Genomic DNA, 72,089 nt, shown 5'->3' on the forward strand with positions numbered 1-72,089 from the left:
ACAAATTGGCAGCATAGGGAGAAGGACTGAGACTTATTAATATTAATAGGTATCCAGAAGTCTCTTAGAAGGAACATTTTTCCCTAAACTTCAGTCAAAATTCCAAACTCCTCTCATTGCCACTGGAATCTCAAAAGCAGGACAACAGCCACAATACCCAAAACTGCCTTGGTAATTGCAACTCTTATATTCATCTACATATACGTCTTTCCATTACCAAATAGAGGAAGAGCAGTTCATTGCCTCTTGCAGATAGAGTGATTGTGAGGTTTACAACAGTCACTGGATTTGTCATATTTCAAGCACATGGTCCCATTGGTGGACCTCATAAAGATCCAATCTTCTTCATGAACTGCAAAGGATTTTATTCCTTTGTTGTGCAACTATTGAAGGATCACTAGCAGAGCCTCATGTGGGTAAATACTTATTAGCCTATATCAGTCATATTCTCTTATTCTTGGCACTTTCCTTTGTTTCTTGCATTTGGTTTACCATGCGAGTCAAACCTGGATATCATATCCTTTTTTGTTCTACATTAGAAATCTATACACCTACAGCAAGCTCACAATGATGCCATGTGAAGTTTGATCAAGCACGCCACTGGTGCACTCAAGCAATCCTTCCAGTGCCTGAAAGTGTATTTATATGAGCTGTGCAATATTTTGCTAAATAGTTGGTAAAATTTGTAACAAAGCGTGAAGGTATAATTCATGTCACCAACTATCATGTGAGCTACAGAAAAATGTGAGCACAAGAATGAGGAGACATTTGGAGGATAAGGAAGTGCAATCGAATGTGAAGAGGGGGGCAATGAAGAGTTATAGAGTCACTGAGTTATAGAGCATGGAAACAGGCCCTAATGCCCAACTTGCCCAAATGAAGAGTTATAGAGTCATTGAGTTATATAGCATGGAAACAGGCCTTAATGCCCAACTTGCCCAAATGAAGAGTTATAGAGCCATTGAGTTATATAGTATGGAAACAGGCCCTAATGCCCAACTTGCCCATACCGACCAAAATGTCCCACCGCACTAGTCCTATTCACCCTTGTTTGTCCCATAACCTGTTCTATAAATTCTCATCATATAATGCAAATTAAAGTGATTTAATCATCAGCGTGTATTTTATTTTAGGGCCATTCATCTTTGTGCCTTTGAATATTCCAATGTTTTTGAAGGCTGCAAAATGGATGGTGAAAAGCCAATGAACTTGAAAGGCATTCTTGAGCAGTTCTGGGCCTGGAGATCCTGGATATACACTGCACCATCTCAAAATCAAATTACTGAAGTTAAAATTACAGGTAAAAAAATATGGAAGATTAAAATTGGCACAACTCACTGTTAGTTCACTAATCATACAACTTGCAATCTCAAGCAACCCAAAAATTCACTTACCTGGGATCTACCAATCCCCATAGGTGCCAAAAACCAGGGGTTTTATTGTAATTTAGATAAATCGTTGCTGGGGTATATATTTTTCCAGACATTAAATAGGAGGATGGAATATTGAAATGTTTGTGAACTGATAACCCAAAAGATGCATTTGAAGAGGGTGTGTGTTGATGTCATAGTTATTATATTAATAATTATAAAATAGTACTTAATACTGTAGAGTAAAAGACTATTAATGCAGGGTGTGTGTGTGTGTGTGTGTGTGTGTGTGTGTGTGTGTGTGTGTGTGTGTGTGTGTGTGTGTGTGTGTGTGTGTGTGTGTGCATGCGCGTATGTCCATGTGTGCGTGCATATGTGCATGTGTATTTGTGCATTTGTGAGTGTTTGTGTTGATATATTACTTAAAATTATTCAATGATGCAATCATTTATTTTATACACATAATAATTAAATTAAACTAAGGTATCTTATTGACAGGAACAAAAACATCAGTCTTTTGACTTGATACATTAATGAAGAAGATGGTCTGCATGTGGACTAATTAATGAAGAATACACTGCTGGAGTATGTGCATTGTGGTATATGAACAAATTTAATGTGCAAGACTGCATACTTGTGTCTAAAGCTGAGTTAGGAGAAGAGACAGAATTCGTTTCAGTTTGCTGATATTTCAGTTCAGGGAATGAAGTTATAAGATACAAATTTCAATGATAAATTGAGAGGGCATGAGATGATGAGATAGCTGTATGTACTGAGGATGTCAGAAGTGATTGAAAATTTACTTCTAGTTTTATTGTGGAAGTCATACAATAGAATGTGTGGGCATCCTACTGCATAGTTATAATGAGTAAAACAAATTTTGTGCTCACATGTATATTTATAATTTACATTTTTGCAATGGTCTGTTAAATCAGTAGACAGAGAAAGGTGCATTCTGATATGTTAAAAGTTGATACTGTAGCGGCGGTTACACACAATCAGATGGGTTGAGCTCAGTGAGCAGACTTGTTTATTGCAGGGTGCTGGGCTGCACTTATACTCCCAGCCCGGACCTGGCCGAGAATCAAGCTGGAGGGCACTGACGTCACCCGGGTATCATGTGGTCCCCCAGCGTGGGATTTTGAGCCCTGTGCTGGAAGGAAGGGAAACCCCCGACGGCGCCATTTTGGCTGGCTGCCCTGCCACATGGCTTACAAGCAGGGCCAGTTTGCCTGCCTAGTGATGATCGCCACACAGCACCTCCCCCCCCCCCCAACACATGCCAATGTCCTTTTTCACTGGGTGGCCTTGCTTCTTTGGCTGGGCTACGACCACGTGCTCGGTGGGATCGAGGTGCGCTGACTTCAGCCTGTCCATGGTAAACAGCTCCCTCCTGCCACCAATGTCCAGCGTGAACATAGAGCTGGAATACTATACAAACCTGTATGGACCCTCGTATGGTCACTGCAGAGGTTCCGCAGTCGGGCCACTCCGAAGAAAAACGTACTCCATGGAAAGCAGTTTGCTGGGTATGTGAGACGGGGCGGAGGGGTGGGGTGCCATGCCTGGGTAGCAGAGGGGGTTTGAACGAGTCCAAGCGTGCCCTGAGGTGAGGAAGTAGTTCATGCGCAGACCACTGGGAATTGTGAGGTGTGTTGATGAACTCATCAGGTAGTACCAGCAGTGCACCGTAGACCAGTTCAGCTTATGACACCTGCAGATCTTCCTTGGGAGTGGAACGGATGCCCAGGAACACCCAAAGCAGTTCGTCCACCCAGTCAGGACCAGTGAGGTGGGCCATGAGTGCTGACTTAAGGTGGTGGTGCAGACGTTTGACCAGTCTATTGGCCTGTGGGTGGTAGGCCGTGGTGGGGTGTAGCTGGATCCCCAACCTGTTGGCGAGCTGTGCTCAGAGTGCAGATGTGAACTGGGCACCCCAATTGCTGATGGGGTGACCCGGGATGCCAAAACAGGTGACCCAACCATGCAACAGTGTTCGGGAGCCGGAGGCATCTGGCATCGGGATCGCCTTGGGCCAGCGAGTGATGCGGTCCACCATTGTAAACAGGTAACAGTTGCCCCGGGAAATGGGTAAGGGCTCGACGATGTCCATGTGAATGTGGCTGAATCGTTCCTGGACGTGCTCGAACTCCTGTATGGGCACCCTGGTGTGCCTGTGGACCTTGGATGTCTGGCAATGGGTGCATGTTCTGGCCCAGCTCGTGATCTGCTTCCGTGGCCCATGCCATATGAACCATTCTGCCACCATCCGGACCGTGGACCTGATGGACAGATGCAAAAGGTCATGGATGTGACGGAAGACCTGCCTGTGCCACTGCTGGGGAACCACTGGCTGTGGCGTGCTCATGATGATATCACACAGGATGGTGCCTTCGCCGCTCGGAGTCGGGAGGTTTTGGAACTGCAGGCCCATGATGGCGGTCTTGAAGGCATTCGTCTCCTCATCAGACTTCTGGTCCTGGGTGAGCTGGTCAAAGTCGAGGCCGGGTGTCAATGTTCAGCAGCAAATGGCTGGTCACGAGAGTGCATCAGTAACCACATTGTCCTTCCCCGCCTTGTGCCGAATGTCGGTGGTAAATTCTGACATGAAGGAGAGGTGACGCTGTTGGTGAGCCAACCAGGAATCCTTTGCCATCACGAGCACCTGGGTGAGGGGTTTGTGGTCAGTGAAGATGGTAAGAGTCCTCCCCTCCAAAAAATAGCAGAAATGCCGCATCGCCAGATACACGCCCAGTAACTCATGGTCAAAGGCACTATACTTGCATTCCGGCGGGCAGAATAGGCAGCTGAAGAATACCATGTGCTTCCAATGTCCATTCACTTGCTGCTCCAAGATGGCACCAATGGCTGTGGCAGGGGCAATGATATGGCAAGCATGGTGGCCTTCGCGAGGGCATCCTTGGTGGCTTCGAATGCGGTGCAGGCTTCTGGGTTCCAAGCATTTTATGCTTGCTTACAATGAGGGCGAATAGCGGCTGCATGATGCGCGCTGCTCCCGGGATGAAGTGGTTGTAAAAGTTGACCATACCCGCGAACTCCTGCAGCCCCTTGAGGCTGTCCATGAATGGGAACTCTCTGATAGCGGAGACCTTTGCAAATTTAATGAAAGGGATATGATATAACCTATCAGACATACTAATCCTCCACTTAATACTTTACCCCAATTTGTTGATTGATTTGCATGGAAAGCATGATTTTGCTTAAATGGGTACCTTTTCGAGTGTCTCCAACTTACCCAGTGTCTCGATTCCAAATTTATGAAATGGATGAACCTCAACATCAATGTCTGATATTTACGCAACTGGTTTGGCATCGAAAAAAAACTTTCTTCTCTGAGGAGGGTGATATGTGGCTGCATGTTGGCTAAGGTCTGGTTTAGTCTTGGACATGGAGACACACAGGTGCGAGCACCTGTCATTCAAGAGAAAACAAACTGCTGTCATTCATAATCTCAGAATGTCCAAAACAGAAGGATTGATGGAGCTAATATGCTGTAATGAAACAACCTGCATTTATAAAAGGTTCTTTCATAAACTTAAGTCATCCCCAAAAATAGCACAGCTGACAAATTCTTTATGAAGTATCATTTACTGGAGGAAAACTGAACCAATATGTAAACTGCAAGTGGCAATACACAATGCAATAGTTATCAGATAGATATATTTTAAAATAATAATATCTGAGAGAGAAATGCTGGTTTTGACAGAAAAATACTTTGACGCTCCACTCAAACACCATATGACGTGTTACATCTGTGTGTAAAGGTAGATTGGTTCCTAATTTCACATGTTCTCATAGTAGCAGCAGTTTGTACCATCTACAGGATGCACTGCACCACTCACTAAGACTCTTCAGACAGCACCTTCAAACTCATGACCATTACCAGCTAGAAGAAAAATGGTGGCAAAAAGCATAAGAACACCATCATCTGGAAGTTGGCCTCCAGATTTTGCACCATATATGTCCACGGGGGATGCCATTTCCCTGGCCCAACACTCAAACCATGTCAGCAAGGACATTGCTGTCAGACTTCTATTCATTAACTATAGCTCTTCAACACCATAATTCCAAATAAATTCATGTTCATACTCCAAGACTGTGACAGAAGGATGGGAATGCTTGAATCACAAAATAATGGTTTGCAGGTGTAACAGATGAGTCAGAAAGCTCATGGGATGCTGTCCTTCATTGCTAGAGGAATTGGATTTAAGAGCAGGAAGGTTCTGTGGCAAAAGTTCAGGGCACTGGAGAGGCCACACCTGGATTATTGTGTGCATTTCTGGTCTTCTGACCAGAGAAAATAGCTATTGGCTTTGGAGGCAGTGCAGAGGAGATGCACCAGGTTGATTCCAGAGATGAGGGGATTAGTCTCTGAGGAGAGAATGATTCACCTGGGACTGTATTTGCTGGAATTCAGAGAATGAAATGGGATCTTATTGAATCACATAACATTATGAAAGGGATAGATAAGATAAAGACTGGGAAGTAGTTTCCACTGATAGGTGAAACTAGAACAATAGGACATCGCCTTTAGATTCAAGAGCATAAGTTCAGGATAGAGATAAGGAGGAATTGCTTTTCCCAGAGACTGGTGAGTCTATGAAATTCTCTACCCAGGGGAGCAGTGAAGGCTACCTCATTGAATAAATTAAAAATGTAGTTCAATGGATAAACTTTTGAAAAGTTGGGAAATGAAGGGTTATGGAGAAGAAGATGAGTCCATGGCCAGATTGGCCACGGTAGAGTAGGCTCTACAGTTAGATTGACTTACTCCTGCTCTTATTTGTTTTGTTCTATAGAATGGAGAGTAATCTAACAGCCCCTAATAAGGAGGTGAAAGTGTTACTTAGCCAGTCGAACCTGCCTTTTACAAACAATTGATTAAATGAAACATTAGTAAAGCAACTGTAAAAAGGTTGCAGACAATAAGTTAGAAATTTTAAACCATGGGGGATAGAACTCAAATAAAGGGAATGTTGGCCTCAGTGTCAATCTAGTGTATTAGGTCATTTCCTCAGAACCCAATGAAAAGTTCCATGCAGGGAGGTCGCAGGAGAGCGGACCAAGCTACATCAACTGCTGAACAAGCCGAAAGAGAATAAGCCACGGAAATCCCTCTTCGACGTTAATGTCAGCGAGCCAGCAGGAGAAACTGAATCAATGGTGGTTCAGAAGGTTAGGTTATCACCAAGTGGCACCACTAGAATTAGCTGAGATTTTCCAAATTGCCTCTGACAGGAGACAGAATTTAAATCTTTCTCAAGCCGCTTATTGAGGCGAAATAAATAAATAAATGCACTGGGTCCCCTGGTACAGTAGCTTTGTACCTGGCAAGAGTTTAACCCTGCCTTCCAAGTTTTACCGTTCAGGCAGCGCCTACAATGAACAGCAACATGCACACAAGTTAGTGGTGTCAGCATTGCTCAGTGCTGGCACGCTGATCACGAATTCACAAGGCTTGTTGGTTTAAGGTTTAAACCCATGGGGTGGGTAACGCTCACAGCATAGCACCAAAGCAATTTTACACTTCGACAATATTTCATGAACCATGTGATGGTTTAGGATATCCAGATGTTGAGCAAAGTGATAGGAAAATTCAAGTTCTTTCCCTCTCTCACCTTGCCTTGCTTTGCCCTATATTCATAAAGGCTGACATAATATTCAGGGTGAATGAAAAAAGTAGATGTGGCAGATTGAAAATTCCATGGATGATTTGTTTTGTTTGGTTGACTGGCTCTCTGACATGTGCATAAACACATGAGCACATTTATGAGATCTTAACTTAAGTGCTGAGAGACCTGAAATACATTTATAAAATTCTGAAAGTATCCTACAGATCAGGCAACAGACACTATCAATGGGGTAAAAAAAACAGGGCTGAAGTTTCAGGTCATTGACTTTTCATCAGAAGTATATCAAGTTAGAAAGCAAAATGAACCTGCAGAGAAGGGGGAGGGGCAGATGGAATGAAAGGAATGCCCATGGCGGGGTGAAAGAGAAGATGACTGACACAAATCTCAGTGGGGCCAGCTGAGAGAAGGAATTGGTGACTGACCTGTTTCTCTTTCCACAGATGTTGCTGAACCTGCTGTGTCTTTCCAGAACTTCTTGTTTTTTATTAGGTTTAAAAAAAAGGAGATAACAAAAAGACAACTTTTGAGATAGACTGAGGCAAAGTTGGATCTGTATAATTATACAGAGGTGATAGTGTGAGACCTTAATGATGGAGAGGGTGGAGAGTTAAAAGCTCATTTCAAGAATAATTAATAGAGCCAGCTTTCAGGCTGTTCAGCTGACAGTGGCCATGTTGAATCAGAGACCATGGAACTCTAGAGCACTTTTGCCCATCTTGTCTGTGTCAAACTAATGAACACAATTTGTTGCATGTATTAATAATATTTTTCCCAATATTGATGTGGCGAAAATTTCACATGTTGGATAATGGATAATGGAGAAGCAATCTGGATCATTGGAAGGATGAGATAGAAGAGAGGAGAGAGGTGATCATAAATGCAGGATACTAGAGAGCAGTGAAGATTTTTTTCACTTATTTGGCATATTGGAATGGTAGGTAACACAGAGACGTTCCGATCAGAATGAAATTACACCGTCAAAAACGTGGGAGGATTGATCTGAGAGATAACTTATCCCAACTTAGTTAATTGCAAGGGAAGTGAGCTAAAATGTACCTCATCAGCCATAGAGAAGAGAAATCTTTCTCATGATATAATTGTTAAACATTGACACTCACAAAATACCTGAAACCAGTTTATGCATTTTACAGTCAGTGAGTGCAAAGAACCCGTTGGTGCATAACAAAATGGTCAGATCTTTCCTCCATGATCCTTCCCTCCATATCAGCTGATAGTCATCTCCTCAAATACATCTCATCCTTATTTTTTCTAGGAAAGCCTTCAAGTTTGACCAATGCACTTCCACATTCCTTAAGTATGAGGGAACTGATAATGCTCCCTTTCATTTGCAATACAAATCTTTTCTCTATATCCATTAGATGTTCCACACCCCCTCAGTTTAGAAACTGCTTGGCACTGTATCAACTACTCATTCGCAGAGACTGATGCATTGTTTTCAAGGATGTACTACATCGACAACTTCTGGTAAAGTTAATACCGCCATTGTTGAGTTCTGAGTCAGTACAAACCCTTTTCTCTTTTTCCTATTGGAAGCGTGACCTTTGCCTAAGTTGCCTCAGAGCTGGGTGTTCAGACGTCTGCTCTTTGGTTTTAAATGTCATGGGAATAAGATTAGCACAAATTAGCTTTTTGTAAAGCAAATTATTTTATTGGGTGTCTGTTTCGGGACACCATGAGTTTAGTTCAACAAAAATCCGAGATTTGTGATTAATTTCATGTTCAATTTCAAAACTGTCTTCTTTGTATCATCACAGCATCTCCGGCTGATTGTTGAACACACTGTGAAAGATTCTCACCTTCATGTCCTTGGGCTGTGGCTTCAAATCCTATTGCGGAAACAGAACGTTAAATCAAGGCTTACATGTCAATACTTCACTGAAGAAGTGTTATGTTCCTCATTGACAGTTTTCAGATCAAGCACTAAACTGAAACCCTATCTACTCTCTCAGGCAACAATAAAAAAAAATTACGATCCATATTTCCCCCACCACACCACAAATCACCTATTTTTTGGCTTATGTTTAACCTGCAAATTGCAATGCCAAAAGTTAAATATCTGATGATTATCATTTAAATCTGCTCAAAACATAGCTGTGTGACAAGTGAAGTACACAGACATGCTGGAGCCTACAGTGTTCAAAGCAGGCAAAGATAGATAACCATCATTTTGGGCCTGTGCCTTTGACAAAGTGCTCAGACCCAAAATTTGGGTTATCGATCTTTGCCTGCTATGGATGGTGTGCGACATGCTGAGTTTCTTCAGGATTTTTGTATATTAACAACATTCACAGCGTCTGCATTCTTTCTTGTTTCACTCCATGGGAAGTAAAAGGCTGCCTGAAACATTGACTGCCTTTTATGTCCTGTGGATACCATGTGGCCTACTGAGCTTCTCCAGCACTTTGGTGCACTGTGCTTGTGTCATGTGAATAAATGCTCTCATGACTGGAGGGAGAACCAACGCTTTTATTAGCTTATAACTATGGGTAGTGTTTCACGGTAGTCTTTAAAAGGGTTCTGGGTTTAGGCAGGAAACCAGCATTATATGTGAGCAGATGGGGGCAGAGCTGGGAGGCAGGGCCAGCCATTAGCATAGCACCCTACCAATGAATCCCAGTTCACTGGATTCATTCCTTCCTGTAGAATTTAAAGTCTGTGAATGAAGGCAGAGAACATGGGTTCAGAAACAATGGTTGAAAAATATACAGTTATTTAGAAATTTACAGATTTAAGCGGTCCGGGGGTCTGGAGCTCCTGGTGGAGCGCCTTAGCACTTGTGGACCTTTGAATTCTTGGGTTTCCTGGTCCCCTTGTGAGGGAGGAGAAGTGGGCTGGGTCTCCGGCTCAAAGATGGAGGGGGTTGCAGTTTCCTCCTGAACCGGATCCCCTGAAGTCCTGACTGTGGGTGCTGAGAATGAGCTCCATGTCTCACTGGACATTTGAGGCAATGAAGCCTCTGTTCTGGTGGGTCCCAAGTCCCTGATGGAGACAGTGTCAACCTTGCCATCTGAGTACTCCATAAAGGCATACATGGGATTGGCGTGGAGCAGTTTCACCTTTTCCACTAGGTGGTCAGTCTTGCTTCTCTTCACGTGCTTCCTGAGAAGGACTGGACCAGGAGTGGTGATCCAAGTTGGGAATGTAGTTCCCAATGCCGACCTTCTTTTGAAAATGAATAGGAGCTCGTGAGGAGTAGCGTTAGTCATGGTACATAGTAGTAACCAGATGGAATGGAGCACCATAAGGAGGACTTCTGCCATCATGAGTCTGGAAGGCCTTTTGAATTCAGGCCAGTTTGACTGCCTTCCATACCATGGCCTTCTCCTTTTCAACCTGCCCATTCCCCCAGGGGTTGTAGCTAGTAGTCCTGTTGGACGTAATGCCCCTCACCAGCAGGTACTGATGAAGTTTGTCCCTTATAAAGATGAGCTCCGGTCACTATGAATAAAGGTGGGATACCCAAATAGGGTGAAAATGGAGTTTAGGGTCCTTATGACTGATGAAGTGGACATGCCTGGACATGGAATGGTAAACAGGAAGCGGGAGTACTCATCAATGATAAAGAGGAAGAAGGTGTCCCCGTTTGTGGAGGGGAGAGGTCCCTTAAAATCGACACTGAGGCATTCAAAGGGCCTGGATGACTTGATCAGGTGCACCTTTGTGGGGCAATAGAAGTGCAGGGTGGACTCCTCGCAGACCTGGCAAGATCTGGTCATTTTCCTGTCATTTTCCATGGAGTAGGGCAGATTGCACACCTTGACAAAATGAGCCATGTGGGTGACCTCTGGATGGCAGAGCTCATTATGCATAGACCACAGTTGGCTGATGTGTGCAGAAACACAGCTTCCTCTGGATAAGGCATCTGGAGGGTCATTAAGGGCTCCTGGCCGATAAGTAATGTAATAATTGTAGGTGAAGAGCTCGATCCTTCACCTAGCAATCTTGTCATTTTTGATTTTTCCCCTCTTGACATTATTAAAGTTGAATGCGACCAAGCACTGGTCAGTGAGGAACATAAATCTTCTACCAGCCGGGTAGTGTCTCCAGTGCGTCACGGCTTCTACAATGGCTTGAGCCTCCTTTTCCACCAATAGGTTTCAAAGCTCGTGGCCTTGTAATGTCTGATAAAAAAATCAAACGGCCTGCCCGCCTAATTGAGGTTAGCAGCCAGGGCTACGTCCAAAGCGTTGCTTTTCACTTGGAATGGTTCATTCTCGTCCACCGCACATGGTTCCAGAGGTAGTTAAAAGCCATTTAGGCTTCAGCTGAGAGGGGGAAATTAGTGGCTTTTAAGAGAAGGTGAACCTTATCAGCGTATTGAGGGATCCACTGGGTGCAATATGAGAAAAATCCCCGGGCATCTCCTCAAAGCCTTTGTGGTCCTAAGAATGGGGAGCTCTAATGGGGTGGGGGAGGGGGAACATCCTTTCGGGGTCGGGGCTATATGATGCCATTCTTCACCACATAGCCAAGGATAGCCAGGTGTTTAGTCCTGAACACGCACTTTTCAGAGTTATAAGTGATGTTCAGGGCTTTTGCTGTGTGGAGAAAATTCTGGAGGTTGGTGTCATGGTCTTCCAGGGTGTGGTGACATTACTGAGATTACCCTTCAACCCATATTCATCCACCATTCTGTCCATCTACCTCTGGAAGATAGAAATCCCGTTAGTAATACCGAAGGGCACTCTCCGGATTTGACAAAGACAACCATTAGCCTCAAATGCCATATATGGATGGTCTTCAAAATGGATTGGCAGCTGGTGATATACAGCTTTCAGGTCGATGGTCAAATAGACCCAATACTGTGCAATATCATTCATCATGCCCAAAATTTAAGGGAGGGGTATGCATCCAGCAGTGTGTACTAATTAATAGTTTGGCTATAGTCAATTAATAACCTGGACTTGTTTACCCCTTTTTAGCACTACCACTTGCACTCTCCACAGGTTGGTGTTAGGTTTCATGATACCTTTGTCAAGCAGATGTGTGTCTCAGACTTTATAAAATCTCATTCTGCTCTACTGTACCTCTTGCTCTTGGTAGCAATAGGTTTCAGGTTTGAGGACAGATTCGGCAAGAGAGAAGGAGGGTCGATATTCAGTGTGGAGAGCTGCATGAGGGTTCTGATTTTGGGGGCCCTCCATTCCAAACCATTACAGGGGGAAGAGACTAGAATACTCCAAGGACAAGCTTTTAAGGTGACACAGGAAGTCCAGACCCAACAACACCGGAGCATACAATTTATCAAGTATATACAAGCAAAATTTACATAAGTCCCACCCTTCAAACAACAGATGTACTATACAATATTGTTGAACATGTGTAGAGTGCAAATGAGATGCAAGAAATATGTGGTAATTGGAAGGATACATTTTGAGGTTGTATTTTGCACTGTCAATGAGTCTATGAGTCTATGAAGCTCCCGTGTCCATTAGGCATTTATCTCCACAGTCACTATGGAGTTGCTGAGCTGATGAGATCTGTCCTGATCTAGGACCACTGAGGTCAGGTCCCCAGAAACTCCATGCTCCTCACTCAAGTGGCCTCCACCGTCCTGGGTTGCCTTGCGTGGATAAGATGGTGTTGACCTCGTGGTTTGGAAAGTGGCTGCCATCCTTCCTCCTGCGATGATAATGGCGCTGAATTTGAATTTGGGTCATGGCAAGATGGCCGCCGAGCCTTTTTGTGCCATTTCCTCATTGCCACCCTCTGTCAGTGTGTAGCGCAGCAAATGGGTTTGGGTGAATTCGGGGCAGCTAGCATGGGTCTGGAATTGTATCCAGGAGTGGTGCAGGCTGTGGACTTACCCAGGCTTCCCCTTGCGCAGCAAACCCTCGCACAATGCCCTCTCTTGTCACAGCTGGAACACATTGAGTTTTTTGCTATGCAATGTGATCGAGGATGCTGGCTTTTGCTGCAGAAAAAGCACACCCTAGCATGGGAAGCGGCAGCCATTAGGCCTGGGGTAGCAGGAGCAGCCGGTCCTTGGAAGGGGTCACCTGGGTGAGCGAGCTTGCTGGTGGCTTTGAGGTCGTCATTCTCAAGCTTGTCCTGTTCCAGCGATTTGGCCAGTTCAACGTGTCTAACAAGGTCCCTCTTTCCCGACTTAAGCAGTCACTACCTCATGTACCTCAAGTGGACCCCCACAACTAGAGTGTCCCAGATCTGTTCTTCCTCATGAATGCAGCCCATAGACCGCTTCATGCCTGCACTTCTTGGCAAGCATCTACAGATCCAGCAGGTAGTCATCGATGGTGTCTCTTGGCCACTGGTGACATAGAGTGAGTTGGTGCCTCGCTAGGACCTCATTTTGCGACTTGAGATACCTAACCTTCAACACCTCAAGCAGTGTCATATGTACAGCAGTCCCTGATGACTGCATACCTTTTCGTTCCTACCCTCGAAACGAGTGCGGACCTCCTGAGTTCATTGGAGAGGAAGATGTCTCTGGTTGTGTTCAGGTAGGTCTGGAAGCAGTCTACCCAGTATGTGAACTCTTCAGCCCATTGGGGGACAGAGGGTCTATCAATAGCATATCTGGCTTGAGTAGCACTTCCATCATTCAGGGAATAAGCTGATAAAATTGTAGCGTGAATAAAAGCTCTCACAACTGGAGAGAGAACAAAGACTCTTATTAGCTTATAGCTATGGGTAGGGTTTCCCAGTAGTCTTCAGAAGGGTTCTGGGTTTAGATGGGAAACCAGGGTTATATGTGAGCAAATGGGGGCGGAGCCAGGAGGCAGGGCCAGCCATCAGCACAACACCCTACCAGTGAATCCCAGTTCACTGCAGCTTGATCCAAGCATCTGCAGATTTTCTTGTTTTCCTCTCTGTGACTAATGGCTGCCTTGTTTTCTAGACTATGTAGTACTAACGGCAATTTTAGGAGAACTGAGGGGCTGAGGAAAGCTTGATGTAAATGGAAATCTTTCTACACATTACAGGATCCATGCTATTCTGAAGTCTAAGATTTATGAGCCAACTGTCAGAAGTGCTCAACCAATAATTGGCAGCTTGGTCTCTATGGGATGCGAGAATTCTGAAGAAGGTCTGTAATTTAAAGGAAACCATGGGACTTAGAGACTTCCTTGTATTTTCCACACTCCACCTGTCCTCTCGACTCAATGCTGTGTTAAGATGGGGATTCAATGCTCTCCTCTCCTTCTGATGATGGAAATCGGAACCATAGTGGCAGGTCAGAGGTGTACTCCTCTTCGTGGGACCATGCCAAACACCTGCACATATATCAAGCAGAATATAGAAAGTACAGCAAAAGAAGAGGCCCTTTGGCCCACAAACTTTGTGCTGAACAGTGTTTTCCTGCCTGTACATGGTCAATACCCCTCCATTCCCTGCATTTTCAGGTGGTGAATCTGGGCAATTCTTTTCCGAATTGCCTGTGGAGGTCAAGTTATTGGGTATATTTCAAGTTGAAGTTAATAGGTTCTTGAGTAGGTCGGGTGTCAAAGGTTATGGGGTTGAGAGAAAAATATCTCAGCTGTGATTTGAATGATGGTGTAGACTCAATGAGTACCTTCCAGTTTTATATTCATGTGTCTTTTGAATTGTCTCTTTAATACTTTGTATTTTTTTTCCACCATAACCCCTGACAACTTTTTCCAGGAACCCACCACTATCTATGTAAAACCTCACCCATATCTCCTTTAAACTTTCACCCTCTCACATTCAATGCATGCCCTGAAGTTGTGTCATTTTTATTCTGGGTAAAAAAGATTCTGACTATCTGGTTTATCTGTGTTTCTCATAATTTAAAATGTTTCCCCTCAGACCTTGATTCTCCAGAGAAAACTGCCTGTTTGTCCAATTTCTTCTTGCAGCTCATGCTCTCTAAACTGGCATAATCCTGGTAAATCTCTTCTGTACCCTTTCCAAAGCCTCCACATGCTTCCTGTACTGGGACAACCAGAGTTATCCACAATGTGAACATCCCCAACACATTCTTGCTTCAGATCTCCTTTTGCACTTGTATCTTCACGAACAGAGCAATACCCATTATGCTGAGCCCATAGTATGGCTGAAAAAAATATACATTTCCACTCTTGCTAGTACATCATTCAGTAATAGTCAAAGAGAATGTTAAATCTTTGTACAGTCCTAAGGATCTTTCTCACAATCCTTTGGAAATGTTGAAGTTAATCTAACAATGTTTTGATAAACAAAGTCTCAAGGGTAATGGCAGGTGTATGTTTGGTATGCTGGAAAAAGTGCACTTTGCATGTTTGTTCCTACCCATTGCTCAATGATTCCATTATGATCCGAGAATACTGCCATAACACTCAAAACATTTATTTCTGTTGGCAAAGGTATGTGTCCTTGGGAAGACAACAACATTCCAATGGAGTATAGGAAGACAGGACAGTAACTTGTTATCAACTTAAGTTTCTGACTAGTAAGCGCAAACTCCATCAGTCTCCACTCCCATTTAATACACTTTCCATGAAATAAAACCTTCATGATCATTTAATTATGGTGAATGAAGGAATGATTATGTATTTAGATTGCTTCTTTCAAACCCTCAGGGAGACTGAAATGTTTTACAGCCAATTCACCCGCCAATTATCGATGAATCCCCAATGCATATCATTCCAGCTTTCCAGGGGCTCAGTGGCAGAAAAGATGGCTTTGCTTTTTGGTGAATTTGAACACCTCAAGCATCAATATGATGGTAGTTAAGTCATTCTTCCTAGAGTAAACCCCCTGGTATATGGCACCCATGGGGAATGGTAAACGCTGGATAATTATATTGTCTGGTTGCTTGAGACTTACTCTTTCTCCATCTAATACTTCTGTATGAAGAATAAACAGTTTCAAAGACAAAAAATTCTACACTGCACTTCCACTGAACAAACTTCACTTGCATGATATATAAACCTGTATATTGTATTTTATTTTATTTTCAGTCACATTCTTTGAAAACATTTAACCATCACTGCACCTTCAGGTTCCTCCCCCTCCATGAGGAGCCCGAAAGATGAACAATAACATTGTAGGTAATTAACCCCTACCTCCCCAAGTTTACAGATCAAGCCTCTGACCGGGTTGATTCTTACAAACCAGGATAAAGAGATACGTTAAGAGAGTCACCCCAACAGTGAACAGTGTCGACCAGCTCTTCAACCTGGGTGATGCCATTGTTGTTTAACACAACTTTATTCAAACAGCTGCTAGGAGCAAAGCACGGACAAGGCTCTCCACCAGCTGAATATTTGCTCCTATCTTCACCAAGGGTTTATAAGTTACTTCAGAGATAACATAACATAAACATAACATAACAATTTACAGCACGGAAACAGGCCATTAGGCCCTTCTAGTCTGCACCGAACCAAACACCCCTCTCTAGTCCCACCTCCCTGCACAATGCCCATAACCCTCCATCTTCTTCTCATCCATATACCTGTCCAACCTTTTCTTAAATAATACAATTGACTCCGCCGCCACTATTTCTCCCGGAAGCTCATTCCACACGGCTACCACTCTCTGAGTAAAGAAGTTTCCCCTCATGTTACCTCTAAACCTCTGCCTCTTAATTCTTAACTCATGTCCTCTCGTTTTAATCTTTCCTCCTCTTAACGGAAATAGTCTATCCACATCCACTCTGTCTATCCCTTTCATAATCTTAAATACTTCTATCAAATCCCCTCTCAACCTTCTACGCTCCAAAGAATAAAGACCTAATCTGTCCAATCTCTCCCTATACTCTAGATGCTTAAACCCAGGTAACATTCTGGTAAACCTCTGCACTCTCTCCACTCTGTTTATATCCTTCCTATAATTAGGCGACCAGAACTGTACACAGAACTCCAAATTAGGCCGCACCAACGTCTTATACAGTCTCAACATCACCTCCCAACTCATTTACTTTTTTTTTTGCTGGTTGCTTGAATTCCAGATACCACAGGTTTTACTGCATATTGATGTTTGTCAGGTTAATATTGGCCAGAATACCAGAGTGCATTCACTCACTTTTGCAATAAAGCTATGGAATATTTTAAGTTCTTCTGTGAGCAGATAATGTTTTGGTTTAATAACTCATCTCTGAAGAAGACCCAGTTACACCTTGTGTTAAAATGTTTGCAATGAGTCTTGATCCTCCAAGACTTGCTGTTGTCAAATATCTAAGAATTAATTTCATTGGTTGGAAAATCTCACATTTCCCTGAGATATGAAATAACTTGATGAGCTATTTAGCACATTTTTTAAAATAGAAAATAGAAAACTACAGCATTGTTCAGGCCCTTTGGCCCTCAGTGTTGTGCTGGCTGAATAACTTACTCTAACAAATGCCTAGAATATCTCTACTGCAAAATCTTTCATTTTTATCAATTCCATGTACCTATCCAATAGTCCATTAAAAGACCCACTCCCATTGCCAGTAGTACATTTCATGCAACTATCACTCTCTGTATTAAAAATTACAGTGCCATTTACATCCTTTCCAAACTTATTCCCAAGCACCTTAAAACCATACCACCTCATGTTAGCCATTTCAGCCCTGGGGAAAAAAAGCCAGTAACATAAAAGAAGAGTAACACAGAACTTATTTGAAATATATTAGATTCTGATCTTGCAATCCACATGATCAATGCATCTCATTACCTTTTGCAACACTAACAGGTCACATCTTACCCTATGTTGCTCCAAGGGGAAAGTCCAAGTTCGCTCAATCTATCCTCAGAAGACATGCTCTCCAATCCAGACAACATCCTCGTAAATCTCTTCTGTGTCCTCCCTGTAGCATTCATATCTTTCTTGTAATTAAGTGACCAGAAATGAACAGAATATTTTGTGGGGTCCATCTAACATCGTATATAGCTGTAGCATTACCTCACAGCTCTTGAACTCAATCCCATGGTTCACTGATTCCAACACAACATATGCCCTCTTAACAACAGTATCAACCTGTGCAACAGTTTTGAGTGTCCTATGGACACAGACTCCGAGATTTCTCAGTTCCTCCACACTGCTCAGAGTCCTCCAATTAAAATTGTTCATCTAAAATCACTATTTATTATTGTAGAAAATGACAAATGGGTCATAACTGACAAAATACAAGTCCACAGAAACAGTTAAGAAGAACAACAACAGCTATATCTGGGATTAGTGAAACACATATGGGGTACTTGATATAGTATTGATCTCCTTGCTTAAGGAGGAATGTTAAAGTATGGGAATGAATTCAGAAAAGATTTACTAGGCAAATACCTAAATGGAGCAACTTATCTTTGGTGGAAAATCTGAACAAGTTTGGCTTATATCTGCCGAGTTTAGAAGAGTAACACAGAACCAATATGAAATATATAAGATTCTGAGTTGTCCTGACTGAATGAATGGGGAGAGGATACGTTCTCTGTGGGAGCATTACTAAGCACAATGAGAAAGGTTCTTCTACGAAAAGATCAAGGGATTATCACATTAGCATTCATGTAGCCAGTTACAGAGTACAATTAACAGCGTCTAGTTTACAATGAGAAATAAGATCTATCAGCAATTAGCAAGGACAGCATGATAACACTGTTATGGGGTTCATTCAAGAGCTTGATGACTGCAAGGAAGAGACTGTCTTTAAGTCTATTGATAGGTGCTTCCATACTCTAAAGCAGGGGTGTCAAACTCAAATTCACGGAGGGCCAAAATTTAAAACTTGGACTAAGTCGAGGGCCGAACTAAATATTTATTGAAAATTTTCAACAACATTTGCATGTTTTCTCTTCTTTCAACATATTTAATGTTAAACTTTTTCTTATTAAAATAAATGTTTAATAATAGTTTTGGATAAACTCTTTCATTGTCATTGTCATTGGCCCATTTCCTTTAGCGTCTGAAACCGTGCACATGACGAGTCAATGAGGGATGATTAAAGCAGTGGTCTTCAAACTTTTTCTTTCCACCCACAGACCACCTTAAGCAATCCCTTACTAATCACAGAGCACCAATGGCACAGGGACGCGAGTGGAAAGAAAAAGGTTGAGAACTGTTATATTGTGGTAACTCCACATCTGATTAGGTTAAATGTTAGGCAAGTGGTCAGAGAAGGACCCCCCCCCACCCCAGGAAAGGCTTAAATCACAGGAACAAAATAAGCTTCCGTCTTACTGCTACCAATCTTACACACAGTCCTGATGTGGAATGTGGGGTCGCAGCTCCATGTTCACCTGAGTTCAGGTGCTGTCTGTGAGGAGTTTGTACGCTCTCCCCTTGTCTTGGACCAACAGGTCGGTCGCCTGACGAAGGCACCCGAACCCCCCATTGAAACGCTGGCATCCGGGGCGGTGGAGGAATTGGCTGAGAAGAGCGCGTTGCTCCCACCCCCCTCCCATGGTTGGAGAGGGATTAAACTGCGATCTCACGGCGCCGGGCTCATCTCCAACAAAAGGAGCAGGAGGCAGGGTCTGCCGCGCACGGAGCGAGGGGGAAGGCATCGCCAACGAGACGTTCGGTCCGGCGTCGCCGCTGAAGCGCAGACCCAGCGAGGATGGTCCCCAACTCCAGCCGCGTCTGTGTGTCTGGGAGCCGGGCGGGCTGAGTGCGGCGCTCCGATCCCCGGGATTCGGGACTCTGAGATCCCTCCACACCTCTGGCATCTTCATTTTCACCTTCAGTGTGCATACGCTATACTGGCGCGGCGGCCAGCGGACCAATTCTAATATATATTTAATATGATCTTGCGGGTCAAATATAATTATATCGCGGGCCAAATTTGGCCCGCGGGCCAGAGTTGGACATGTGTGCTCTAAAGCCTTCTTCCCAAAAGAGAGTCAGAAAACAGAATGTGTTTCATTAGATTGGCTGCCAGGAAATGTAGATTGAGTTCAAGGAGGAGAGGGAAATTTTCGTTATCATCTAAGATGAATTCACTAACTTCTGTAGTTTCTTCTGATCTTGAGCAGAGCAGCAACCACATCACACTGTGATGCATCCAGCCAGTATGTTTTTGATGGTGCACCTGTAGAGTAACTGAGGGATGTGGTGGGGGTGGGGGGGAGCATGTCGAACATCCTTAATCTTCTTGCAAATGAGAGGTATTAATGCATATTCTTGAGGATAGCATTGATGTTCTTGTCTCAGGTCATTGCAGTTGTTTATTCCTAAGAATTTTAGGGCTATTAAGTCATGGACTCTGCCCTGTCTCCAAGAGTCAATGTTCATTCCTTTCTTCTTATTGACTTTTAGAGGGAATATTTGGATTTGAAGAAGTCAAAATGCTATTCAGCTGAAACTTGAGTTAAAATAAATAATTCACCATGTGAAATAGAGATTAGATGTTTTACCACTCAAACAATCCCTGGTCTTTGAAACTCTTTCATGAAAGGAAACAAAAACAAGATCTTCTTATAGATCTATAGAACATTTTGGCACAGAAACAGACTCTTCCACCTATCTAGTGCCTGCAAACGATTATTTTTCCAAGTCCCATCATCCTGTATCCAGGCCATAGACCTCCATACCCCTCCCATCAATGTGTTTATTCAATCATCCATTAAATATTGACATCAAATCTTCATCCACCACTTCTGATGGCATCTTGATCAAAACTTACCACCTTCTGAGTTGAGAGGTTCACCCCAATGCTTCCCTTAAATATTTTCACCTTTCAGCTTTAACTCTCGTCCTCTAGTTCTTATCTCACCCAACTTCATTGCAAAAAGCCTCCTTGCATTAACCCCATCTATACTCCTCATAATTTTGTACACCGTTATCAAATCTCCCCTCATTTTCTGATGCTGCAGGGAATAAATTCTTGACCTTGTCAACCTTTCCTTATTACTCAGCTCCTCAAGTTTCGACAACATCCTTATAATTTTTCACTTCACTCTTTCAATCTTATTGATAGCTTTCCTGTAGGTAGGTGACCAGAATTGCCCACAATACTCCAAATTTGGTCTCATCAATGTCTTATACAGCTTTATCGTATATTCAATATTATTATTTATGAAGGCAAATATGCCAACAGCTCTCTTTATTACCTTGAGCAATCCCCTAAAGTTTACTGTTTAAGTCCTATCCTGGTTTTTCCTCCTAAACTGAAAAACCTCATACTTATCTGCATTAAATTACACCTGCCATTTTTCCAGCTGGTCTTGATCCCGCTGCAAGCTTGTGAGTCTTCCTTGTTGTCCACTACACCCTCAATCTTTGTGTCATCAGTGAGTTTGCTGATCCATTTTAACACATTATCATCCAGATTGTTGATATAGATGACAAACAACAATAGGAGCAGAACTAATCCCTGAGACACACCACTGGTGACCGGCCTCCAGACACAGACGGAATCATCTATTATCATTCTCTGGCTTCTCTCACAAAGCCAATGTCTAATCCAATATCTACCTTATCCTGGATGCCAAGTGATTGAGCCTCCCATGTGGGACTTTGTCAAAGGCACACTGTCCACAACTTTTCCTTCACCAACTTTTCCGGTAACCACCTCAAAAAATTCTATAAGTTTGGTTAAATGTGACCTACCACGCACAAAGTCATGCTGGCTATCCCTAATTAGTCCCTGTCTATCCAAGTATTTATGTATCCGATCTCTAAAGATACCTTCCAGTAAATTACTCACTACTCATGTCAGACTCACCAGCCTATAATCATCTGGATTATTCTTAGATCCTTTCTTAAAGAACAGAATATTAGCTATCCTCCAATCCTCTGGCACCTCACCTGTGGTGAAGGACATTTTGAATTTCTCTTCTCGGATCCCTGCAATTTTGGTCCAAAGGAATATCTTGTCAGGCCCTGGGGATATATCCCTCATTATTTGCCTCAGGACAGAAAGCTGTACAGGGTCCATGACCTGTTGTTCGACCTCACTACTGTAGGCTCTCTGCCTTTTTCTGATGGAGAGGTAAAAAGCTAGGAAGCCAAAGGTTACTGCAGATTTGTGGGGTTGAGTAGCCTGAGGGGGAAAGTAGCCTGCTCCTACTTCAACTCCTAAGTCACATGATTCAAGGTAATGGAAAAAAGACATAGGCAGCATGTAAAATGATCACTGATTGGATTATCTCAGATTCCTCCAGAAGGGGTTGGATTAAAATTGGCTTCATGGTTTTAATTCCAAGAATCAATTTCCCAGCATATGTCTCAGTTGGCGATTCAGTCATAGGAACAGCAGGTTGGAGAATCTTTGCTACAATATTGTGTTTCAAATTATGAGCTGTGAACTTACCCTTTAATTTTTCATGCTGAATAAATGCATCCAAATTTCTTGGATATTGGCACGAGAGATGGCATTTCAAATTCTCCATTCTTCCTACCATCTGTTTCAGATCCTCCATGAAGGTCACCAGAGGCTCCGTTCAAACATGGCACTCTCATATTTAAGATCTGATTCTGCAGGCTTTTTACTGACATCTGTCACCTTACTCACTGATTCCACTAATGTTCCAGTGTGGCACATCTCATCCAATGAGAAACTCTTTCCAGAAACATCCACATCCTATTGTGTGGATCTTTCTAATTTTATGCCTCATAAGAAAGTGTTGTCATGCCACTGGGGTGCACTCAAATGCTTGAGAATGTTGTTGGAGAGGGCAGGCATGCAAGTCCACTTCCACAGCTTTGTCTGCAATTTTTCATCAATATTTTCCTTTTAGTTCTTCAGACATCATTGTGCTGAGAAGATCAGCAGGCATCAATATCACTTCAATAATATTTAACTACCTATGAAGTACATTTAACATCCTAAAGGTATCTTTAAAATGGGACAGTTAGTGTAGCTGTTAGCGCAATGGTGTTACAGTGCCAGTAATCAGGAATAAGGAGTTTATACATTCTCCATGTCTGCGTGGGTTTCCTCCGTGGGCTCTGTTTTTCTCACAATGTTCAAAAACGTACTAGGGGTGTCAAATTGGTTTTAATTGGGTGGCACAGGCTTGTGGGCCAAAAGGGCCTGTTACTGTGCTCTGTATAAACCTTCCCATATTAATGTATGTATTTTAATTTAATTTTCAACAATGTCTAATTTTCCTGCTTAGTTATATGTTTGTGTGCTATATTTTTGCTCTGTGCAAACTGCAGGTAGTCCAATCAAGCCTGTAAGTATGTTCACTCTCAAGAGTTCCATTTTCTTCTAAGAATGTTTGAGGCCCACTGGCTTGGTCAATCAAAAGTGACATAACTTGGTGGAGTTATCCACTGACATCTTGGCATGGAGATTATCCTTACATTAGTTTCAGCGTGACTCCCTCGCCTTCCTGAATGGTGCATCAGGTATGAAAAGTGTGATTGATGCTACCATTCACCACTTATAATGCCTCTTCAATTACTTTGAAGGGAACAGAAGTAAACAAGATCCTTGTGATCCACTCTTAAATGCCTGCTCTCTGATAGATTTCATTTTATTCTTGCACTTTACATTTTTCCCATGTATACTGGCAAAGACTAGTCCTATGCCCAAAGGCCCATTTCTTTAACGTGCATTCCAGGCAATTCTCTGAAAAAGATATTTGTGACATGATGATTGAATGTGCTATCTTTCCATTGTCCTTTAAGTCAAATGTGTTTTGAAAACATGTCAATCTTCTTATAGAATCAAATGTTTCCTAGCCATAAATCATTTTGTTCCATCTATTCTGCTCACAACCTATTGCCATGGGTTTATGGAATATTTTACACACAGACTTGTGCTCTGTCATTTCCTAAATGACAAGCAGCTGCTGCATTAAATATTTCTTGGCCTACCCCCCAGATCCAACAGGTGCCTTGTCAAACCAGAGGAAGGCAGCTATGTAATTAAGCAGAAATGAAGTGTGGAGGTTCATTTTTTGCTAAAATAGAAACATTGTGGTATTTTCATTTATTTTTCCACATATTTATGTGGGAATGACTTAGCTTCATGGGAACAAGTGAGAAGAGTTGTAATAAGAATCACACAGCAACCTGTGTGTTTGTTTTCCCAATCTTCCTGGCCAAGTTTCTTGAGGGAAACAAAATTTGCTTTCAAATCAAGCTTTTAAAGAGAGAGAATTTTATCTGAACAGCTTTTAAAGATAAATTTTGACCAACAGTATTTCATTTATAGAATGAAAGTATCAATCAGGATTCTTTATTAATGAATGAAAGTTAAATGACGATAGAGCAGAATTTGGCCATTCAGCCCATCAAATCTGTTCTACCATTCAAATCATGGCTGATACATTTTTTCCTCTCAACCCCATTCTCCTCCCTTCTCCAAATAATTTTTGATGCATTTATTAATCAAGAAGCTATCAACCTCCTCTTTAAATATTCCCAATGATTTAGCCTTCAAAGCTATCTGTGGTAATAAATTTCACAGATTCACCATTCTGGCAGAAGAAATTTCTCCTCATCTCTCTTCTAAAGAGATGTCCTTTTATTCTGGTCATGGACTCTTCCATTCCTGGAATCATCTTCTTCATGTCTGCTCTATCCAACCCTTCTAATATTTGGTAGATATGAAGGAAATTTCCAACCCCCCCCCCCCCCAATCCTTCTAAATTCCGTAAATACAGGCCCGGAGCCACGAAGCTCTCTTCATACATTAATCCCCTTGTTTCTTGGATCATACTTCAAAATGTCCTCTGGAACCTCTCCAATGCCAGCACATCTTTCCTTAGATATAGTGCCCAAAATTGATTTCAATGCTCTAAATGTGGTCTGACTAATGTTTTATAAAGCCTCAGCATTATATCCTTGTTTATTTTTATATATTCATAATTGTAATTCCTTGATATTGAAATTAATCTTTCACTATTTTAAACGGAAAATTGGAATAACCTGAAAAAGTACCTTTTGAAGGTAAAAGTTCACTCATGTAAATTTAATTTATAACCTGAAAACTGGCTAAATTGATCAAAGAAAATTAATATTTTTAGTATAGAAAGCAGGATTTGAAATAAAAAGCAATGCCATCTACATAAAGTGATCATTTATGTTCAATTCCTCCTCTAATTATACCTTTAAATTCTCTACACTGTCAGAGAGCAACAGCTAATGGTTCCAATACTATATCAAAAAGCAAAGGACTTAACGGGCAACCCTGCTGTATTCCTCTATTAACACTAAACCTTTTCAATTGCTGTATGTTGGAGCAAATTGACACTGTAGAGCATGAATACAATAATTTAATCCATTTAATATAAACTGGACCAAGATTAAATTTTTCTAAGAAAGCAAATAGATATTCCCATTCCACCCAATCAAACACTTTTTCAGCATCTAATGAGAGAATACATTCTATCAATGCAGTGGAGAATAGATATAAAGTATTCAATAATTGATGTATATTATAGTAAGTATAACAATTTTTAATAAAATCAGTTTGGTCTGAGTCCATAATAATTGGTGAAATATTTTCTAATCTCTGTGCTAAAACTTTAAAGAGAACCTTTATATCAATGTTAATTTCCGTTAATTTCCCTGACCAAATCATACAAGTACCAAGGAATAGTTAGTTATATCTAACCATGCCCCAGTCATTCTGTCCTTGAATTTTTATATTTCTGCCACTAAAAATCAATGGAGATTTAATACTACTTCTTGCTGATAGAGAATTCTTAGATTTTATGGAGAACCAAATACAAATTTTCTTTTCTATTAATCCCCCCCCCCCACCCCCCAACGATATCCAACTGATTGTTTGGGATACAATGAAAGCATATTTAAGAGGACAAATTATTTTGTCCACAGCTAATATCAAGATAAAAAACTAAAAAGGAAATGTAAAATTTAATTATTCAAATTATGCAAATTTATTTACAATATGCTTAAAATAAAAATATAGAATTATATAAGAGAAGAGAAGAATTTAAGATTAAATTTGATCTTCTCTCTACTTATCCAATTGAACAGCAACTATTAAGAAATAGAAGTCTTTTTTATTGTCATGGAGAAAAATCTAGTAAGTTACTAGCTGGACAATTAAAAGGAATTTCTGCTAAAAAAACCCCAAATAAATAAGGTTCATATAAGTGATGGTAAAATGACAACAGATTACTTTACAATAAATTAGATCTTTAGAAAATTTTACTCTAATCTTTATACCTCTGATTTAATAATGGTTCAATATCAGAATTTTTAGCCCAGTTGAATTACCTGTAATTCCCCAAGACAGATGTGCAAATTTGGATAAATCTATTTTGTAGGAGGATATAGCTGTGGTTATTTCCTCATTTCAATATGGTAAATCTCCAGGACCAGATGGTTTTCCTGTAGAATTTTATAAATCCTTCTCCAAACAGCTTGTACCCCACTTAGGTTTGGTATTTAATGACTCATTTAAAGAAGAGAAGCTTCCTTTATCATGTAATGAAGCATGTGTTTCATCTTGTATTCATAAGTGTGAGTTCTTAGACAAGACATGGATGAAGGAAAAGGTTCTTTACTTTAAAGTTGCTGTAACCAACACCATGAGGCATGCCATGAGGCTGCAAGCCTTCTTTACAGATCAAACATACTGTGTCTCCTGCTCTGTGTCAGCCCCCTGCTGGCAGTCAAGTCTAATCGAACAGTAATTGTAATCAAGGCCTTGCTAATAATGGCCATGCAAACATGATCACTATCATTACATCTCCCTTTCTTGGCCAGTGCATCACCTCTCATGCTCTTTTCTTACACTTTTGATTCCAAGATGCCCTCCATGGATCCTTTTTAGCATCTCTTTCCTCAGTCTCTTTGGGATAAGGATTTCACTTCCTTTGTAGATGATGTCTTCAACCACTGATAGTTCCACCTTGCAGTTCCAGTTCTCTGCAATGTCAGGTGAGCAGTCCTGCTTCATGTTGGGCCATCCATCCAAGATATTTTTTCTCAGTTGTCTCAAAGTTTCATCTTTGTTTGCCTCTGACTTTATGAGCTCCATTTTTGCATTAATGTGGACAGTGCACTTGTGATCTTATCCATAAAGGCATTCACATCTTCATCCATTTTGGTGTTTGTGGGCTCTCTCATGTCAACAACCCTAGACAACATGTCTGTTGTGTACATTAGCTTACCTGGAGTGTATGCTACATTCAGTATATAGCATTGCAGCCTAATCATAATTTTTTGTATTCTAAGTGGACATTCATTTAATGGCTTTTGGGCTTATGGTCAGATTCTACACTGCTCGCTTGTCCTGACACAAACTGATGAAATCTTCCACAGGCTGAGCAGCTCCTTTTCAATTTGAGCGTATCACGTCTCCGCATCTGTCATTGAGCATGATGCATATGCAATGGGTTACCAGTCATCATATTTTTGCAGAAGAACTGCACCAACCCGCTATCTGATGCATCTGATGATATCTTGATGGGTCTCGCTGGGTCATAAAATCTCAGAACTGGTTCCTCTGTGAGCAGTTTCTTTCGTTCGCTCCATGACTTTTCATGCCCATGATCCCACTCCCATTCAATGTTCTTTTCTGTTCGTCTTTTCAATGGAGCCATCTTTTCTGAGAGGTTGGATATGAATTTACCCATAAAGTTGACCATTCAATTAAACCTCCGTACGTCCTTTTTGCATTGTGGCCTTGGCATGTTCCCAATGGTAGACATCTTTCTGAGATCTGGTCTGATGCCCTCACTACAAATAATAACTCATACATCATTAGTTCTGGCACCCTGAGCTGGCATTTCTCTCTATTCAGCTTCAGGTTTGCTTTCCTTGTTGCTTCTAGCACTTTCCTTAGTCTCTCATCATGCTCTATTCTCATGGTTCCCCATACTATGATGTCATCCATTGAGGTATCAACTCCGTCCAGGTGCTCATAGACCATATGGATAGTTTTGTGATACACTTCAGGAGCTGAGGCGATTCCGAATGGTAACCTAGGAATCTATATCTGCCAAATGGACTATTGAATGGCACAGTCTTGAATTTGCTTCATCCAATTTTAACTGCCAACGTTCTTATGATGCATCTAACTTGCTGAAAAACTTTGCATTTGCAAACTGACATGATTTCTTCACATGTTGGAACCTTAAATTGTTCTCTCTCTATTGGATCCAAGCCAATTCTGCTTTCCATTCTCTTTGTCCATAATAATGAATGAACTCACCCACTTCATTGTCTCATCTATCTTCTGAATTACATTCAGGCTTTCCATCCTGTCCAACTCTGCCTTTAGTTGCTTTTGAAGTGCAAATGGAACTTTCCTGCTTGGATGTATTAATGGTGGCACATGTTTATCCACTCTGATCATGTGTTTTTCTGGAAGGCAGCCTAGACCCTGAAATAGGTTATTGTACTCTTTTATGAGTTTAGCATAGACAGTCTCTCCTTCGCTTTCCACATTGAGGACTCTTTTTACCAGCTTCAGTTCTCACAGGCTGTTAAACCTGATAAGACCTGTACATCCTATTGTACCACGATGAATGCTAGCATGTGCTTTCAGTCCTTGTGTTTCACTTTGACCATGCATTCTCATTGCACTGGTATATCAGTACCTGAATATCTTGCCACCTTCACTTTTGTTCCATACATCTTTGGACTGAGTCTAATCTTGTTAAAATCAGTCTCTGATATTACATTAATTTGTGCTCCAATATCCAATTTAACTGAAATGTATATGCCATTGACTTTTAATCTCAACATCTAGTCTCTGTTTTTTTTTCTCGGTTTCAGTCACAACATTGACAAAGAATTCCTCTATATCCCTTTCATCTACTGCATGAACCTTGCTTTGTTGCACTTGGTTCCTACAGCAACAGGCATAATGATTGCTTTTGTTGCACATATAGCATATTTTACCATATGCTGGACACATTTTTGTTAGGTGATGTGTACTGCATCGACGACATGGCTTTCAATTGTCCCTTTCATTTTTGCTCGCTGGCCACGCCTCTCTTTCCAGTTTGGTGCACTTTTTATTAAATGGTTTATGTCTGTTCTTGCTCATAGCATCCATGTTGCAGCTAATTTCACTGAACAGCTCTTTTGCCTACGTTTTTACAGTTTCTGTATCCCTACAGAGTGCTATGGCTTTTTCAAGATCTAGATTTTGCTCTCTTAGACTATTATTTGGAATATCAGCGGGTCGGTCAGTCCACCACATTTACACGGTTTACTTCTGTTTCTCAATTCAAATCAATACTTTCTTCCATTTTCTGTACACATGAAAAATCTGTGCTTCTCAAACATCACGTTATGTTTAGTTATGCAGTATGCCTCAAACTGTTCCATTATCTTTTCCAGTTTCATTTTGTGTCCTTCGGCAGCAAATGTGGCATCATCTCCCACAACATGTAAGAAAACTGACGTTTTCACTTTATCACTTTTCTCGTCAGCTCTGACTGCTACTACGTACAATCCAAAATGCTATTTAAATCTGTTCCAATTTTCAGCCACACTACCTGTCATCTGAAGTTTCACTGATGGATGTAATCCTTCCATTTTTCATTGTGTTAGCTTCTCTTCACTGATCAGTTGCTGTTTTTAGATTTTAACTTTTAAAGTATTTCCTTCTAATTTCCGTCATCCCACTTCTGACACCATATTTCATCTTGTATTCATATATGTGAGTTCTTAGACAACATATGGATGAAGGAAAAGGTTCTTTGCTTTAAAAGTTGCTTAAACAGCACCATGAGGCAGACCATGAGGCTGCAAGCATCCATTACAGAACAAACATACTGTGTCTCCTGCCCCCTGCTGACAGTCAAGTCTAATCAAACAGTAACTATAATCAGTCTTTGTTAGTACCCATGCAAACATGATCACTCTCACTACAGCATGTATCTCTCTTATTCTAACAAAGGGAAAGAGCCAACAGAATGTATATCTTTTTTTAATATATTCTAGTTTTCTCAAAATTGCATTTGCTTTCCCTGCTATGATTCAGCCTGCAAGTTAACCTTTAGGGAATCTTGCATTTGGACTCCCAAGTCCCTTTGGAGCTCTCTTTCCTGAATTCTCTCCCCATTTAATAGTCTATGACTTTATTCCTTCTACCAAAGTGCATGACCATATACTTCCGTATGCTCTATTCCAATTGCCACTTTTTGCCTATTCTCCCAACCTGTCCCATTCCCTCTGTAGACTCACTGCCGTCTCAAAACTACCTGTCCTTACACAGGTCTTCACATCATCCATAAACTTGGCTACAAAGCCATGAATTCAATCCTTCAAATCATTAACAAACATCATGATAAGTAGTGAACCCAACACCAATACCTGCAGAATACACTAGTTACTTGCAGCCAGCCAAATATGGGCTCCTATTTCCCTACTCTTTGCCTTCTGCCAGTCAGCTAATCTTCATGTTAATACCTTTCCTTTAACGATGGGTATTATTAAAGATAAAACTGTTTTGTTTCTCAGCCATTGTAGCAGCATCTTGCCTTCTGAAAATCCAAGCAAACAACGTCCACTAACTCTCCATTGTATATCCTGCATGTTACTTACTCAAAGAAATCAAAAATTCAGTGTCAGAATTAAGAAACTTCTTATCATGGAAAGACAGTTTCCCCCTTTCATGTGTCTTCTTTATGAAGATTACTTTTAAAGCAAATGTAAATATTAGAATCTTTTCAAACAAGGAATCTCATATTCGAGATGTATTTTAAAAAGGATTTTGTCCAGAAATGCTGCAATTATTATGGTGGATTCTTTGTAATACTATCAGCTGAAGAATTCCAGGATTTTGACTCAATGACAATGGCAAGCAAGTCAAGTTTATTGTCATCTGTTTGTACAGGTACAACCTGACAAAACAGCATTCTCTGGTTCTCAGTGCAAAGCACACAGACTCAAAAGCAGACAAAACATATACAGAAAACAATACATATTCAGGACAAGTATTCATCTAGACAAATAAATAAATATTGCTTCATGAATACGAGAGTCTCAGATGGCTAGTGTGAGCAGTTCCTTTGGCCGTTCAGCAATCTCACTGCCCGTGCAAAGAAGCGGTTCCTCTCCCTGGTGGTGCTGGCTCTGATACTCCTGTATCTCTTTCCCAACAGAGCAGCTGAAAGATGTGGTGTGCAGGGTAGAAAGGACCCTAAGCAAATTTGCATGCCCTCTTCAGACAATGATCCTGGTGGATCACGTCAATGGGAGGAGAGGGACACGACAGTGATCCTCTCTGCTATTCTTATGGTCCTGTGGATTGACTTCTGATCCATTTCTCTGCAGAAACCATACCACACTGTGATGCAGCCGGCCAGGATGCTATTGATAGAAGGTTGACATTATGGTGGGCGGTATTTGGCTGTTGAAAGTCCCTGGTTTGAGACATTGGTTACCTTTGACTTCCTATGGATGCTGAATGACCTGTAGAGTTTTTTCCAGCATGTTTGTGTATAGGGTGGTTAGGGTGGTGGATGACTTGGAAAGAAGCTATTTGTTAGCACATTTTGGTTAGTAGCTGGTCTCATGATATCACCAACTACATGCTCTGTAGTCAGTGGTTGACATGCCTTACACCTCTACGTAATTAACTTTGGAGCCAACTGCACATTTTCATTGTCTGGCTTCTTTATGTTCTGTGTCTCACCACATATCAGTTCTTCAGCTACATTCTCTGTGCCTCCTTGAAGAAGGAGACAGCTTCCTTCCCTTTATTGGCTTGCACAGGGATGGCTTGCAATCCCTGTTGGGAAAAAAAAGTCATTGTTTTAGCAGTAAGCTTTCTTAAACAGTTATTTTGTGCATCTTTAATGATGGAATGAACAGATGCTAAAAGAATTGTAGAATATATGGAAATATGATATAAAATGCAGTTTATATGCTCATGATTCCCCTGAAGACTCACTGACTCCCTCATCTCCACCTCCCATGCTTAGCTGCAATTGAATTTGATGATTGAAGGTGCTTCCTCTTCCTGCTGGAGAAAGCTGAGGTCTACACACATTCATTCTCAAGTGATTTCTCATCTCTGGCAAAAAGAAAGAACAAACTGCTGCAGGAAAACAATGGGTCAGGCAGCATCCAGATTTCTGATTTCAAATTTCAGATTTATTGTCAGAGTACATACATGACATCACATACAACTCTCAGATTCTTTTTCCTGTAGGCGAGGCAGAATTACCATTAATTGGTAATGCAAAAAAGAAACTGTACACAATGCACACATATTAAAAAATACTGTAAACAGATAATGAATTTAAACAAACTGACTATGCAATACAGAATAAATAGAAACATCAATAAAGTGCACAAGTAAGAGCGCTGATTGAGTTGGTCGTTGAGCAGTCAGGTGGAGGGTAGCAGCTGTTCCTTAACCTGGTGGTGCAAGTTTTGTGGTACCTATACCTCTTTCCTGATGGCAGCAGGGAGAACAGAGCTTGTGTTGGGTGGTATGGACTCTTTTTTTAAAAATTTTTTTTATCAGGACGGGTTCCTCGCCGCGTGTTAGGCTCGGTGCCCGCCCTTCGCTTCTGCAGCCCGAGGGCCAGACCAAGCACACCATCCGCGCTGACTCCCAGCAGAGGGCGGCAGTTCCCGCCATCGGCGCCGTTGGATTGGCGGCAGAAGTACGAGCATGCGCACGGGGAGGGGGGTGAAGAACAGGCAGTTGAAGATCGAGCATGCGCACGTGACGACAGGCGGCCGAGGTCCACGCGCCCCTGAGGCTCGGGCCGCGGGTGGACGTGCGCGCTCCCGGGGCCTCGCGGCGGAGCGGGTGGTATGGACCCTTGATGATTGCTGCTGCTCTCCAATGGCAGTATTCCCTGTACATATTCTCAATAGTGGGGAAGGTTTTGCTTGTGATGTCCTGGGCTATGTCCCCTACCTTTTGGAGGGCTTTACACTCAGGGGTATTGGTGTCCCCATACCAGGCCAGGATTTAACTGGTCAGTACACTTTCCACCACACATTTGTAGAAATTTGCCAGAGTTTCTGGTGTCATACCAAACCTTGACAAATTCCTAAGGAAGTAGAGGTGCTGACATTCTTTCTTCACAATGGCATTAGTCCAGGAAAGTTCCTTCATGATAGTGACTCCCAAGAACTTGCATTTTCTCACCCTCTCCACCTCTGATTGCCCAATGATCACTGGATTGTACACCTCTGGTTTCCCTTCTGTAGTCAACAATCATCCCCTTGGTTTTGGTGACATTGAATGCAAGGCTGTTGTTGGTGCACCATTCAGCCATTTTCAATATCCCTCCTGAATGGTAACTCATTGTCTTTCTTTATACAATCCACTACCATGGTATTGTCAGCAAATTTGCAGATGATGTTATTGTTGTACCAAGCCACACAGTCATAGGTGTAAAGTGAGTAGAGCAGGGGGCTAAGAATCTATGGAGAGAAAAACAGACAGCATTTATTGAATTGAATTGACATAGGGCACCAGAGTGGAAGAATACTCACCCACTGAGAAGGAGAAGCCTGTTGGAGGATCTGTATTACTAGTCCTTTAACTTGTTAGGTTTCCCAAAACAGAGTGAGTTAGATAGAATTGATAGAGGGGAAGTTGGTTTGCAAGACATTTGAAACCCTGGCAAATTTCTATGATGGAAAGTGTGCTGATTGGCTGCATCATGGTCTGGTACAGGAACAACAATGATGCCCCTGAGTGTAAAGCCTTGCAAAAGTTAGTGGACACAGCCCCCAGGATGTCACAAACAGAATTTTCCTCACTATCGAGAATGTGTACAGGGAACGCTGCTGCCATCTTGAAAGAGATATAGGTGCAACAAGTCTCACACCACCAGGTTCAGGAACAGCTGCTGTCCCTCCAAAATCAGACTCCTCAACAATAAGAATCAGGGACTCAATTATTGCACTTCATTGATTTTTTTTGTATTCTCTCTGTATTGCATAGTTTGTTTACATTTGTTATCTGGTGACAGTTTTTTATTTGTTTACACATGTATGCTGTGTACATTTATTTTGCACTACTAATAAGTGGTAATTGTCTTGCCCGCAGGAAGAAAAGCATCTCAGGGATGTATGTGATGTCATGTGTGTACTCTGACAATAAATCTGAAACTGAATCATGGCAGCCTGGACTATAGTTAAAACTCTGCAGTGGACTCAGCTCCACTTATCTCCCCATTCCTTTTAACCATTAATTTGGTGAATATTCAAAAGTCTATGGGTGTTAGATATATCTAATGAGCTGGCTGTTACTCCTTCAGTGGGCAGAGCATTTCATAGGACCTATCCAAGAATGCTGTCTGATCTGCAAAGTTCCTCCAACAATTCTTTGTTTACTCAAGATTCCAGTACCAGCCACTCATCTCTGAAAGAAGCAGTTCCTCCTCATCTTTGCCTTAAATCTACTCCCCTGAATTTCAAAATTGTCCTCTCAGTCACACCTGCCAGTGGAAATTCCACCCTGCCTCATGTTATTCCTTTCACCATTTTATATATGATCCCCCCTCATCCTCTAGGTTCCAGTGAGTACAGTCCAAGACTACCTAATCTCTCCTCATGAGCTAACCCCTTCATTTCCAGGATCAGTCTGGTGAAATTCCTCTGCATCACCTCAAGCCAAGGAAGGAGAGCAGAACTGCACACTGTACAGGTGTGACCTCATCAGTACCCTGAACTGTTGCAGTAGCACATCTCTGCTCTTAAATCAACCCCTCCAGCAATGGACAACATCCCAATGGACTCTTTGATACCTGCTGCACCTGCAAACTAACCTTTTAGGATTCCAGTACTTTCATGTCTCTCTGCACAGCAGTTGGTAAGAGACGTCGGGGACAAAGCAGAGTTCCTCAGGCTTCTGTGAAAATAAACTGTCCTTTGGGACTGAGAAAAGGGAAGAAGTAGATGAGGAAGAGCACATAGATAGATGTAGAATATTACTGGCCCTTCAGCCCATGATGTAGCACAGCCTATATAAACCTATACAAACTAAACCTTCCCTACCTCACACCTATAACATTCTCTTTTTCTTGCATCCATATGCCTGTCTAAGAGTATTTTAATGTTCCTGTCTAAGAGTCTTTTATTGTTCCAGCCTCCACCACCACCCCTGGCAATCCATTGCAGGCACACTCTATTCTCTGGGTTAAAAAAATTACCCCTGACATCTCCTTTAACCTTACTCCTCTCATCTTGTACAGATGTCCTCTGGTGTTTGTTAATCTTGCTCTGGTGAAAAGGTGCTTTTGTGTTACAGTTTTCAATAATATGTATCCATTTAGGTAATAATAATCTGCTTCTTTTTATTTCTTCTAAAGTGAACAGCTTCACATTGCACTCCGTTTAACAGCTTGTTGCCCATTCAATAGCTCTCTGTTCAGGACGTGAGAGGAGCGAAGTGCAAAATTCTAGGACTTACTGGCAATGGCTCTTCAGCACTAATTATCTATCGTATCAATAGCTCTTATTAATTTTATAAACTCTGATCTGGTCATCTCTCAGACTTTGACACTGTGGAGAAAGCAACCCAAGTTTGTCCAATCTACGCTTGTAGCTCATAGCCTCTAATCCAGGCAACACCTTGGTAAATCGTCTCTGTACTCTTTCCAAAGCCTCCACATTGTTCTTGTAGTGGGGCATTCAGAATTGCACACAATACTCTAAGTGCAGTCTGACCAAAGTTTATATCACTGCAGCATGAGTGCAAAAGTACAAAGTACTTTTATACTTAGTGCCCCTCATAATGGCAAACTTACCATATGTCTTCTTTACCACCCTATCTACTTGAATGACCACTTTCAACGATCACTAGACCTCATTTCCCAGAACCCCCTGTATATGTTAATGGTAAGAACAAAGTCATATTTGTTGGAACGTGGTGAACCATCTTTTATAAATGCAAATCTACTACATCTGGTTGCTATTGATCATTCTGGTTGATACTCAAAGAACTAAAAAAAAATTGTCAGAGATTATTTATGTTTAATGAAGCCAAATTGATCAGAAAATGTCTTTGCAATGGAAAGTGATATTTGCATTTCACTCCGCTTGCACATCAGTCCAAGACATACTACAATTTCAATAGCCAAATTTGGTGCAATCACAAATGTTTGAAATAAACAGCAGGGTCTGGTCCATTGTTTCTAGAAAGAATAAGATGCCATCTTTTGCAGTTATGTAATTCAGAGCTCTCCTTCCCTCTTCTCGTGTAAGGTAGACATTTTTATGCAATGGTACTGCTGGAAATCCAATGAATTTCAATCTATTCTTTGGTAAACTGTAGCAACAACTCTTTTTGAAATAATTATTTTTTCATTTTTAAAATTTTCCTTGAAAGCCCAGTTGCATCCATCTTCACTTCAGCCATCTCACCCTTTAAATGCATATAGCTTTATAAATGATGAAGTTGATTTATTTCCTTCCTAAATTTTCCAACCACGTCTCCTCACCACATTCACCTCTTCCTTCCACACCCAACCATATGCTTCTCTGGCAGGTTTTCTCCCTTATCCCACCAGATTTATATAAATTAATTGATCCTGGGATTTCTACGTGTCAGCATCCATAATTTTGGTTGGTATAAACCCACAGACTCTGCTTTTCTCCTGTTTTTACATGACTCCAATCATTTTGTATCTAGAGCAGTTTCTGTGTAGGTTGGACTTTGACCAACCTTAAGAGAATTATGACCAGACTATCAGGCTAGGAATCAAGATGACAGAAGGTAGGTAATGGGGTCCAATAGAAGTGATTAACAACAATGTAATAAGTCCCAAGATGAGTGAGCTCAATTGACTTGGAACATGCACAGAAGTGATCCCAAATCTAATTTGAAGGATTGAATGAACACTTCCACCACTTCTCAACCACAAAAAAAAACAGAAATAAATTATTAGAGGGCATTTACAATATATGATCTGTTCATCAGATCTTTTAGTCTTACATCCATCTGAATTTTAAGCTATATGAATGAAAGCTAGTCATTTGTTCAAGACTAATATGTATTCATTTAAGGATTTAAACCTGGGTGAAATGCTTCCATAAAGGAACAGTGAAGGCTCTGTTACCACTGAATACACCATGTAGAGTGCATCTGAAGCACTGAGGTGAAGTTATTATGTTATTGGATTGGTAAACTAAAGGCCTGAGGAATCACAAAATTGAGATCTCAAATTACATTGTGGCTTGTTGAAAAATGTGAATTTAATTTTTATTAGTGTTGCTATTAGTAAACACACTCATGAAGCTTTCAGAAGTCTGGTCTCTGAATTTTTGAGAGAAGAAAACAATGATATCCTTACACAGCCTCGATTAACCAGGGCTAAAAATGTATAATGTTAGCACACTTAGTTCTATCAGGTTGCCCGAGATGAAGATCCATCATTTCCTTATCTTATTGTATCTTATTTAAGATGCATCCAAAAAATATTTTGCATATGGATATCAAAACTTGATTAAGAAACATGAGCATAAATGGACAGGTGTTCCTCTAGAATTCATCATTTGCAGTCCAAATAATATTTCAAATGTACTTCTTCAAAACTTCTGGAATCGCCTGTTGGACTCTGTCAAAAGTTGTCATATATTCTGAAGCACTCTTTCAAACTTCGTCATATTATTCATATTGCGTCTCAATATTCATATGTCTTACATTCCTCTGACTTTTAACTGTAGTAGGAAAAGCATCTCATTTTCTCATGACCATTTTATGACCTTTGTGGTAGGAGTTCAGTCGTTGCTTCATAACATCACTGACCACACCCTATCCGATCTCTCAAATTGGCTTTGCCACTTTCAATAAATAGTAAAAGACTGCCACCAAGTGGTTGTAAATAGGTCCAATTTCCCCTCTTAAATGTTTTCAAAATTCAGAGTGGGTTCAAGTCCCATTCCAGGACCTAATCACACAAACTTAAGTTGATGATAATTAATCTAAGTTACCCTTTGACTTCACAGCAAAATTCAGAAAAGAACAGAAGAGTTTATTCCGATACTTTTCCTCACTTATCGCCAAAACAGAGTAACTGATCATTATCTCAATTCATAGAGTCATAAGAGCGTGCAACACCAAAACCTGCCCCTGTTGCACTGAGTCTGCATTGAACATCAAACTTTCTTTTCACACTAACTCTGCACTCATCCTTCCACCACTCACTTATATACTAGTGCAATTTATGGCAGTCAGTGAACCTGCCAACCTGCTTGCCTTTGTGATATGGGTGGGAGTGGGTGCCAAAGCTTTAAGAGAATATCTATACTGACACTTGGAGAATATGGAAACCCTATACAAGCAACACCCTGGTTAATCCTGGTTCCTTAGGTAGGTTTGTTGGATGTTACCCCAATTAGTACACTTTAATTGCTTCTTGACGTGCCTATAAAAAAATATTGGTGGCATGCTGAATTGTTGAAAGGCATATACCAATACAACTTTTTTTTTCCCATTGAGGGAGAAATGTTGATGCCATGCACTTTGAAGTTGATGGTTGTAAACAATAGTTGTCTAGTCCAAAAATAGGATTTAACCAATCCACCATTTGCTGCATAAATCTTAGATGCTGTGTCATGTGATGATGTTTAACTTTGAAAGGGAAGGAAAGATTTGTCCTTATACCTAATGATCCTTTTGACTTCTTGCACTATTGCCAAAACTCTTTGGGACTTACAGGCAACCAGCATCTTGATGGGAAATTTATTGAGTTCAATCCGTCAATTTCCCATGGAACATGAAAAAGTCTGGTCATCAAAAGAAAAATGTCTCATGATTTTGCTTTCTGTTACCTAAATGTTGCATGTGCAACAATAAAACTGATCAGTAATCAAGGAAATTGATCTCAATCAATGTACTAACAGCAAGCCCAGTTCAACAAAAGGAGATCCAGAGTTTTCTCAGTCTTTATTACATGTTGCCTGGTGCTGACAATCATATTACTCCTACCACATGTTATGTCTCATATAACTGAGTTCATGATCCAAATGGTCCAGAACTCGATGGTTTGAGTACTTATTGTTGACTAATAAATATATAAAATTTTGTAGATCAATGGGTTTGTCTTGCTGGCCAAAGATGAGAGATTCTAAATGACATGGACATATAGATCAATCAGAACAAATGTAGCTCTCATGAATGGAAGAGCAGAACATTGACAGTTTGCTTGGATATATCGTCAGGCTTAGCTGACTGTCAAACCTACCAAGGATGATGAATGTCTCTCAATGCCTTGATTTTCAGAAAAATAAAGCAAATTATTAAAATTAAATAAAGCCAATAACTTTTCCAAAAAAAGTTTTAATAATCTTCATAAAATACTAGAACAAATTCAAAATGTGAATCATATTTAAACAATTAAAACATTAATTACATTTTAAAAATGTAAATTGCTTGCCATGTCCTCAGCAGACATTTGTCTCCATTAAAATGAATGGTTTTATTGTTCTTATACCAGGTCTAACTTGGCACACGTTCAGCAGGCAGATTCCCCTGTGTAAATGTGAATGCAGAAATTGCAGTGAGCTCATATCCCACCACTAGATTTCACGCCCAATCCAATTTTGCAGAGCAGCAAGGGAAACCCCAGCACAGAGTAGTCAGCAAGTTCAGGAATCCCCAGTATGGTGGTCATTACGTGGAGAACTGCTAGCAGTATGATGCATTTCTTGGCAAGTTCCTGCCTGTTATTTTCTGAAAATAAATAATATAAATTTGAATATGAATGATGTGATGAACTTTTCCTATGGAGTTAATGCTTGGCCCCTGACATATTAGCCCAAGATTTTATAAAGAGTCTACAGTCAGTAGAATTGAAGGACAAGTGTTTTGTCCAGGCAAGTGCTGTGCAGCCTAACAACACCATGTGCACCTTCTTTTGCATCAGGTACTCTGCACATAATATATTAAATTACTAGTCACAGGGAATGTTTTGGTGAGAACCAGAACAGTTACAGAACCTTCAGATGGCTTTGGGTGAATTATATAGATGGGTAGAACATGTAGATGTAAGGGTCTGGTGGGAAGTGGTCAGTGATTTTAGTTTGGAAGGGTGAGAAACTTCAAACCAGGGGTGTGAGTGTTCTGATCTGAAGTTCTGCGAAGTGGATAGCTAACCTTAAAACTCAGAATGGGAACTTCTGTTACAGGATCAAATGGAGGAGATGCTAGTCTAATTGTGGAGAAGTTGGGGACTCATTTTTGGGCCTTTGGCTTCTGTGGGTGCATTTATCCAATGATAAGTAAGGAGGCAGGTTTGAATATGAGGTGAAATGGACCCTGGCATCTACTTCTTTATTCCAAAGGGGTGACAACTGATCTGATTTTGGCCACAGCTTCATTTTGTCTGCATTGAGTTTTATCAAGGCCTGTAAAAGGGTCCCACAGTAGACTGAAAGGTCAGATCACATGGGATCTGACACAGTGTACAAGTTTGTACAGGTTTGGATTGATGACAGGAGACATAGTGGGGCAGGAGAGGGTTCTTGCATAGATTGAAGCCCTGTAACCAATGGTGTGCCACAAAGATTGATGCTGAGTCCATTGTTTGTCATCTATATTAACACTTGCTTGACAATGCAGTTAGTATGTTTATTGAATGTGCAAATGACACCAAAATTGGTAGCCTAGTGGACAGTGAAGAAAGTTAGCTAACATTTCAATAAGATCGAGATGAACTTGCAAAGTGGGCCAGGGAATGATAGACAAAATTTAACTTGGACACGTGTGAGGCGTTTCACTTTGGCATCTTAAACCAGGGCAGTCTTAGATGGAGAACAGTAGAGTCCTGGGGTGTGCTGTAGAACAAACTTGGGGTAGAGGTACATACTTTCACAAAAATGGCTAATTAGGTCTAATTGTGAACAGAAGCAGGGGTGTAATGTTACAACCCTGCATGACATTGGTGAGACTACACTTGCACTTGGTGTTTTGCTCAAACAACTACAGAAACTAGATAGTATACAGAAAAGATTCATGAGAATGTTATCGGGACTGGTTGGCTTGAATTATAAGACGGTGATTTTTCTCCATAGAACATTACAGCACAGAACATTACAGCTTCTTCAGTCCTTCTATTCTGTCTTGAACCATTTTTTTTTGCCTAGTCCCTCTGACCTGCACCCAGTCCTAGCCCTCCATACCTCTCCCATCCATATACTTGTACAAATTCCTCCTCTTAAGTATTAAAATTTAGCCCGCATTCATCATTTCAACTGGAAGCTCATTCCACACCCCCACCATTCTCTGTGTGAAGAAGTTCCCCCTCATGTTCCCCCTAAACCTTTCCCCTTTCATTCTTATTCCATGTCCTCTGATGGAATCTACATTTACTTTGCCTATCTACATTTACTTTGTCTATGCCCCCCTCATCATTTTAAATACCTGTATCAAATCTTCCCTTATTCTTTACGCTCCATGGAATAAAATCCTAATCTCTTTAATCTTTCCCTGTAACTCAATTCCTGATGTCCTAGCAACATCCTTGTAAATCTTCTCTGCACTCCATCTTATTGATATCATTCCGGTAGTTAGGTGACCAAAATGCACACAATGCTTCAAATCTGGCCACACTAAATGTCTTTTACAACTTTCACGTAACATCCCAATAACTGTACTCAATATTTTGATTTCTGAAGACAAATATTCCAAAAGATCTCTTTATAATCCTATCAACCTGTGACACTACTTTCAGGGAATTATGTATCTGTATTCCCAGATCTCTCTGTTCTATCGCTCTCCTCGATGCCCTACCATTTTGACATGTATGTTCTTTCTCGGTTTGTCCTTCCAAGATGCAACTTCTCACACCTGTCTGCATTAAATTACATCTGCCATTTTTCAGCCCATTTTTTTCAGATGGTCCAACTCCCTCTACAAGATTTGAAAACATTCTTCACTGTCCACAACATCTCCAATCTTATGTCATTTGCAAACTTGCTGATCCAATTTACCAAATTATCATCCAGATTGTTGAATAGATGACAAACATCAATGGTCCCAGCACCAATCCCTGAAGTGTACCACTTATCACCATTCATATGAGGCTAAGGGGTACCTTACAAATATTGATGAAATCATGAGGGGCACGTACAAGGTAAACAGTCATGACCCTTTCCCAGGATAGGGGAATCTAAAACTTACAGGCATAGAATTAAGGTGCGAGGTGAAAGATTTAAAAGGGACCTGAGGAGCATCTTTTTCATATAGACAGTGGTAGATATATGGAATGAGTCAAAGAAGAAGTGGTAGAAGTGGGAACAAATGTGTAGTTCAAAAGACATTTAGACGGTACATGTTTTAAAAGGGAGTGGGTCAATCACAAGCAATAGGATTAGTTTGGTTGAGCCACAAAGCTTGCTTCTATGCTGTGGATCTCTTTAACTCTATGAGTCTAAGACTTTTCTCACTGTTTCCCATAAACCCCATGACTCCACTGGAGACTAAAAATTTGTCCATCTCAGACTTAGTGACCTGGATGCAAGTTCAAGATTGCTATGTAATTATATTCTTCCAGTAATCATAATCTTTCAAGAAAAGATATTCCTCTTCATCTCCAACTTAAATTCATAGATGCCTACTCTAAAAATATGCCCCCCTGGTCATAGGGAGGAGTGGGAGCATGCCCATCACACTCAGGCAAGCTGTTCTCTGATAGAAAGCTGTTCTGTTCAAGTGTCAAAGGAGTTAACAAAAAAAGAAAAACACACTTAATTTTTCCATCAAGCAGATCTCATCTACCTTCAGCTGAGATACCCTGTTACCCAAGGCTTTCTGAGCTGGATAAGTCCCGAAAATAGGCTAAATCTGAGGCATGGCATCTCATTATGATAGTTAAATGAGCAACATGCCTTCTGGGAGCAAATATTTCACCAGCTCACCACCACACTGCACACCAGTGCCCCAACCCTCCTTGCCACCTTATACTTCCATTTCTGTTAAAACAATCAGTTGGAGATTTTCAATGTTTTCATATCTTACCCAACACATATGTATTGTGTCTACCGATTAGCTTTGAAATTATTCCTTTTCAAGCAAAGGCTAACTTATCTATAAATCTCTGACTCTATGGTTCTGTGCAGCTGACAGGGACAAATTTGACTCAGTGTAGACAAAGATAACCGGGAAAATTCTCTTGGACTGATGGCCATTTCCATGAGGTCTTTTAAGTTCATTTGACTAAGTGAACAGTTTGATCTCTCATCCACTTGAAAGTGTCCCTAATGCGCCCTAACTAGCAGCACTTTAGGTCACTTGGCAATGCCTGCAATGGTTCAGCTTATGAATTAATCCATGATTCTGGTAAATAGGGTTCGCGATGCAGAATGTTGTTGGTCAGTCCAAACATCCTTGCGGTCAGAAGCATTCGTTAAAAGGCAGAAATTGTGTGTCTGGTTGTGTTTTTCATTTCAGTGATATTATGCAGATGCATTAAGAGCCTCTTATCCCTGCACTTACAGTAGAGATTTGGTGTGTCTGTCACTGCTTGCTTAGCCAAATAGATGAACCTATAGAACCCTGAATTTCAGCAATTTTTATTTTTAAATCTGAAATTCTGTTACAGATACAAGAATATTTTTTTTGCTTTGGAAAAGTTAATTGAGAAAACTTTGGGTACAGGAGGAACACAATGCCACATTTTCAGCACATGCTTTTCAAAAAAGCTTTAACATTTTGCACACAAATGTTTCTTCAATGGATTAAATTTGTCTTTATACACTTGTTATTATCTCAATCGATATAAACTGAATCATTCTGCTGGTTTACTTAAACTTTGAGATCTGAGGGGAGAATCTGAAAACAAAAATTAAAATTATTATAAGATTAGTGAAAATAGATGATAGATGATTGGCCTGGTCAATTGTCCAAAGGGATTGTTTCTGTGATAAATGTCTTCAAGACATTAACTACAAAGTTGTATCCAAGAAGGCTACCGATCACCATTATGTCAACTTTCTATAGGATCCCTGTCGAGAGTATTCTGGCCAGGTGCATCACGGTTGCTGTAGAAAAATAGATCAGAGGTCAATTCACAGGACCATAAGAATGGCAGAGAGGATCCTCCCCACCCCCCATCAACATGATCTACCGGGAACCTTGTCTGAAGAGGGTGCGCAAAATCATTGAGGACCCCTTCCACCCTGCAAACAATATATTTTAGCTACTCCTATCAGGGAAGAGATACAGAGTCATCACTCAGTTTTGGGTCTCATTCATTTCCTGACTAGAAATAATTACATAAGTATGAAACTCAAATTTGGACCTGTCCTTCACTTAAATTCACAATCAGTATCTTCCTAGCTGTCATGTCCATGCATCATTTGACTTGTACCCACATTTTCTCTAAAACCCTTCAACATCCCTCTCTGTAAATGGATCCTGGTCATCCTAATGGAAAGACCACAGTCTGTCCAGGTTGGTAGCAGAATATCAAGCACTGTCACCTTGAGCACTGATGCACCTCACGCTACTGACCCACGACTGCATGGCCAGATCCAGCTCCAACAGAGTCACCAAGTTTGCAGATGACACAACAGTCGTTGGCCTCATCAGCAACAACGATGAGTCGCACTACAGAGAAGAGGTGGAAAATCTTGTGAAATGGTGTGAGAGTAATAACCTGAGTCTCAATATGGACAAAATGAAGGAGATGATCGTGGAGTTCAGAAGGATCAGGAATGACCATCTACAGGAACTACACATCACAACTCTGTAATAGAGAGAGTGGAGAGCACCAAGTTCCTTGGAATTCACTTAGCTAGTGAACACTCAACATCTCTTCACTTGTCAGGAAGGTGCACAGTGACTGCACTTCCTGAGAAGACTGAAGCGGGCAATGCTACCGATCACCATTATGTCAACTTTCTATAGGATCCCTATCGAGAGTATTCTGGCCGGGTGCATCACGGTTGCCGTAGAAAAATAGATCAGAGGTCAATTCACAGGACCATAAGAATGGCAGAGAGGATCCTCCCCACCCCCCATCAACATGATCTACCGGGAACCTTGTCTGAAGAGGGTGTGCAAAATCATTGAGGACCCCTTCCACCCTGCAAACAATGTCTTTTAGCTACTCCTATCAGGGAAGAGATACAGAGCCAGAACCACCAGGCTGAGGAAGAGCTTCTTTCTACAGGCAGTGAGAATGCTGAACGACCAAAAGAATTGCTCATACTAACCGTCCGAGAATATCATTTGAACAATACAATATAATATTTAATTACTTTTATAGATATAATGCTTGTTCTGCATATATATATTATTTATCTGTATGTCTGTTACATCTGGTTGTGTCCCTGCATGTTTTAGCCCTGAGGATTGGTACTTGTACAATCAAATGACAATAAACTTGTCTTGACTGTAAAATTTCCACATTCTCCTCACAAGCCCTCTTTAACAATCTGCTATGAGCCAGTGTCAGAGCATTTTCATATATTTCCTGTCTCTCCTGACTTGTGACATGTGACATGTCCCCACCACCTGATCTCATCTTATTTCCCCCACCACACCTTCCAATTTATTCAGTACCAAACTCACCCTTGCCATTGACATGGTGATGGAATGAGAAGTGATCCTGTATAATAGCAAAAGATGCCAATCTATCACCTGTGCCAACAATTGTTCTATTATCACTTCCTACGCTCTGATCATGGATTATTTGTCCTCCCTATTAGACACAGAATGGAAAGGCATTGCATTGGAGTGCAGTGACATGACAAACTGCACTCAGCTGTACCGTGGAGCAAGTGTCTTGGGGTGAATGCATGTTGCAAAATCTTACATCAGAGCTCCTTTCCTCTGCGTATTCAGGACCATGGCCAAAACAGTTATACTTCCAACCACTTTAAGTTCTTAACAATCAGTAAAAAAAATTAGTCTACTTTCAGGGGAAAGAAGTTGATGTGTTTGTACTGGATCTGTATATAGCTGTAGCCTGCAGTCCTAACCTAGCGAGTTGGACTTCACTAGATCCCAACATTCTCAGGCTGAAACATTTAGCCTCTGGTCATCATTCTTTGTAATGCGCATCGAAAGAACCAAAGACTTGTTGATCCAAACCAAGGCTTTTATTAACTAAAAGACTGGAGCATATCACAAGTAGGTCGACCAGTCCAGAATGACATGGTCTGGCTAGGAGCAAACCTTTAAGACCTTCCAGTAGGTGTGGCTACACTCTCAGCCAATCACAGTCATCCTACACTACCATCTGTACATATGTACATATACACATTGGTGATAGAATCTGTACTATCACACTCTCACTTAGGCAAGTCCTGAATGATACTCATAGACATTCTTCAGTAACCATGCTTGTTATACTTGTTCAGTTAAACTTGAGTCACAATCTTCTCTGGAATGCTCTGATTTCTTCATTCACTCCCACTTCTGTTTTATTCCATACCAACAAGGTATATTTTCTTACCCTGTCTCCAAAAAGCATCTTTATGGATATCATGGCAATCTCTTCAACTACTGCTGGAAATGTATCATCAATGATATGCAATTAAAAATAGCCCATTCCAAATGAATCGTGGCCTCCTCAAAATGCAGATTTGACAGCACACCTACTGTAGAAATCTATTTCAATGTACACAACAGAAGAATTTAGATATGACATTATGAAAGACTTCCATTGCAATCTCATTGTATAGAGTGGTATTACTGGTATGGATTGGCTTGGTCCAAGATTGCCAGCTGCAATCCATACAATCAGAAATTCTCTCTCCATTCACAGATCGATCTTCCCTCTTCCTATTTGCTATTGTGCCCTCCTTCCCTTCTCCATCTATTACCTCCTCCATGTGGGACTATGCCCTTCCCCTGGCCCCTCCCCACCACCATTTTATTCAGACACGTACCTGCATTTTGTTCATCCCTTGATGAAGGGCTCAAGCCCGAAACATTGGTTATCTTTGCTAAATAAAGAACACAGTTTGACCTGTTGATTTTCTAAGGCCTTGTGTTTTACTTCAATCACTGTCTCTGCAGATTTTCATGTTTTACAGAAATTTCTGAAACAACTAACTGCAATAATCATGTTAAAGGCCTCTTTTTCAATCTGCACTGCATTTTTTTCACAGGAGGGGAGGGTACAGGAACCAAACACAATCCACAGATCAGGCAGAACTGGTAATGGCTGCACCAACACTGTATCTGAAAACAACAGTCATAGTCAGAGAGGGTCAGAGTCAATCAGAATGGAACAGGCCTTTCAGTCCAATATGTTCACATCGACCAAGGTGGCAATCTTGGCTAGTTTCATTTGCCTGCATTTGGTCCATATTCTTCTAAACTCTTCTTAACTACAATTTTAATGACTACCACAAGCCATGATAGGAACATCCATTATTTATTTTTCTCTGCACAGTTTATCTGTTGACTTTTCAGAGCTAAAAATAGAATAGTCTGGAACTCTCTTCCAGGAAAAAAGAGGTCAACGTAATCAGCATAAATGGGTTATAACCAGTAAGAAATTGAACTTGCTTTCATCTCTACCTCTTTTGCTCTTCATCCCAGATCCAATGTTATTAAGGAGAGACAATGGGATTCACAAAATCAGCAACAAGTGAGGTATCCCAAAGCAAGTCTAAGCTCAACCTCATCCATCAGCTCTCCTGCACAGCTGCGACAAATCTCCAAGCAACTCTCCCTGCCCACTATCGTCATTTGTGAATCACCGACTTTGGGCTCTATAAGCAGACTTCGGTTCTGATTCAGCTAAGAATTGTGCGACGATAACCTGTTGAGTACCTTCCCCAACGTCTTCAGGTATTTCAGTCAAACCATGTAATGAGGATATTATTCTGATTGCATCAACCCCTTGAGATCCCTTCAGAATTTTATGTATCAGTGGCTGAAAATTCTTTGGAACTGATTTAAGCTTACTTAGTTGATTGGTGTAAGTGTGCAACAATTTTTGCATTTTAATTGACTGGAAGCTCGATGCTGTGAGTCTACATTCAGATGCATGTAGATGTGGAGTAGGTCCAGCAAACTGGAATATCAGTAACATTTAATTCTGTGCATACATTATGCAAGATGAGCAGCAGATACAAATCATCTACAATAATTTTATTCAGAATATTATTGTAGTTTTGGCATAATTGCACAATTTAATCTACCTTCGGGTACCACTATGTTTGGCCTTCACCAATACCTCCATTGTATTAACTTATCCTCCTCCACACATGGGTTAAGAACACATAGAAATGTTCTCAGCTGATAAATAATGGTTTTGGATCTTGAATAGATGTGAATGTGAGCTTTGTATTCAGTGAAGTAATGCTCCTACTTTGTCAAAAGCCTGCAAGCTCATGGATAGCATGCCAACAGCATCGATTGTTGTTGTTAACGTGCTGCGCCATAGCTAGTGCCTCCTCAATGGTATCAAGTTTGGTGAACTTAGTCACAATCGTTGACAACGTTCTTGAGTTTGTTCCAGATTATTCATAACATCTGTCAGAGAATCTGCAATACCTCCCCAGGGTACAATTGCTGCATGGTACTGTTGCTTACCAGTGGAGTTACATTGAACAACTGCCATATGTCTCATAGCTCATTAACCAGCAATCCACATCCATGTTGATCACTTTCTACACTTCATGAACATTTATCATAGCGGTGACCTTATAATCGCCATAATATGTGCCCATAATAGCAATTTGAATAGGTTAAGTTGTTTCATTAAATATCAGCTGACTTTACAGTTCAAAATTGTAAAAACTGTCCAGTTTCTTGAGGACTTCTAAGCAACAGTATATGAAGAAATGCCTTTAGGGAACTCTTTATCCACCTCTTAGCAATGCAAAAGATTTGCATGTTCATTTCTTGTTTTTTTTTAGTGTGCGTTGCACATGAATCAAATGAAGATTGAGTAAGTCAGATGTGTTTACATTAACATTCTCCATTAATTAATTAACTGAGGCAACAACCTTATACAAATCCACAAATTTGCAATATCTGATTTTGCATTTTTAAAATTATTCATACGATGCAGGCACTATCGGTAAGGCTTGCAGTTGGGCTGAAAACGTGATTGGTCTCTCAAATCCCTGGCAGCAATTTGATGCAAGTGTATTTAATTTCTCTAGAAGGCATGGTGGAATTTGAACTCATTACCCCTGGATTATGGGTCTCAGCTTCTGAATTACTCATGCAGTAACCTGATTACACCAACATAATTGGATCTGATCGTAGAAAGTAAACCCTCATTTGTTCACAAACTCACTGTACCTGATGATCCAATACTCAATTTAATTTATGAATAACACTTGGTGCTGCACACATCCCTGATCAGATGCCACATTTTGGATGATATAAGACTATGTTATACTAAAGAATGGGATATGGGAATATACACAAGTTAGTCAGTTAATCAGTTGGACACATCCTCTCTACTCCCTGTATCTCTTCATGTTTCTCCATATTCTCCTTTCCCACAATTAGAATATGCACATAGATTACAAATTGATGTTGTTGATAATCACAGAGTCAGTGCAAAACAAAAATAAACATCCCGTTAGGTAAAAGGATGCATCCGTGAGCCATTAGACCATTAGAGTTGATGGCCACAGTAGCAGCTTGAAGCACCTGCTGCCTTATGTTCAAAGCAGCAGCTATGTGGTATATCTTCAGGGGGATGCCCCTGTTAATTTGATTAAGCTCTGAAAACAGCAGGGGTGCACCAGTGATCCAGAAACTGAAATATGAACCACCCCTGCTGGACAATCTATGTACCTAATGCATTTTCTACCTGTACTGATTAATTATATTCATGCAATAAAATATTTGGGTAAGGGAATAGTAGGAGTCACACACTAATTTGAGTAAAGAGACACAAAGGCACAGGAATGTATTATCTGTCAGCAAAGTAATCCTGATAAAGCAATTAGGTGCCCTTCGGGTAGGACATGAATGCCTATCACTGGAGTGCATATAGATTGTTTTATAGAATTGCTTAGAGGACGTAGCCTAAAATATTGTTTTGCTATGATTGATCTACATCATGTCTTGGAAAAAAAAGTTGAGGCAAATTTATATTCTTATTTATGTCCACTTTATATATATACAAATTTGGATAAAAGGTATAGAGTTCTCCATGAAAAAAGAAAGGGACCAGTGATACAAGGTAAATTCAAAATTGTGCTGTTGGCACTTGATATTAATAGGTTAGCTGGCCAGGGTTTTAATTTTTTTACATCAGTAGAACTACGTGTTCTTGCAGAGAATCTTAAAAAAGAATGCAATTTAGAACATTTTATCCTCAGAACAATTTAAGTCAATATGGCAGATGTTCTGGCAATGAAGAATATGCACACTATACTCCCAAAGCCAAAACTATCTCCAACTCGCAAATTAGTGTAAACTCAATTCATTTACGAAGGAGACAAGACAGTGGAGTCCAGCAAAAGATTTCTACTTCACATGGTTACAGCTCTTACATTGAGAGCTTAAATACAACACTTACATTTCCATTCATTTACTTCCCCAGAGCTTAAATATTATAATTTTGAAATGGATTTAGCATCTGCTGATTATTTTAATAACAGCTAAAGAAGCTGGCCAGGTCCATCAGCAGTAATTCCTTGCTGATGGTGGTACAGCCTTGGCATAATATAGCCTGTAATCACACACTAGTACAGGACTAATAGTGACAGAAAAATTGCTTTGTTTTTCAAGTTCAAGTTTGGAAATCAACATCAAAACGTCACTTTTTATGGGATTCAGTTGATCATTATACTTTAAGCTCCATGATTTGGAGTATCTTCAATAAATTTTAAATTCATTTTTGCATCTTCTAGCATTATTTTTAAAGTCTCAACCTGCTCCAGATCGGTTTTGAGCTCCATATTAAAAGGATAAGTAATAACGTCGATTAAATTCTTGAGACTTTACATTCATAGGTACATAACTCGCAGAGGAAAGAGGAGGACAATCCAGAGGGACTGGGTCACAGAATTCAGCCAGGAGAACACCTACAGCAGTAAAAGTTGAGGGGAAACTTCGGTAGATATATCTCACTGACTATAAAAGGATTGGCTCTGGAAACAAAAACATGTGATGTATCAGAGGAGAAGCCAGAGCCTTGATCAGGCTCCTGAGTGGTGAAAATGGACAATGGCTGTGCTTAAAGCTATTTTGGGCTTTGTTTTGGGCACCATGTAATGACTAACTTGATGAAGGAGAAATAAAATTCAAATCAGATAGCTAAATGGGAACGGCATGTCAATATTTATTTACGCATGTCTCTGATATATGTTGAAACTATGAATTTATCTCGCTGTTGGGACCAATTCATCGGTCCCAATTACGGTCTTAAGTTGGGGACCACCTGTATTTCACTTCAGCAGGTTAAACCAGGGCAGGACTAACACAATAAATGGTAGGGCTGTGGAGAGTACTTATAGAACACAAAGACTTTGAGGTGCATTGTTGCATGAAAGTGGAGACACAGGTAGACAGGGTGGTAAAGGTTTTGACATGCTAACCTTCATCAATCAGAAAAATGATTACATTGCTACAATTGTACAACACATTGATGAGACTGCACTTGTCTGGTCACACATCTATAGGACTGTACACTCTCTGGTCACATGTCTATAGGATAGATGTCATTGAGCCGAAAAGGTTTATAAGAAAGTTAATGGGACAAGGTGGCTTCAATTATAAGGAAAGGCTGGAGAGACTGATAGGGCTGGGACTTTTGGAATATGGGAGGCTGACATAGGAGCTTTATAGAGTTTTATGAAATTATGAGGGCTATAGATAAGGTAAATAGCCTTTTTCCAAGGGTAGCAAAGTCTAAAACTTGAGGGCATAGATTGAAGGTGAGAAGGGAAAGGTTTTCAATGGACTAGAGGTCACCTTTTTCACAGGGGTATGTAGGGCAAGTTGCCAGAGAAGGTGGTGGAGGCAAGCACAATTGCAAAGCTTAAAATGGATTTAAACAGATACTTGGGTAGGAAAGGCATAGGGGGATAATGATTAGATGCAAGATAGTCATCAAGGCCAGCATGGACAAGTTGGGCTGAGGGGCTGTTTCCATTATCTGACTATAACCAAATCAATGTGAAAAAGGAAGAATTAGGTTTATAAAGAATTACACCACCAACAGCAATGGTAGAAAACAGAACAACCTCTAGTTAGCTGGTCATTACATTTACACAAGCATTGTCACAGTATCAGAATGCTAAATCATGAGTGAAAAGTTCAGCCAAGTGCATTGACAAAAAGTGCAGTGAACTTGAAAACACATTCAAGGAAATAATTGAATATTTAAGGCCAGATGAAGTATGTAGTGCATTACATATGTCAGTAAATAAAACTATCATTGTTGTAGCTGAATATAATAATTAACCAACGCTGAGGGGGAGAGACTGAGCTGAGCTCAATGAGCTAAACTTAATTTGGAATGAAATATTTAGCAAGGATTTCTCAAAATTACAACTAAACATATTGGCAAAGTAAGCAGGAATCTATCCAATAGGTAGTTGCAAAAGTGAACAATCCTGCTTAATAATTTGATAATTGCAAGAAGACATTGAACCTACCAGCCAATGACAAATAGCACCCATTGCCTACTTTGCAGGATCCACATGCTGCATTGGTAGCAGGGTCACCCGTGTAGAATTCAGCTGAATATGGACAAGGAGAGTCATCAGTTTTGACAAATAATATACAAAATTGGTCTGTAGTCACATATACAATTATTTTAAGGTGTGAAATGAGATCCAAAGAACTTTCAAACTATCTTGGGCCTGACAAAAATGGGATCTACAGAATCCATGCATATGCTGATGAAGAAAATCTTCAAATAAAAGGAAATATTCAGTTAGCAGGAAACACAGTGTAAAGTTCAATTACTGTAGCATCAACACTGCAATTGTATTGTTTGTCTGTATGTGTGTTATGTCTGGTTGTTGGCCTGTATGTTTTGCACCAAGGATCAGAGAACGGTGTTTCATCGGGTTGTACTTGTACAATCAAATGACAATAAACTTGACTTGATCAGTACACATTGCTAAAAATAGATGAAAATGCACCCTGTCAAAGAAAAAGAGAACCAATATGAAAGCAACAAAACCAGAAAATACTGCAGAAGTTGGGAAATTCTTGCACATTGCATAGCACTCTGTGGGATTTTTAGATCTTTCAGTAGTACTGAAGCTGTAACAAAAGCTGTTTTGGATACTGCTGGAGGGAACGATCTACCAGGAACAGGTCGAGGCGGCCAAGTCTCTGGCACAGAGATTGAGTCCTCGGCTCAGAAGGAAGAAGAGGGGAGCACTAGTAATAGGGGACTCGTTGGTTAGGAGGGCAGACAGGAAGTTTGCAGGAATGGATAGAGACTCCAGGATGTCGCTTCCCAGGTGCCAGGGTCAGGGATGTTGCAAATCGTCTCAGCAGCATTCCAGAAGGGGAGGGAGAGCAAATAGATGTTGTGGTCCATGTGGGGACCAATGACATAGAAAGAGGTAGAGACGAGATCCTCAAGAGAGAATACAGGGAGCCAGGTAGAAAATTAAAAGACAGGACCCCGAGGGTGGTAATCTCCAGATTGCTGCCTGTGTACACACAAGACAGGGTACAAATAGAAAGTTATGGCAGATGAATGTGTGGCTAAAGAGTTGGTGTAGGGGGCAGGGCTTCAAATTCCTAGATCACTGGGATCATTTCTGGGGGAGAACAGACCTCTAAAAAAAGGATGGACTGCACCTTAACTGTAAAGGGACCAATATCCTGGCAGGAGGCTTTGCTAGAGCCGTTGGGGAGAGTTTAAACTAACTTTGCAGGGTGAGGGAAATCATAATGAGAGCAAAGAAAATAGGATAGCAGCGAGTCAAGGAGTTACATCAGAGGAAGGAATTAATAGTAAAGAGGTGGTCAAAAACAACATAAAGGAAAGGCAGGTGAGCAGACAAGAGATGCCTATTCAACAGGAATACGGCTCATCGATAACGGGTTTATGGACGCTCTATGTAAATGCACGTAATATCAGAAACAAGGTGGATGACCTGTTGGCTCAGATTCAACTAAAAAGGTATGACATTGTGGCCATTACTGAAAAGTGGCTCAATGAGGCATACGATTGGGAGCTCAATATCCGAGGATATACAGTCTATAGGAAGATAGGCAGGAGGGTAGAGATGGAAGGGGAGGGGCGGGCTCTGATGATAAGTAATGACATTAAATCAATAGAAAGAAGGGACATAGAGTCTAAAGCAGTAGAATCAGTATGGGTTGAATTAAGAAATGCCAAGGGTAAAAGGATTATATTAGCAGTTATACACAGGTCTTCAAAAAGCAGTCAGGAAGAGGGCTATGAGATACAGATAGAAATACAAAGGGTATGTTGCAAAGATAATATCAAAATAATTATGGGAGATTTTAACATGGCAGGGAAATGGGAAGGACAGGAATTTACTGGATCACAGGAGAGTGAGTTTGTAGAAAACGTAAGAGATGGATTTTTTGAAAAGCTTGTTGAGAAGCCCACCAGGGGATCCACAGTTCTATATTGGGCAATGAACCTGAGACCATTAGAGAATCAAAGGTCTTAGAACCTCTCGGAAGCAGTGACCACAACATGGTCAAATTCAATTTCAAATTTGAAAAGGATAAAAAGGTTATCGAAAGTATCAATTTTTCAGTGGAATAAAGGAACTGATAATGGTATGAGGAAAGATCTGAACCAAGTTGACTGGAAAAGCAAACTAGTAGGAGGAACAGAGTAGGATTGGAAGATATTTTTGCAAATATTAAAAAGGATGCAGGATAGATATATTCCTAGAAAAAGGAAAGTAGTCAAGGCCAAGATAAAAGCAAAGGGGAGAGCATATAAGGAAGCTAAAACTAGTGGGAAATCAGAGGACTGGGATCTCTTTAAAAACTTACAGAAAGAAATAAAGTCATAAGGAAATAAAAGATGAGTTATGAAAGAAGAATGGTAAACAATATAAAAAAGATACTAAGAGTTCTTTTCAATATATAAAGAATAAAAGAGAGACATGTGTTGACATAGGACCGATAGAAAATGATAGAAACAATAGAAATTATAATGGGTTATAAAGAGATGGCAGAAGAACTAAATCAATATTTTATGTCAGTCTTCAATGTGGTAGACATTAGGAATATCCCTAACAGACAAAAGCTTCAGGGAGTAGAGTTGGATACAGTTAAAAATTACTAGAGAAATTGTGTGAGGTGAATGGATTAAAGATAGATAAACCTCCTGGACCAGATGAATTATGCCCACGGGTTTTGAAAGAGGTGGTTTTGGAGATTGTAGATACATTGGTGACAACCTTCCAGAAATCATTAGTCTCTGGCGTGGTTCCGGGGGATTGGAAGGTTGCGAATGTGTTTCCGTTGTACAAGAAAGGTGGGAAGCAGAAAAAAGAGAACTATAGACCTATAAGTCTGATGTTGGTGGTGGGGAAGATATTAGAGTCAATCCTCAAGGATGAAGTTATGAAATACCTGGAAATGCATGACAGAATAGGTCGTAGTCAGCATGGTTTTTTTAAAGGGTAGATCATGTTTGACTAACTTATTAGAGTTTTTAAAGAAATCTCAGGTAGAATAGACAAAGGGGAGGCTGTGGATATCATTTACTTGGATTTTCAAAAGGCTTTTGATAAGGTGCCACATGCTAGGCTGATAAATAAAACAAAGGCCCATGGAATTATAGGGACGCAATTAGATTGGATAGAAAATTGGCTGATAGGCAGAAAGCAAAGGGTTGAAATTAAGGGATCCCATTCAGGATGGCTGCCTATCATAAGTGGTGTTTTGCAGGGGTCGGTCATGGGGACGTTGCAGTTTACAATTTATCTTAATGGTTTGATTATGGACTAAATAGATTTGTGACCAAATTTGCAGATGATACCAAGATAGGTGGTGGAGCAGGAAATGTTGAAGAAACCGTAAAATTGCAGAGGAATATAGACAGATTGGGAGATTGGGCAAATATATGGCCGATAAAGTACAATGTTGAAAAGTGTTTGGTTCTACATTTTGGCAGTGGAAATAAACAGGCAGAGTACTGTCTGGATAGGGAAAAAAATTCAATCCTTGGAGGTACAAAGAGACCTGGGCATCCTTGTGCAGAGTAACCTAAAAGTTAATACCCAGGAAGGATTGGTAGTGAAGAAGGCAAATGTTATGCTAGCATTCATTTCGAGATGTATTGTGTTTAAGAGTAGAGAGGTGTTAATGATGCTCTTTGGGGCACTGCTGGGACCCCATTTGGAGAACTGCATACAGTTTTGGGCCCCCTATCTTAGAAAAGATGTGATGTTGCTGGAGAGGGTGCAGAGGAGATTTATCAGGATGATTCCTGGAATGCAGGGGCTGGAGTATGGAGAATGTTTGGCAACTCTTGGGTTGTATTTGTTGGAGTATAGGAGAATGCAGGATCTCAGAGACATTTTGAATATTGAAAGGTTTTGACAGAGTGAATGCGGATGTTTCCCTTGATGGGCGAGTCGAGGACAAGGGGTCATAGTATTAAAATAAGAAGTTATCCAATCAAAACAAAGAGGAGGAAGAATTTCTATAGTCAGAGGGTTGTAGATCTATGGAACTCATTGCCGCTCAAAGTAGTGGAGGCCTGACCACTAGGAGTATTTAAACAGGAAATGGATAGGTATCTCATTAGTAAGGATAATCAAGAGATATGGGGCAAAGGTGGGTAATTGGAACTAGGGATGTGTTTAGTTTAGCTTAGTACATAGCCATGGAATAGACCCAATGGGCCTAGTGGCCTGCTTCTGTTCCTTTATCTTGTGACAAAATAAAAAATGAAATTCAGGCAGTTGAGACAGAAGTGAAATACAAATTGTCACGTGATCAGAGTGTTGGTGTTATGGCAACTTGCAAACCCGACATTTAGATGAATAATATTTAAAGTGAGCAGAACACAGAGATATAAAGTGAAGATAAGATCTTATGAATTGCTTCTTTCCTGACATTTTAGAAGTTGATCCAATTGAAACTGTAAAAGAAACTACACAATTCCACTGAATTTAGTCAAGAAATGACACCTTCCTCAAATCCATTGTTTTGACTTAGGTCTCTTGCATATCTCAATCTTTCCTACCAATGCCAAGTGAAGTTTCACCTATCCCACCTTTAAAATTCATCTTGTTCATTAAGATTTTCATCACTTCTTTTTCTCTTCTCACTTTTTGAAACAGGGTTCATTTAACTTGACGTAGCAGATAGCGTCATGCCTTTATAGCACCAGTGATTCGGACCAGACCAGGGTTTAAATCCCGCATTGTCTGTAAGGAGTTTGTACGTTCCCCCCGTATCTACATGGGTTGTCCCTGGGGATTCAGCTTTCCTCCTGATGTTCAAAAACTTACCAGGGGTGTAGGTTAATGGGATATAAATTGGGCAGCACAGAATTGTGGGCCGAAATGGCCTGTTACTATGCTGTATGTCTAAATATTTGTAAAAACTGTAGCTAATAATAAATTCTATTTACACTTTGGTGAGAAGGCTCGGGCATATTCTTTTGCCATAAAGACTCTTATAGTTACTGTTGCATCTGCTGCTGTTGGCATTGCCATGCAAGGGGACCTGCGATGGAAGCCAGTTATGATGCCCTTGTCACATTATAAAGGTGTGGGATGTTGCAAGACTATAAAAGGTAATGTTTAACAAAAATGTTTTTTTTTACTTCCAGGTTCTGAGCAAATCAGTGTTCTGGAAACTTTCTCAGATCAAAGGGATAATCTCCAACTCAGCAGGTCAAGTGAACCATCTGCTGATCTGATACTTTACCTGTTCCCTCTCCAATTTCTTCACTGGATTTTTTTTTACCGCAGTTTACTGATCAGGCAAAATGGAGAATTCTTTCCTCTTTTCATGAAATTTTTGATGGCGTCGAGCCATCAGTGATGTTTTGGCACAAAATTGCAAACACAGCTCAATTGAAATTAAAAGGCATAGTTGCAAAACCTTACACTTAGAGCTGATAGAGCAGGATTTAAAGAAGTGCAGATACACAGCTTTCAATGACAAGGCACTGACCGTAAAGCTTCAGCCCAAAGATTAGATAAACACTGGAAGTTTCATATTAAACAGAGCATTTTACGATCAAACACACTGTTACCTCAGCAAAGAATCACTTTTGATGTTTGTTTTAATTGACTATTGAGTGAAATCTTGTATATTTATTTTAAGTGCAATGATTTTTAAAAAATGCGGCATGCTACAGTATATACAGGTCGAACCACAGATATCTCATATCCTGTTGAGAAAGCCTTTAATTTAATAGAGGTCATTTATACCAAGTGGAACGGTGTCAAAAAAAAAAAGAGAAAGAACATTGAATACAAGAATATGCAGGAAATGGAAAAGGAAAACATTGTTTGAAAATATCCCATTGGACCAATGGAATTTATCCATTGAAAATTCCAGACTGAAATTAAGTTCCTTAAGCCATCCATTGCTCCAGACTTATTCATGCCATTTCCTTTCAAAGATCTATTCATTTCACGTAATCTCCAACTGGCAAAACATTCACATCATTTTCAGAATGATCTAAATTACCACTTTTCTCAGTGTGAAGAGATTCCCTGTGATTTCCTCATGAATCTGTGCGACCCAATTTGAGGGAGAAAATTGTTGGTTAGACTGCAGAGCAAGGCCACACCCTGTAATCTAGGCTGACCCCCCGCTGCAGTACTGAAGGAGTATTGGCATGCCAAAGGCCAAGAAGTTCAAATAGGAGTTCTGTCTGTCTGCACTGGTGATTAAGGTTGGTATTCAAAATGAAGTACTGAAAAAATAAAAGGAATTTTCCTGCAGTTTTTCCCCATCCTTCACTTTGCTGTCATTTGTATAAAATGACATCTTGCAGTCCAGCATTGTAAAAATAATTGAAAGCATATTTACAGGTTAAATTGCACAACACAACCTATATGTTGTAACAGACATTTCTGAAATGTGAGAAAAATAATATATATATTTTATAAAAATATCTTTATTTTGGGATCAAGTTTGCTGGGATTTCTGCTGCTATGCCTATAAATATAGCATATGGTAACTTGCCTTGTGTTTATCTGACAAAAGAGGTTATTTGTTTCATGAAAATTGTGTGGATGTTGAAGGGGTCTTCACCATTGACCAACAATTTACACCAGGATATTGCCCAGGAAATAAATATGCAATGTTTTCCACCCCATTCCCAATCACCAAACAAGTATTCTTTCCTCTTGAAGCAGCAACAATGATCCACAGAGCTTTACAATATAAAAGCAAGATGAATTATGGATGGCTTCTGACTCCATTGGAACATAACCTGGCTCTAGTTTAGGAAAATGCTTCAAAGGAAGGCCAGGATTCCCACTCACAGATTGATGAGCCAGTCTGGCTTTCTGAGACAAGCCCTGCCTCTTCCCATTAAATTGTGATTATTATTAGCCATTAAGAAAATGTTTCCTTTTGCCACCTATTCAAGAAAAGCACAGGAAAGAATTGTTAAAAGATAACAAAGGTTATTTTTCTTGAAGGATGGAGGTTTTGTAGACCAGCTGTTTCCACAGAGATATGGTACAATCTCCCAAAACAAAACTTTCCATTACCACCCCACTAGCCTCTGCATCCAACACATCATTCTCTGCAATTTCTGCCACCCACATCATGATCCCACCATGAGACACATCTTCCTCTACCCTCTCCTCCCCACTTTTTACAGGGACCACTCCCTCTGGGATTTCTTCCTCATCCAATCATCCCTTCACCCATCTACACCTGTGACCAAAATAAATACTACACGTGGGCCTACACCTCCTCCCTCACCACTATTCAGGGCCCCAAGCACCCCTTTGAAGTGAAGAAATACTTCTCTTGTGGATCTACAGGGGCCATCTACTGCATTGGTACTCCCATTGTTGGCTCACCTATGCCAGAGGGACTGGAAGCAAACTGGGAGATCAATTCATTGAAGCACCTTCACTCTAACTGCCTGTCTGCTTTTTGCTCATTCCATGATGAAAGGCTCAGGCCTGAAATATATTGGTTACCCTTTACTTCCTGCAGAAGTCTGCAGACTTTCCTGTTTAATTTTGTTTCTATTTCCTGCCATGTTCCCTTTATTTTTTTTAAATATCGATGAAAATTCTTGCTATTGGAAGTTAAAAATTCAATAGTTTCTCTGATACTCTGATTGTAGACTTCAGGATTGAAAAATCAGTAGAACACAAACCAGACCTCATCAAGGCATTAGCAGTGTAATTCCTGGGTGTCAACATCTCCAAAGATGTATCCTGAGGTTTTAACACTATGGAATAATGTAGAAGGCTCCCCAGCTGTGATATTTTGTTAAGAACGTGAGGAGATTTGGTATGTCACCAAAGACTCTTTCAAATTTCTACAGGTGTACTATGGAGAGCATTCTGACTGGTTGTATCACTGTCCGGTATGTCGGTGCCCATACTCAGGACAGGAAAAGGCTGTAGAGGGTTGTAAACTCAGCCAGTGCCATCATGGGCATTAGTCTGCACTCCATTAAGGACATCTTTAAGAGATGGTGCTTCAAGAAAGCCCCCTCTATCATCAAGGACCCTCACCATCCAGGTCATGCACTTTTCTCACTGCTACAATCAGGAAGGAGGTACAAGAGTCTGAAGATGCACACCCAACATTACAAAAATAGTTTCCCTCCGCCATCACATCTTGAACCTATCGACACTACCTCAGTTTTTTCTTTTTTTTAAATTATTTATTTTTAAATATTATATTTACAGAATGGTTACTTATAGCAGTTTTGCGACTGTAATGCACAATACTGCTGCCACAAAGCAACAAATTTTGTGACACATTCATGAGAATAAACTTGATTCTGAATCTGACTTGGCTTGAATGCCATTTTCTTGAAAAGCTATGTCAAAAATAAGTAGGGAAAGAAATTAATATTAACCCATTATCTGTTCGGCACCTTATTCCATTTGTAAAATTCAGCCCATGTCTTCACTCGAACCACTGTTACATTGAAAGTGGCAAGTCACTGTGGTCAGAGGGTGCAGAAAAGATTTAATAAAATTATCCCAGTGATGTGGTCTTCTGTTTTGTGGAGAATTGAGAGCAACAGGGATTAGAGTAACAGAGTTAGATATGTATAAGCACACATATAAGTCCTTCAGCCCATCTTGATTATTCTCACCAACTTGCCTATCTAAGCTAATTCAATTTGCCTGCATCTGTCCTTCTAAACCTTTCCTATCTAAACACCTGTCTAAACACCTTTCTAATGTCTCCACCTCTTCAGTTCCAGTGGCAGTTCAATTACTTATTGAAAGCTGGGTATTCTGAAGGGGATAATGGCAGAACTCTAAAAAATTACATTTAGGTTGCGGAGAAGACATTGTATCCACTGCCAAAAATACCGGAAAAACCAGAGGAAGCGAATTTGAGGTAATTGGCAGAAGAATTATGTAGAGAATATTTTCAGTGTATTATTATAATCTGGAATGCACCATTTGAAAGGGGAGAAGCAGATTCATTAAAACAGCTTTCCAAAGTATATTGTAGAGAGGGAAATGAAAAAAGGAAGAGAGTTTTGGACTGACCCTAATTTAAATGATCCAGCTCCGGAATGAGAGGCCAAATGTCATAATATTACATTATTTATGATTATCACAGCAATTAAGTTGCATCCATCAAAACTCTGGAAACGTTTAAATTTTTAAAAGAAAAATAACATGATGGGCATACTCAGCATGTCTTACAATATCTGTGGAAAGAGAAATAAGTTCACACTTTTACTTCATGAGATTATTGATCTAATCCAGTAATTTTCCTTCTCGCTCAAGGAATGCTACTGATCTTTAATCCTCAATACCCTTACCTATCATTGTCAGGTTTGAAAGCATAATTGATCCAGCAGCCACAATCCATTCAGGAAAAGAATCTAAGCCACTACGAAAGAGTTCAACAGAGAACATTTCCTTGTCTGCATTCTTTTTTCCTACACTGATTGACCCACTAAGTGCCTGTGTGAATAATTTTGACGCAAAATCCACAGACTGTACAGCAGACTTTAATTAGTTTAAATTTGTACACACCAGTTTCAGTATCTTTGCTGGCACCACATGTCTGGCTCTCTGAAGGGGCCGGCTCGAGTCTTTATACGGGCCGGTGATTGACAGCCAGCAGGTGGGGCCAGCCTCCCAGGTTGCTTTCCTGCAGGTACAGTGGTTGCCTCCTGCAGTAGTCTAGTAGGAGTGTGGCCAGTGTAGTGGTTGGATCACCACAGTGTTCCAATGCTTTTGAATGTGGAGCCACAGATGTCTGCGCAGAATGATGCTTCTACGTGCAGCCTAAGGCCTATAAGTTTGTGACATGGGCTTTTTATTTGAAAATACACTTGCACAGTGAAAAATGAAATCACCAACAGGAAGCAAAAGTCAATACTGAAAGGCCAAGAGATGGAAATAAAAAAGAATTGCATTAATAATGCTTTTCATGATCTTGGGATATCCCACAAACTGTTCCAAAGGTAGAGAGTATCGCGAGCTGATTGCCTGTGGTTCTGTGTGATTAACTCATAGGTTTGTAAAATTGTGCTCTTGGTGAAATTTAAAGTTTGTAAAGGTGTGCAGTAGCAAATGGAGAAGAAATATTACATTCATAGAATTTTAGAGTCATAGAATGTTTTAAAAATTGCAGCGCTGACGGACCTGCTGTAACGGCAGCTCTGCTGCTAATCCAGATGGGGAGAGCAAGAGCAGAGGCACAGCATGGTTCTGAAGGGTTCAACCACCAGGTCCAATTGCAGGTAACTCCATGCAGACTTTAAAAGGAGCTAATGGCACTTGTAAGTAAAATCTGGCAACCTTAGAGGACTGTGTCCAAGATGTTGGCAGTGGCCATGAGTCGTTAGGCAATGGGGGAACAGTGAACTGGTGTAGGGGCACAGAAACAGGAAGAACACCCACAACCCCACCCCGTTGAGAAGGAGAAGCACTGAAGGTGACCCTAAAAGGAAGGTGACCACAGCAGCAAACCAGCAAGGGGCTCAGCGACCGAGGACCTACACAGGCTGCGGGTGACTTGTGGTTGGGAGACCTGCACGGGCTGTAGGCTGCTGGAGGCTGGCTCATGGGAACCAGGTATTGGAGTTGGGATTCAAGAGGGTTCCAAGGGCAAGAGGGGCACCCAAAGAGCCTAAGGCACTGTAGGTTTCATGATCATGTCGGAGGCTTGGATTTGAAACTGGGTAGCTAATATATTGAACAGAAGTCTGTGTGGCTAAGAGGCTGTGCGAGAGCTGGAGGTGAATCCACGGATGCTCAGTGTCTCTCAAGGGGCTCTCTTTTGCTGCTCTTTTTCTTTTACTGTAAGAAGCGCCAGGCGACACTATTTGTATGTCTTACCATATTACATGTTCTGTAGTATTACATGTCTCTGAATCTTGCAACATCGAAACAGGCCATCTGGCCAACTTGTCCATGCTGGTTTACCAAATGAAGTTGTATTTGGCTATAGGGTCATAGAAAGATTTCAATATAATCTATCCCATTTGGATCATCCTTCTTGATTTCACTTCTCAACAGCCTGGCATTTCGAACCATCCTTGAGAAGGTGATGATGAGTTGCCCTACTTTAACTGCGGCAGTACATCTCATGGACTTGCTACCTATGGAATTTTACACTGAAATAGCTGATTAATTTCCAAGTCAGGACAATGAGACTTACAAAATAGTTTTAAAGGCAGAGAAATTCACAGACATCAAACACTCATGGAGTTTAATGATTTTTTTTAAGTTGCTGTTAAAGAAGTCTTGGTAACTTACTGCAAGGCATGATATGGATGAAACAAAATGTAGGCTCTGATGTTCTGGTAATGGAAAGATAGTGTGTGATGCAGTGGAACACTATAATATGTGCATTGTACTAGTTGGCCAGTCCCTGATACTGTAACTCCTCCTCCTCAGATGGTACCAAAGATGGTACTGCCCAATCCCTTCCCTCAGTACTGCCTTGGAATCGGGCCAACAGCATGTGTGTTCATAGTGATTAAAGCCTATTAATCTTGATTTCTGGTCTGTCAGGTCTAATTGATAGCGCTACAGGTGATTAAGATGGTGAACTGACACCGTATTATGTGGATGGATTATTATTGCACCACTTTTCAAATGCAACTGGTTTTGAGAAGGAGTTAAACAGACCCTTATAAAGTATGAGGAGCCCCAAAAGTGTAGGATTGGTCTGGACGTAAAAAAAAAAAGAACAGTAGCTTCTAACCTTGAAAGTTACATCATTTTAAAAAACAGTCAAAACACCAACAAATTTTCTTTTTAAATATTTTTTAATGCAGGCTCTTCCACCCATGATCCCTCGCTGCTCAAGTACACTCATGTGACCAACTAACCTAATAAACCAGTAAATCTTTGGAATATGGGAGGAAACGAGACCTACGCCGTCATGAGGAGAAGGTACAAACTCCTTACAGACAGCAGTGAATTCAAACCCGGGTTGCTATAAGGCACTATAAGAGTGTTGCACTAAGTGGAACACTAACCTACTGAAATGTGAAAATGTCACTTTGGAAAAGCTTAAAGTACTAAATCAAAGGAACGAGAAATCCAGCATCAAATGTTTACACAGACAAGTTTTTATAGTATTATGTGATTTTATAGAAAAGGACATAAGGGTGATCTGAGCTGTGGAAGAAAAGAGAAATTGACAACATACTTCTCTACTCTGGGATATCAGGTGCTGAAGCACCACCTGGACATTAGGCCCATTTGAGATGAGTAAAGCAAGCCAAAATTCGGTGAGGTCAAAATGGGAGCATGAGAATGCATACACAGGATGTAATGCGACATATTTCTAAACTCGACTGGACCTTTGGGAGACAGCTGGGTAGATTCCCTAATGCACATCAGTCTGAGTAATCGAGTACACTAGTTATAACTAGTTCTTAACAATCCATTTTAAAACAATGCATATAATTTTCCATCTAGGTTGATTGTAATTCAGAGAAATGCCGCATATCCAGTTCCATAGTGATGTGGAGGTCATGAACGGGTTTCCACCTGTTTGATTTTGACACAAAATCTGGGTTGTTGAGTGGTGTCTGGAATTTTTTTTTAATGTGAACTATGTATCACAGGATATATATTCTTCAAAATTGAAATAATTCTTGCCCCTGATCATTTTTGGTAATATGAACACATTCAATTTTGAGTTAATTAGGATTCAATTAATTTCTTTAACTGTAAATTTCAGACACTGATGCGCTGGAAACCATTCATGTCTCTCAGAAGAAGACAAAGGGAATGAGATAAACAGAGCACAGGCCAATCCTGGTCTGAAGTCACAATACCATTCAAAAGAATTCAGGAGGGAAATCTCAATAATCATTCATCCATTTTCATAAAAGTACCCAAAGCTGTATTTATCAGCTTCATTTATGTTAGTCAACCAATTACTTCATGAATCACATGTCAATCAATCCACTAAAAAAAAACCTCAAAAAACAATGATGCAGATGCTGAAAATTCGAAATAAAAACAAACTTCTGGAGATACTTCATATTAGACAGCACAGTTGGTGTAGCGGTTAGTGTGACACCTTTACAGCACCAGCGATCAGAACTGGGGTTCGAATTGTGCACTGTCTGAAAGGAGTTTGTATGTTCTCCTCATGTCTGCATGGGTTTTCCCTGGCGGCTCCGATTTTCCTCCTGCCATTTGAAATGTCTTGGGGGTGTGGGCTAATTGGGTGTAAATTAGGTGGCATGGACAAGTGGGCCAAAGTTGCCTATTGCCATGCTGTATGTCTAAATTTAAATTTAAAATTTAGGCACATTAGTTAAGAAGGACTGAGTTAACATTTTAAATCAATGACCCTATTGATATGAACTGTTAATTCTGTTTCTCTTCATATATGCCACCTGACCAGCTGCATTTTCCTCTTCCACAATCACATTTATCTATTTTTTTACACGTCCACCAAAGTAAATCTTTTCAATTAATGTGAAAGATACCAGCTTTTTGTTCAAAAGGCTTGAATTTCTCCTGGTCCCCTTCAATGTGCAAAGATGGAATAATTGGCTAATTTCTTGACTTGCGTTCATGAGGTTTTGTCCCGTATCTATTCCATGTGCTCAGTTTTAGAGATCTAAGCAGTTGTGTGAGTTGCTGAAAGTATACTAGACAGAAGAAAAAATATATTCTCCGCCTGCATGTATAGTTAATAAACTGCCTATCTGCCCATCATGGGAAACCTATCTGCCCATCATGGGAAACCTATCTGCCCATCATGGGAAACCTATCTGCCCATCATGGGAAACCTATCTGCCCATCATGGGAAACCTATCTGCCCATCATGGGAAACCTATCTGCCCATCATGGGAAACCTATCTGCCCATCATGGGAAACCTATCTGCCCATCATGGGAAACCTATCTGCCCATCATGGGAAACCTATCTGCCCATCATGGGAAACCTATCTGCCCATCATGGGAAACCTATCTGCCCATCATGGGAAACCTATCTGCCCATCATGGGAAACCTATCTGCCCATCATGGGAAACCTATCTGCCCATCATGGGAAACCTATCTGCCCATCATGGGAAACCTATCTGCCCATCATGGGAAACCTATCTGCCCATCATGGGAAACCTATCTGCCCATCATGGGAAACCTATCTGCCCATCATGGGAAACCTATCTGCCCATCATGGGAAACCTATCTGCCCATCATGGGAAACCTATCTGCCCATCATGGGAAACCTATCTGCCCATCATGGGAAACCTATCTGCCCATCATGGGAAACCTATCTGCCCATCATGGGAAACCTATCTGCCCATCATGGGAAACCTATCTGCCCATCATGGGAAACCTATCTGCCCATCATGGGAAACCTATCTGCCCATCATGGGAAACCTATCTGCCCATCATGGGAAACCTATCTGCCCATCATGGGAAACCTATCTGCCCATCATGGGAAACCTATCTGCCCATCATGGGAAACCTATCTGCCCATCATGGGAAACCTATCTGCCCATCATGGGAAACCTATCTGCCCATCATGGGAAACCTATCTGCCCATCATGGGAAACCTATCTGCCCATCATGGGAAACCTATCTGCCCATCATGGGAAACCTATCTGCCCATCATGGGAAACCTATCTGCCCATCATGGGAAACCTATCTGCCCATCATGGGAAACCTATCTGCCCATCATGGGAAACCTATCTGCCCATCATGGGAAACCTATCTGCCCATCATGGGAAACCTATCTGCCCATCATGGGAAACCTATCTGCCCATCATGGGAAACCTATCTGCCCATCATGGGAAACCTATCTGCCCATCATGGGAAACATTAAATATAACGCAATAAATATATTGAAAGCCAAGCCCAGGTTTAGAATCTCAACAATACCATAAATAAATTCTCGAAGAATACTCTAAATATTGCATTGAAACTCATTCTCAAGTTGTGGTTTATCTTGGTGTAGTCATTACGAGTCTTTCTCAGAAATCTCTGGAGCCTGTGCACTGAAATCAGTCCACATTTCTGTTCAAGAAGCAAACTGCAGGATTTTGAGCAGATCACCTTCTAGCTGAGGGAACATGTCAATGCCCCAGTCAGCAAAGAGTGCTTCAATATCATAATTTTATCTTTTGTTTTCTTGCATTTAACATGGCAAGCCAATGTTTTTATATAGAATGCTATTGCTCCCTCTGTCAAAGTCATCGCCTCAATGATAAATATCCAGGCCTTCAAAGTGGTGACTTACCTGAGTCATGTCCTTGAGCAGGCTCGGCTTGCTCTATTCAGTGCTCTATTTTCTTATCTTCCTTCCCTAACATATGACCTAGCATCCACCACTGCCCCCACTCTAGATTCCATCATTGACTTGGCAAAGCTTGGAATGATTCCTTTGGAGTTCAATTAATGAGTGTAGGATCACTGTATGATTTATGTGGCTAGAGTTCTCAAGTTGCCACAGGTCAATAGAACCAAAGAAATGACATGAGATTTATAAAACATCATGTAGAATGACTAGGTCCAAATTAAAGTTGTTAGGAGGTACACATACTGCCTTTGAAGAGTCCATTTACAGTCAAATTAAAATGATATATGGCAGGTCATTTATGCTGTTCTGATTAAAGGAACACTTTCAGTCTGGGATGGGCTTAGTGCATAGCTTGATATGAATCAATACCATGCTGGGGTTCACATGTTGTACATATGCTTTACTATTTGCTACATATTTGTTTTAATTAGAATCAAGAGCATGTTCTTCTATCAAGCCACCAGTGCTGATGGTCACCTTATTTTAACTGATTGTCATCTAGCTGGTGTTGAACTCTAGATCAATCTCCATCCTAATGTATTTCGAGTCTAATATATTTTCATAATACTTGCAAATAAAGCCACAATTTGTTTTATTGGGTAAAGTTGGACAAAGGGTTAACAATGGGTACTTTGCAAAATGAGATTTACAGTTTAGCCAACTCAGTTTGGTTGGCAATACCCATGATTCAGTATCAAAACCCTCACTTGAGAACACCTCCATTATCTGGAGTGACATAGCGATATACAGTATTATTAATGGAATGCAATCTCAATTAGATCAGAGTCTGAACTAAATTCATTTGGATGGTAAAAGACTGTGTAACAAAAGATGAAGAATAATAGCTTTCTTGTCCAATCATTACCTTGTTTACTTAAGATCCTCTAGCAAGCATATATAACCATTACAGTACGGAAACAGGCCATATCGGCCCTTCTAGTCAGCACCGATTTAAGAGAACTCCATTAGTTCCATCTACCTGCTCCCTCTCCGATAACCCACCAATCCCCTCACATCCATGTACTCATCCAATCTCCTCTTCAATGACAGGACTGACCCTGTTGCAACGACCTCTTCCGGAAGTCATTCCACTCAGCCACCACTCTCTGAGTGAAAAAGCTTCCTCTCAGGTTACTTCTAAACTTTTGCCCTCAACCCTTAACTTATGACCCCTCGTTCCAATCTCACCTACCCTCAAGGGGAAGAGCCTATTCGCATCTACTCTATCACTATTCAAAAGAAATTAATTAGTAATATACAGACTAATACAGCTGCAGAAACAATTGACATTTATATCAAAGTTATAGAGTAAAAAGGTCTCAATATTCTCTATTGGAGAATAATTGACACAAAGCTAACAAATGAGATATAAGAATCAAAGAGTTGTCAAAGAGGGAAGTTTCAAGATGCATCTCAAGGAAGGATGGAGGGGACATGAAGTTTGTGGACTGAGTTAAAGAAGTTAGGATCTGGACCTCTGAAGGAAATGCCGTGAGTGTTGGAAGGAAGACATGGGGGCTGGAATCAGAAGAATGCAAAGTCTGAGGGAGAGCTCTGATGTGCCAGCTCTCTGCAAGAGTCATTCATTCAGCTCCAATCCACTTCCCTTTCCCCACACCCTCTCAATTGTTTTTCACATTCAAATATGCATTCATTTCCTTTTTAAAGCCTATTATGGATTCCTACACCTCTCTGTCCCGATACAACATTCCATGGCTTAGTAATCCTCTGCTTACATGTTTTTCCTAATATAGAATAATTTTGGCAATTTTAAATGCACAACTACTCTTACCGGTCCATGAAAAGAATTTACTCATAACATATTACATGGCTTTTCCTGCCATCTGTAGCATATGCATATATATATGGTAAGAGGTCAGGTGTTGGCATACTGATGATCTCCTCGTTTTCCTCTCTTTTCTAAAATCTGTAACCTTTCTCCTCAAAACCAAGGCTCGGTGCCATGCTAGCAAATCTCCTTAGCACCCAAACCACTGTTGCAAAAATTAGAGCTAAAACTGATTTGCTTCTTAACTCGGTTCAATTCCTGAGTCACTTGCCAAAATCAGTCTTGTTCAGAAATTTAACAAATACATTAACTTTCATTTTGTATTATATTACAAGTAAATTCACAATGACCTGGATCATCAAAAGTCTTCGAAGCTATCCACATTTTATTATTCCAGACATTTATTTCCCCTGAAATACAACAATGGATCATTTTCATCATCACCATTTCTCCCTCTTTTCTGCTAGACTAATAAACAAGTACATTTATGGATGTGTATTAACATTCACTAGTAATATATGCATCCATGAATGAACTTATTCAATAGTTTATGGGAGAAGGAGGAGGAAAGATGTCTACTTTGATGATTCATGAAGTATGAGCCATATAGACTGGGAAAACAAATGACATGAGTAGGTTTCTGCTTGGCATAGACAATCTTGCATAGAAGGTCACTGAATGAAATGTCCTTTCTTTTCTTCTCCCATAAAAGACTCGTGAAGGTTGTTAGGTCTGCTTTGTTCATGAATGAGTGAATCAAACACCAGACTGAGTCGAAATCAAGGTTCTTTGTTCTTTATTGCCGGATTGTAACACTTGCAACTAACAGTGTTAGTTGGAGAAGGCGCATTCTGCCGTTATCAGCAAGTGGTGTTTTTTTTATACCTCAGGATACGTACTTAGTAAATTATCATACCATTACATTGTCCAATGAATAAACTGTTGCTATCCTTCTCTTAGTCTGCTGCACATCATTCTTGTTAGTGCAAAGCTTATCTTGAGTGTACAAGGTCACATCTGCATTCTGTTACTCCTTAGTACTGGGTGACTCCTTCTCCGGTCCCATCTCATGATGTTTTTACCTTACAAGGTACATGGTGACATTACATGGTGGCATATATATATATATATATATATATATATATAATGAGATGAGAATACATTGTTAGGCCTGCTTGCAATGGTAAGGAGCATGAAGAAGTCCATCCTATGCTCTTGCAAGACAAAGTTGTGAAAACTATTTTGTTGACCATGTATATTTATTTGCAATGACTCACTAGTAATTACATCTAACAACATGGGAGGTTGGTCAAAAAGGTTCAGTTGCTTGATATCCAGGTTGAGGTAGTAAATTGGATTAGACAATTTTTTTATTGTATTATGACTTATTAGATAACTCTTATTTATGTAATTCTGCTCCATGGTCCTGAAGAAATGCTCTCTCATCTTTACTATGCTATTAGTAGTTATGGTATGACGATAAATAAAGGTGACTTGACTTGACATTGGCTTTGTCAGAGAAGCCAGGGAGTGGTTGTAGAGGATTGCCTCTCTGACTGGAGGCCTGTGACTAGTGGTGTGCCTCAGGAACTAGTGCTGGGTCCATTGTTGTTTGTCATCGATATCAATGATCTGGAAGATAATGTGGTAAATTGGATCAGCAACTCTGAAGATGCCACTTAGATTGGTGATGAAGTGGACAACAAGTAAGGCTTTCAAAGTTTGCAGCTGGAAAGATAGAGTGTAAAATGGCAGATGGAATTTAATTCTGTAGCTTGTGCGGACCTGTGGAGAGTGGGGACAAAAATCTTAGCATTCCCCATGGGATCCAGCTGCTCAGTCCAAATCCCATCAGCTCTATACAGACTCTACATGGCCTGTTAAAGGAGCCATTGATGGTTTATTTTAAAATCCTGTGATCATGGGATCTGAGCCCAAGATGGTGGTGCCTATGATTGGCAGTGACCACGAGAGGTTACAGATTCCAGGGAAGCAGAGGGCTAGTTCAGGTCACCAGAAAATGGGTAATCAACACCTCGTCCCACCACCCCCCTCCCCTGTTTGAGACAGAGAAGCAGAGGAGACAACCCTATGGAACCTTGGCAGTGGATCAGTGAGGGGGGTTTGAGGCCGAAGACACACAAGTGGTGGGCTGTTGGCAACTCAAGGTGAGGAACCCACACAGGCTGCTGGCGACTAGAATCAAAGGATTCACACCAGGCTGCCAACTGCTGGAGATTGGCTAGAGACTGGCTGAAGGGGTATCAGGTATCGGAACTGGGATGTAAGAGTGTGCCGAGTTGCTGGAGGCTTCCTGATCGTGTAAGAGGTATGTACCTGCAGCTTGGGTTCTGGATAGTTTGGACTGAAGGTTGTGTGGCTGTAGAAGCTGTGGGATTGCTGGTTGGCGAAGCCAAGGGCATTCAATGATTCTGGAGGGGGTGGGGGAGACTCTCTTTTGTTTCTCTTTCTCTGGCTGTAAGGGGAACTGGGATATTTCTGCTGATATTGAACCTTTGTCTGCCTTTTAGTAGACTTATGTAATATCACATTTTCTGTTTTATTACATGACAATAAAATGCCTTGACATTTGCTGACAAGAGTGAGGTGTTGCATATTGGGAGGATGATCCAAGGTAGGGCACTGCAGAATGCAGAAGAATAG

The sequence above is a fragment of the Narcine bancroftii genome, chromosome 2 (assembly GCF_036971445.1).
Source record: "Narcine bancroftii isolate sNarBan1 chromosome 2, sNarBan1.hap1, whole genome shotgun sequence".
In the NCBI taxonomy this organism is placed as follows: domain Eukaryota; kingdom Metazoa; phylum Chordata; class Chondrichthyes; order Torpediniformes; family Narcinidae; genus Narcine; species Narcine bancroftii.